This window comes from Arabidopsis lyrata (genome assembly GCF_000004255.2).
Source record: "Arabidopsis lyrata subsp. lyrata unplaced genomic scaffold ARALYscaffold_6, whole genome shotgun sequence".
Lineage (NCBI taxonomy): Eukaryota > Viridiplantae > Streptophyta > Magnoliopsida > Brassicales > Brassicaceae > Arabidopsis > Arabidopsis lyrata.
This window is the reverse complement of record NW_003302550.1, coordinates 18,592,148-18,648,706: the sequence shown is the minus strand read 5'-3', so window position 1 is coordinate 18,648,706 and position 56,559 is coordinate 18,592,148. Positions and strand designations below refer to the sequence as shown.

The following is a 56,559-nucleotide window of genomic DNA, read 5'->3' as shown; positions in this document are numbered from 1 at the left end:
GAGCTCATCAATAGTGATAGGAACGTCACGGCCATTTACCATCTCCACAATGGCACGATAGTCATCTCCAAGACCATCAATTATGATGTCTAAGAGGTCTTCATGATCAAGCGGAGATCCAAGAAGAGCTAGTTGATCAGATTTGTCAATGATTCCACGCATGTAGTCATTGATAGATTTATTGCCTTTGTTGCTACGCTTGAGTTGTTGTTTCAGTTGCTTGATATGACCCCGAGATGGCTTTCCATAGGTTTGAGTGAGAATTTGCCACAGCTCACGAGAAGTGGTGGCACGGGCAATAACCGGCTGAATTGACAAGGAGAGAGAGCCGATGAGAGAGCTATAAAGCATCTTGTCTTGTCGTTTCCAAGCAGCAAATTTGGGATTGGATTGAGTCGTTCCTGTTTCGGTGATTGTTGTTTCTGGTGGTGCTTGATCTTCATCGGCAATGAAGCAATGAAGATCATGTGCTTCGAGAAAAGCGCTGACCTGAAGACGCCATGTGATAAAATTCGTCCTTGTGAGTTTCGTTATGTTTGACATGTTGAGAGAGATTATAGTACTCTTAGGGTCAGAGATATTGAAGACAGGAGCAAATTCAGTTGATGAATTTGTCGAAGAAGAAGAGGTGGTCAAGGCAGAAGAAGTAGCCATGACGAGAGAAGGAAAAAAAAGATGAGAGAAGAGATTTGGGAGAGATTCGATCAGAGAAGCTCTGATACCATGTAGAGATTGTGAAACTTGATTATTTCCATTAAGCACAAAGATGAATTTATAGATACAAGAGATGAGGAAATCGAAGAGACTAGTCAAAGAGAGAAGAAGAACAAGAAAGAGATACAGAGAATGCAGAGAATGTTAAGAACACGAAGAGTTGAGTCAAGAGAGTAATAACTCTCACTAATAGGGGGTAGCATCCCTGAACTCAGCGGTTCCTTTAAAACAATCCCTGAATCAGGGTTTTCATCCTGAGCTTCAACAGATTCAGGAATTGACGGGTTTGAAGGGGCGGCTCTGTCCTTCCTTGTGCTCTTGGGTCGTCCCTGGAGCGGGGGTTTGAGTTCCTCAGCCTTCCTCTTCTTCATGAAAGAATAATCGCCGGTAAGACCTTCCTCTTCAACAGTGGCAGCGACCATGTTGTCTGCTGCTAGGGTGGAGGGAGGAGCATTGTTTATGGTAACCGCCATTGACTTTGAACCTTCAAGTGACCCGTCGTCAACCAAAAGAGTTTTCCGGTAGATTTTGTCGTCCCCAGCGGAGGATGCATTTTTCTTGTTTTTTCCAATCTGGGAGATCTAATCTTTGACCTTCTTTTCTGCTTCTCTGATCCTTCTCCTATCTCGAGCATTCAAACTCGAGAGATCAATCTCAGCAGGAGGAGGGTCGACGGAATGAGTAAGGCCCATTCTGACAGAATGTCCGGCACCGTGAATTCTCTCTAAAGTAAAAGAATTCCAATTAACTGGCCTCTCCAGGACGGCCTTGTAAAAGTTTAAAAAATCGACAGAGGGAATTGGCCGAATTTGGGGACCTGCGGAAAAACGAGAAAGTGTTAACACAGTTCGAAATAGCCTGGGAAACTTATTCAGTTAAGTCCTAGTTTCTACCCAAATTCGATGACCAGTGAATTCGAAGGAGTCCGAAAGAACTCTGAACAGAAAAACTATTTATACGGAAGAAGAACCAGAATTTCCTCCAGGCGTTGTCTTTTAAAGACAGGCCGTCAACAAGGTTCCGATCTGCGATCGGATAAAGGGTATAATACCCAGAAGTTCGGGATTCACGAGCCTGGAAGAATTCCAAGAGCTCGCTAAGTCCCAGCGAGTAGCCCGCCTCTGCCGCAACAGTGAAGGTACACATAAGGTACCGGAGCATGTTGGACGACATCTGAGAGAAGGCAATTCCCAGATGGTTGAGGTAAATAAGAAGTATCTCAGGAAGGGGAAGGAACAAGCCACACCCTTTGAAATAAATTTCATAGGCGCAGCAATAACCCTCTCGCCCCGACTCCGGAGACTCGTAAGGCTCCGGGACCACCATCTCCACTTCGGGGGGAATGTGGCATAAGCGACGGAGATCGTTAAGAGAATCAACAGTCGATTGACTCTGAGGGTGAACATCAAACCCGCCTCCAGTTTGGGTATAAGGTTCGATTCCCTCACCCATGAGAGCTTCGAGATCATCAGCCTCATATTCGCGAAATTCAGAAGGGAGGTTCGACATTTTACGAAAGGGGTTTTTTACCAAAAGGAAACAATGATCTTTGTAATAAGAATGATAGTTTTCCTAGGTAAAGAAAATAAGATGGAAAAGTAATATTACCTCTTGGAATCCTAAAGTATGATGGAAGACCGCCTCGAGAATATTGGGAAGCGGGACAGTTTTCTCCGTAGTATTAATATAAAATTAGGAAATTAATGATGATGGTTGTCAGAGAAATCAAATCATTTGATTATCCGAGATCGGCGTAACAGCGTAAAACATGGAGAAATTCCAGAATGTTAAAGATCTCGATTCATTAATTACTATTTACTTAAGTCTTCCAAGTCGAGCACTCAGCTCGCAAGACTGGGGGGGCTAAATGTTGGGATCGGATCCCACACATTCTCGGTAGGATCCACTTGGATCTATCCACGTCATTATAACATAATAATCCTCTCGGAATTCAAGATATTTTATTATAAGTATCGAAGCTTAACCAGTCGGGAGTTCGATTCAATCGAGTAGAAGAGCTCGATCTTTGCCAGTATGGAGTTTGCTCTTATTCGACAGACAGTTTGCATAGAGAAAGCCCGAAGCGGGGAGAATATTGTTCGAGGCTCGCGGTAGTGTCAAAACGCGGGAGTTCGGAGTCAGCAAGAAAGAGTTCGGAAGATCCATGCGAAGCCCAAGATAGTTCAAATTCAAGCCGTTTCGGTCAAATTGTAACTTACATGGTTAATGCGGATCAATGCGATTATGAGTAGTAAATAACCGCATTAATCATGTTTTCTCTATAAAAACAGCCTCAAACGCATGTGTTTGGGAGAGACAATCTTTTTACTCAATACTACTAGGCAATACAACATACTTTTTTCTCTTACAATTTCGCAAGGCTTTGCATACTTCGTTCTTGTCAAATTTCTTTACTTTATTCTTTTCTTGGTTAATTTCCCTTTCGAATTCTCATATTCATTCATTGATTTTAAGAGTTTTTCTCCACTGAAATACTTAAAGATAATCGAGTGTGAATCCTACATCCACAAACGGGTCAAAAATTCTTATTTGAGTAATATATTCTCTTTTTTTTTTAATATCATCAATACTTAATAGATCAAAAATTTATGAAGTATAATTATTCTAATTTGATTTGTTGAAAACAATATTTATAATAGGCGGCGGGTTGAATATAATATATTATATGATGAAATGAGTTATGATCCTTATAACTATTTGAATATTTATATTTAATTTCATATCATTTTTTTTTTTAAATTCATAATTTTACATACTACAATAAAATTTTTTAAAGATTTTAATTTGGAACATTTTAAAAAAGTTTAATTTAATATATTAAAGTATATTATAAATATTTAATAGATTAAAAAGATATAAAAAAATTATAAATACATTAATTTGATTTTCTAAAAAGATATGTTTAAAATATTTATAGTATGCGGTGGGTTAAAGATAATTTATTATATGATAGAAAGTTATGATCCTTATAACAGACGGTATTTTAAGATTTTATGATGAGATGATTTAATAAGGTTTGACACTTTTAAATATTTGAAAGTTGATTCTGCAAGCAATTTTGAAAATAATAAATAATAGATTGTGCCGCAATATTTTTATAGGGATTGTAAAATGAAAATATAGACTCTACACATGGATTGAATTTTGTATTATTATATACCAAATATATGTTCATAACATATTTGATTATTTGCATAATTGGTAAATTCCGTAATTAGTTCAAACAAATATCTATTTCAACAACCAATGAATCAGAATTTGAAAACCGTTTGATATAAGTATATAACAAATTCAGATTTTGGTTTGATTAAAACCAAAACCCGAATTCAGACCGATTGGTTTGAAGTTGTGCATATAAAGAAGAAAAAACATAGATCTAATTTTTTTCCTCTTCCTTTATCTTACACAAAATCATATATCCGTTTGTTTCTATTTTTTTCTCCTCTCACACAAAATCAATAATCCCTTTGCCGTTTTCTTCACAAATCTGCCAATATTTTCCGTCGAATTCTCCTTGTCACCTGTCACCTGTCACCATGTCGGATAACTCGTTTCTACCATCTTCATATATGTTAAAACGACTTAAATCTAAATGTTAGTTTAAATTTGTTTTTTTTTTTTTGTCATCCGAAGTTTAAATTTGTTGTACTTCTCTTTATGGGCTTATATTTATTGTTGGTTTGGTTAATGCAATTATAAAACGTTAAGATATTTCTTTTAAAATAGATTTTTTGGGTACATTCCACAATTTTGTATTTACCCCAAACCAACCAACGTTGTATGTTCAAACCGAATCAAATGAGACTCCAATTTCAATTCAATTTAGGGAAATTTCTTCAAAACCGAAAAATTCTGAACTGCTACCAAACTTCCAAAACAAACCGGACAATTAAATCGATTACCGGAACTCTTAAGTTTTATATTACTAGGTTATTTAGCCGTGATACTCGCGGCTTGTTGCATACTATGTTATATGTTTACTATTTATTATACTTAGTTTTTTTGTTTGAATTTAAAATTTAAAGAAAAATAAATAAATGAATGACAGTAAATTCAAATTTGATTTTTTCTATAAAATTTGAATTCTATTCATCTATATACAATGGTTTTTACATTTTTTAAAAAATAATTAAAAGTGTATTACTGCTTTTAATCAATACAATATTTGATACCAATTAGTAATTTTAAGAGTGTTGATGATAAAATTAATTATTATAGTAATATAATACGTATACATAAATAATACTTATTTTGTTAAAATATGAAATATTAAACCCTACTATGAAAATTAAGTTACAACTTTTTCAATTTATAATTTATATTTTAATTGTAAATTTGATATCCCAAATTTATCCAATTTTAAAGTTATTGTTGCATTTTAATGAATTTCAATATAATGGTAATACAATAAATTTTCTATTATTTTCTATTTAATGAAAATATCATAACCAAATGTTATACATATTGGGTTTGGGCTGAGTTTTGAATTGAGTCTACCTTTATATTTTGGTACAACTTGATTTGAAGTTGTTTATCTATTTAATGAAAATATTTAAAATCACATAAATGACGTAACAAATGTTAAAACACCATTATATTAGTTTATTCTACGTTAATAAAATAACCATTTTATTCTACTTGTAAAAACATAATTTATTTGAGAAATTTATAACAAATAATTTACTCCGTAATTTTTTTTACAGTTTAAGAAATAGATGTAGGAATGGAGATGAATTATATTGTAAGAGATAAGTGAAAAGAGATAAATTATTCCATTATACAATTCAAACGTCTACTTCCACTACCACTTAACATTTATGTTGTTTCGAATCATACTCAATTGTATTTTTTCCTTCTACTCATCATTAGTATTTTGATTTTCTTTTTAATCTCACTTCAAAAATATCAAATTTATTTTAAGTCAATAAAATTCATGTTTAAATAGATTGATTGTTTTGGACAAAGAAAATCAACCTTATTATATCTTCTCTTGTTGTATTACAAACTTCGGGTTTCTCTACTCGCTCCTTTTAAAACACCTCTGAAATAGCACATACGATTGATTGTGAGTAAGGTTTCTTGGTTAGATGTCATCTCTTATTCACAGCTTCTTAAAAAATTGACAAAAATGTAATATTGAAACACCATTAGTCAGATTATAAAAGAAAGTGTTATAAAATTTATCAATATTATGAAATATGGAATATGACTGTTAGTGATATATGTATATTACAATTTATAGAAGACAGCATATTTACGTTTACAACTATTCAACTTTAACAATTATGTTTAGATGTCATTTATGAGTAAGTTAATTGTATTTATATCATAAAATTTATGTTACATTTCCAAGAATTAATTGTGTAGAATTTATTTTTTATTAATTGTATTTTAAGTATTTTTTTTAATTTAGTGTGAGCATTAACAACATAACGATAATTATTAGTATGGAGGTTACAAAATATGAGAAAATAAATAAAATATCATTATTTTATATTATTATAGAAAAATCTTAAAATATTACATGCTAATGATGTGGATGACATTTGTTTCAATATAAATATGATTGAAATTGTTTTTAAAGGCTCTTAAGATTTGATATCTTGCATTTGCTCATATTTTAGTATTTTCTTTTACTTTACTTTTACAAAATAAATTGTTTATATAAACCCACAAATAATTTGTTTGTTTGTTGATATAAACTCCCACATAATAGTTCAAATTCATATTATTTTGCAAGTGGCAAACTAAATTTATTTTTCTTATAAAAATCATATGAACTTTAATCTAATTAAAATCATCAAAGATCCAAGGATAACTTCTATCTTTTTTAAAAAAAAATTTCACTCATCAATTTAAATTCTAGTGCTAGATTTTATACTAATGGTTTTATCTTTATAGAATTTAATAAAATGATTTTGGTTTTAATATAGTATGAGTGTTAGGTTCATTCTAATGATTTCATTCTAATTTTTTATTCTACCTAAATTTAATTTTGTGAACCTTATAATTTAATCTTAAGCACCAAATGTTTTTAACGAAATTCTTTTTAATTTGAAAAAATTATTTAAACCTCAAATTTTAAATAAAATAAACATTATAACGATTTTTATATAATTATCTATTGGATCACAAAAAGTAAATATAATAATACATATATTAAAAATAAATTACAAAATTTATTCGAGATAAGAAAAGGTAAGAAATATATATATATATATATATAATAAATGTATTACAATAATTTATTTCACTAAATATTGCATAATTAAAAAAAAATACATGAATATATTAGAAAATAATCAAACATCTAAAGTATATAATGAAAATGGATCTTTTCAACTTCATTATCTTATTGTGATATGATTGGAATTGATATATTTAACTCTCTATCACCAATAAACCTGAAAATTTTGTTATAGTCATCAAAACGTTTAGTATACATATGTGAATTTAAAATAAAAATATGAAAACTAATGAATAAATAAGTATATTTTAGTATGGCTTTAGAAATATACAAAAAATAAATACAATGTTAGATATATACATTATAAAATAAATTTAGAATCAAATTCTGGATTTTTAATCCATATAATAACATCAAAATAGACACATAAATATAGTAGAAGAAGATGAGAAAATGATTACCTATAAGATGAATATCTAAAATAGACAATGAAAATGCATCTTTCAAAAAAAAAAAAAAAACTAATGTAAGAACACAAAACAAAAAAATAATTAAGATTTGAGCTATAGTGGAAGAGGGTGAGAGGATGAGAGGATGAGAGAATGAGAAATGAGTATTTATAGTATGAGAAGTGAGATAAGTTACAATTAAAATAAATAAATTAAGGGAGTTATAATTCTAATTTATTTTATGTTGAATAAAATTGAGTGGAAAAATATAGTTAATGTATAATTTTAATGATTTCTGCTTTTATATTAAAGTGTGAGTTAAATATATTTTATTTATAATTTAATTAAAAATAAAATTAAGTTACATTTCCAAATGGACCAATAAGAAGAGAGTGAAACCTTACTTTTATATGTATGATTAATTTCATACAGTTGCTTACGAGATATAAGAAAACGTAAATTCTTCAAATTGTAATTAAGCTTTTTGGATTAACTTTTAACCATTTATAACCATATTGTAAAAATTATTACAATTTATTATGATTTTTTTGTTCGATATTTTTTTAAATAATTTTTGAAATATATTCCCCCGCGACATCGCGGGCGTCCGGAGTCCTACTATTATAAAATAAATATAAAATTATCAATATATAAATGAAATTAAATGTATCCTCTTGTTCATAGAAAAAAACATTTTGGAGCAAGGTGATTTGAGAAATACCATAAGGATCAACAAACAGTTTAAATCTAAAAGATATATAAAAGTAAAAACACTTTGAATCGATTTGAACCAATAAAAAAATAGATGATTTGATCATCTAAAAAAAAAAAAAAAAGAACACCATTGCAAAAACTAATATACGGGTTTTTAAAAAGAGTTTATAAGTGTTAACAAGGATTTTTAAGGGTTTTTATCTACAAGTGTTTTCAGAAGGTGTTTTTATCTACAAGTGTTTGATCATCTACAAGTGTTTTCAGAAGGTTTTAAAAATATTTATAAGGGTTTTTAAAGCATTTTAAATGAAATATAAGGGTTTTAAAAAGAGTTTATAAGTGTTAACAAGGATTTTTAAAGAGTTTTATAGGTTTAAAAGGGTTTTGGAAAGATTTACAAAAGTTTTAAAAGATTTACAAGGGTTTTCAAAAGATTTTGTAAGGATTTTAAAAAGTTTTACAAGGATTTTATAAAAGAATTTGGCGGAAATATTTTTGTCGGAAATTTTTTTGGCGGGAAGAATAGATTTTGACACTATAAATTATTTTGGTGTGAAAATTTGACTTTCTCATTACCTTCTCTCAATAAAGAAGGGTAATTTAGTCATTTAACACATAAGAAGTGGTATTTTAAAAAATAGACAATAAGAAGGAATATTTTGAAAAGTGGCATAGAAAAAAGGTATTTTTACAATATAAAATAAGAAATAAACTCACTCCTTATGGTTCAGCAGATTAAATTGAATAATATTTAAAATGTGAAAAACACTTTCTTAAGTTTTAAAAAGAAAAAATAACAAAAAATAATATATCTTTATAGAATTTTGATTTTAATATACTTGAAAATGTATCCATATTTATCGGATATTTGTTGTTTCATTCGATATTAATATTTGCAAAGTTCTTAGTAAATTACATTAATTTTTTTTATTAATTTTAAAACTATTAATTTTGTAATAATCTTTGTTATCATATAAAAGTTTTTAAATGTTGCTTTTTTATGATTTCATTTGGCCCCACAGAGCACATGTAACTACTCTAGTTAAATATGTATCACGAGTTAAAATTAAAAATTTAACATCATTATATATAATAAAAAAATTCTTTCGGCTGATTATTTTAGAAAAATGTCTCTAGCAAAAACGGTTTATACCTTCGTTAGATGTGCTAAGGTGGCTCTTTTAAATCCATCCTTCTACATTTTGCTTAACCCTTTTTTTAGTCTCACTAATTATTAGGTCTAAAAACGATTTTAGCTTGCAATCCATTAGTTTTTACTTTTTAGAACCGGCTCTAGATATCTGACATGTTCTATTCCCTAAATTTTATTTATAATAATAATAATTTGATATGTTACTTTAAAACGTAATATAGTTATTTTATAATATGTTCCTCTCTTTCATTTTAAGTGATGTTTAAAATTTATTCACATAATTAAAAAATCATAAAATTTTATTTAATTTAGTTTTTTGATAGAAAAACATCATCATCTACTACTTACTCAACCAATAAAAAAACATACTGTAAAATAGAATTAATTAAAAATATAAAATATATTTAATTTTTGCATAGAAAATTAAAAAATATCACTTAAAATAAAATAAAACAAAAAATCTCGAAAACATAACCTAAAGTAGTACGAAGGAGTAAATGTGCTTTATAATCTATTTAATATACTTGATTGTGCCGGAATCCCAATAGCGTTTTCTTAAGTATAGAATTTTGATTGGTAAAGTAAAGTAACAACATATCTCTTAATTTGCCCTAACTTTTTTTTTTTTTTTTTTTGTGCACCAATTTGCCCTAACTAAATTCAAGTTTATCTCGTATCTTCTCAATTAATATAAGTTTGAATAAGGTTGAATTTTATTAGAACTAGGGTTAAATTATTAGGGGTTTTTCTTTTTTTGCTTTATAAATACGCTCTATTAGGTTTCTTTAGCCTCGGCAATTTTGGAGAGCTTATTTCAACCCTTATAACTTGTCTTAGAGCTTTGCTACGCTCCAGATTCATGGCTCTACCGCAAGGTAACGTTCCAGTTAATGAGAACGAGGAGCTAAGAAAGTCTATTACAGATCTACAGGTAAAAGTTCAAAATCTTACCGTAACAATTCAAGAGATGAACGTACATCAAGACAGCGACAAAGATGATTCAGACATAGATGTTTCAAGTATTAACAATGAAGAAAACACACCGTGGGAATTAGGGTTCAAGGTTGAGATCCCTAAGTTCCATGGTGGTCTTGATCAAGCAGAAGAACTTCTCGACTGGTTTGTTACAGTTGAAGAAGTGATGGATTTCAAAAGAGTACCTAATGATCGACGTGTTTCGTTAGTAGCAACATGTTTCCGCGGTCGTGCTGCAGCTTGGTGGAACCAATTGAAAGCTTCACGTGCACGTTCGGGAAACCCTAAAATAGCAACGTGGGAAGAATTAAAGAAACACTTACGTCAAGGGTTTTTACCTTGCAATTACGATAAGATTTTGTCTCGAAAACTTCAAGATCTACGTCAAGGAAACAAAACGGTGGATGAATATGCAACCGAGTTTTTCGCGATACTTAGTCGAATTGAAGTTCAAGATACAGAAACACAATTGGTTGCAAGGTTTATTGGTGGGCTCAATCCACAACTGCAATGTTCTTTGAAATTGTTTCGGCCTTTAACAGTTTATGGAGCACAAGAACTAGCAAGCATATTAGAACAACAAGAGCTTGGTTCCGCGGTTGGAACTGTACCCGAACCTTCAAAAAGCCTTGTACGGAATGCAGCCACTATTTCAAAGGATGGAAACGAAACTCTCAAACTAGGTAAGCCAATAACAGTTGCGAGCATGGTTGAATATTTTTGCTTTGGATTTGCTTCAAGCGTAGGTGTAGTTGGATGTTTCGGCTTGATTGTCATCACGGACAAATTATTGAAAAAAAATTAATATCATTATTTTTGATTCGTTATCGTTTGGAATGATTTTGCAAAGGTGTTGGATCTCTCATATTACGAGTTTTGATTTTATTTTATTATAATAATAAGATGCTTTATTAGTGGATATATGTTAGAAAGCTTCTTGTTCTGAAGCAATTACCAATTCTTTTAGTCAGCAGCTTTGCCCTAAAACAATGGGATTGTAGCTAAAAATATTTTTCTTAAACAAAAACGTATATAAAGAATGTATACTGTTCTCACGTACGTATTGGCTAGAGAATTGCAACTAATAACAATGGATCGTTAAGTGCAAGCGTATCAAAAGTGCAGCTCGTGCAGAACAAACAAGTCATGTATGGGTGCGGGTAAAACAGTGATCAATTAGGCGAAGCTCGCCTGTTCAAGTGACATTTAGAACGAAACTATTATAATATGATATGGTTTCGGGCCTGGATGGATTACGAGTTTTTGCCCAGAACCTCCTGGTAATACAAAAAAAAAAGAAAAAATTATAAAAAATAAAAAATAATTAAAAAAAATAATCAAAGTGTGGCTTATGTTTTAAAAACATTCAAATAATTGGAATATACTTTTTAGTGTAAATTGTGTAATTGTGATAATTGATAAAATATGTCAGTCTTGGTTAGAGTAATGTGGCACATCTAACACAATCTTCTCATAGACCTCTCTTGTGTTCTTGCCACTAAAAGTTTTTATTGTGGCAAACCATAATTTTAATGGTGCCATTGCTTTTTTCATATGAAAAATATGTTCTAATGTATGTGTGCCAACTTAACCAGCTCTAACAATGCATTAAAACTATATGCTTATTTGTTCGGGAATACGATTAGAGTACATTAAGGTTACCAAAAAAAAAATATTGAAGTACATTCGCCATAACTAATATTCTTTGTTCATTGTGACTTCATCTTTGCCTCAAAGCTTAATACTGCAAAAAGATTATTCCAAATTAGAAAATTTAAGTCCTAATTTATTATTGTCTTTAGGAAAATTATATATATAATAACAGCGCAATATCGTTTTTTTTTTTTTGATATACCCAATCGGCTGATCCGGTCAGCTTCGGGGGGAACGCACCGAAGTGCTACCATATGGACTCGTCGCCAACACCTTGGTGTTGGACTACCACACTGCCTAACCCCAAGATTGGAATGTTTTCCGACTAATGCCCGGGGGTATCCAGTTAGTCTGATCCCTGATACCATGTGAATTGTTTGGGCCAAGGTCCAAGTCCAAACTTCCCACACAAATGTGATTTTTGTTTACAGGGTGGATCGGACCTGAGTTAGTATTTTTTTTTCTTAAACAGCATGCGAGATACAAGCACTAGCTAGTTTACGAATACCAGTTTTGGCCTTGCATTTATTTTCTACCAAAAAGCCAAAAAGTGTATCTATATCCTATTTTTCATTATCAAAAATGAGTTGTAAATAAAAATATGACATCTAGATCCTTAAATGTGTAACACAAGCCGAGAGACATTGAAAATAGTTTACAAGCTATTTCAGAGAAAAACACTTATAGAAGATTTTACTTTAAATTACTAATCCTATATTTTTTAAAATACATAAAATTTCACATAACCATCAATTTTATAGTTCACAAAAAAAAAAATAATAAATAAAAAAAAACCATCAATTTTATAACCTTCTCATCAGAAATTTATTTACAAAGAAAATCTAAAAGTTCTATCGAGATAGTGCAAACAATTCAAAAAAAAAAAAAAAAGTATGAAAGTCCTATGTACCTGTCACAATCAATTTTGGGGTCAAAAGGCACAGCATTAGGAATGACACATTTTTCCGGCATACCAATAAGTTTTGTAAATCGAGAATCTTTTAAAATTTCCTGGAAACATTTGCAAAGCGCTATACGACCGTAGGTTGTCTCTGCTTGTCTGTTTACATCGTTTATAGCATAGCAACAATCTGCATGTAGTAGTCCATTAACGGTGGCTTGTTGCAAGCATGCACTTATCACTTGGCCTTGCGCCATTACACAGTGTCTATCGCCATTCGGGTAACTCACCATTTTAGCATTTAGAGTTGGGGATAGAACAACCAATAAAGTGATACAAAAAACAAAGATTGATTTGCTCATGTTTGCTTGATTTTGATTTGGATTTTTAGGGTGTAATTTGGTTCATTTATAAGAAGACATGTTGAAGTTATTATGCCTAGATTTTCTAGAAAGTGAAAGCAAAAATTTTTGAAAGTTGCTTTTTGTTTGTTAAAATATCACCAAAATTGCTAATAATCCATTTAGTAATTAAAAAAAAAATCTATTGGATCACCATGCAATTAATTATTAAGAGATATATATAGGAAAATCTAACTCAATATTCTTTACCAATAATGATTTTATTTAAATTGTACTCTAGCATTGATAATTTACTTAAATTAGTAAAGAAATTCATAGTCAAAAGATAGCTAAGAGATTTTGTAGAAAAAAATAAAAAGATAGCTAAAGACAAAGAGATATGGAAACAAAATCTAGCACAAATGCACAATAACATTATTGTTGGGGTAATTTTCGGGTTCCAATATAAACGTGATAGACTGGAGATTACTATACCGGAACCCAGCCCCGGCTCAGATGGGTAGGTCGGAAGTGCGATGGCCCGGGGCTTTTTTTTTTATAAAAAAATTTTACATATAAAAAGGCCCAAATATTTTTTTTAAATATTATTAATATGAGAATTATATTTTAAGAGGCCTAATTATTTATAAGAAAATATATAAAAAGGCCCAAAATTTTTAAAATAACAATTTTTACTATAAAAACTCCGCAAAATTTTTAAAAATTAAGTAAATTTTCTCTTTGTATATAATAATAAGCCAAAAAAATTTTTTTTGCCCTAAGGCTCTCAAATATATTGAGCCGGGGCTGCCGGAACCTATTACAAAAGGTCGATGAATTATTCATAGGGTTGGACACAGATATCCTTTACCCATATTCGACCCGTTATCCGTCTCGTACCCATTTAAAAAGACAAGATACCTGTAACTTTAGGGTCGAGTAAAAGGTATTGTAATTCGTTTTTTTGGTTATTGTAATTCTATTATCTGTAGGTAAAGGTCCAGTATCGAGTATTTTTTTTTTAATACCCGACCCGTTATTCGTTTTACTACCCGACCCGTAAATATACTATTTATTAGTGTTTTATAGTATTATTAAGAATTTATAAATATATCCTAAAGTGAAAATTAAAGCCTAAGTTTGTAAATTTTTATTTTCTAGAACTATATGTTGCATATGATTATGAATTTTTTCCTTTTCTTTTTCCTGTAAAATTTTTTTTACACATGGAAATATCAATAATTATGTGGGCAAGAGTAAAAGCTAGGATATCAAGCAAGTCATATATGTTTACCGGATACATGGTCTGAGTAAAAATAATTTTTTTTACTACTAGTAAAAGTCTGGTCGAGTAAAAGGTAATTCAAAATTGAAGGATACCCGTCCCATGCTTATATAAGAACTTTGCATTCGCAATTTACGGGATATTTTCTATAATTTGCATCGCATTCTAAGTAGATGGACCAGATTTTATACATTCTTTATTCGATACTCAAATGTGGTTTTGACAAAATTACTTTATACTGCCTTAGCTTATGAGATATTTTCCCTCTTGAATCGCAACACTTTAGATCGACCGTCATAGATATGTAAAGCATTCAATCACTAGTGCATATGTTGATCCTCAAATTTAAAAGATTGTTCCGCAAGAACGGGAATAATATATCTAAATTCCACCCAAAATAAAATCATAAGAAAACGAAGTCATGAGATAGTTAAAAGTCAAAAAGGATTTGATTTCTAATGATCGGCAACCATTTCAGATATGGTTAAAATGGCTCATGAATGTACCATTTCTCTCCCACGATGAAAATTATGTAAGAAGACTTCTTGCAAGGTGCTCCCGAGCTGTTGCCAATGCTTGAGTTAACGTCTACAATTCAAAATGCACAAAATGGTCAAATGCATAATTGATATGAAGACTACCGGATTTACTCGAAAGTAGTTGTAGTACTGGCATATAGCATCTCACCTGTTCAGAGAGTGAACCACTTGCTTCTGCGCTTTGCATTGCTACTTTTCCCGCAATAACATTGGCGTCTGTTTCGAGTACCATCCTGAACATGTTTCATAAGACAACGCCAAACATGAATATCACAGAGATAGATGTCCAAATAAGTAAACTCATTATTTCAATTCACCAAAGAATTACACTTAAGTAGAGAGTAGAGACTTCATTAAGGAGAGAAATCTATAAACTCTCAACCCATGCCAAACCAAAAGCCTCAACAAATCCAGAATGCCCCTAATGAATTCTCTAAGTTGTCTTTTAAAACTTTAGCTCTCAAGTCTCAACTAACCGACATAAGGTCTGTTCCTGAGCTGGTAAAGCTACATATCCCAGCACCCCTTAGGCTAGCTACAATAGTTCTGCACTAGACTTAACAAGAACGCCTTACCACACGGTCTGAAGTTGTTCACCAATGATCAAACAATAAGTTCTCATAGTCTCTACATACCAGATGTCACTATGTTCGTAATTTAACTCAACTCCATCAGCATATTAGAAAGCTAATTGCTAAGATATGAAGGGCAAGCTGAAGTAAGCAATGTTTTATCTCTACCCACCCATGTTTAAGAGTTACATATAAATATAACTATTGTGCAAGGCTAAAATGATAGATTTTCGCAATCAATAGAGTCAAAAAATTGTAGAATAGTATTTGAAAGCATATGTAGCATACCCTTGATCAACCATCTCATCAAGGCACAAAAAGATGAGATCCAAGTTTTCAAGGGCTTCCATCTTTTCAACATTGTTCCTGAAAGGAGAAAGGATTCTGAACGTTAATTGCGTATATAGCAGATCAAGAAAAGGCACATAGTCATTTGTTAAGGTGGGCTAAATACCTCAGAAGTAATGCAACAGCATCAAAAAAGCCTTGAAGAACAGATGATAAGACGAGCTCGTTTTCATTTTCACCTCCGGTAACAAAGAAATGCAGATCCTGGGCAAACTTATAGACAACAATATTATTCTCCAACAGTGTGATCTCCGCTGCAAAAAGTAGACATTGTAAATATATATTATACACACCTACAAGTTGTCTGAAACAGAAAATATGCACATATGTAATCATTAATCAGGAAACCCAATAGACAGCCAACAAGCAAATATAAGCTGAGCTTACCCATATTTGATATAACATACAGAGAACTACATATTTAGATAATGTGCATGTGTGGAAGTTTCAATTTGGTCTTACCTTCTGTGCGAGCATTGGTTTTAGAGGTCTTCGAGAAGACATATTTTTCAAAAGCTAACTTGGCAGCATTAGTTGTCCAATCATCTGAGTAATACTTGACAGCCACACGCTTTCCTTCAGAGTCTAGAAGAAGAATGTTCTTTACCAAAGGACAAGAATCCTGTTCATTGTAAATCAGACAGTCAGCATGTAAGAATTAAGAGAGAAGCAGATGCGAGAATCCATAAAAAGATCATGTAAGGTTGAACTTCTACAACAGCAATGCAGAGAAAGATCTCCAGTCCAACTACCACCAATCGTATGGACAGTTACACGGGGTCCAAAGCCTAAGTGCCTTTAGTATTTGTAGCGGCCAACCAAATAAAAAAGCTATTTCAGTTACTCATCATCTATGGCTTGACCAACTGGACCAATCAAACCTATGGTGGTAAGAAAACTTGGGACAAAAGATGATACAAGCTTTAGTAAATTCAACGGACATACAAAAACATGACACAGCAGACAAATGCCTGCTCCAACAGATAGAATCCAAATTATTTTGTATCAACAAACAAATGAAGAAATTGCACAAAAGCAGATCCATAAGCAACTGGAATTTTCTCAGCAGCGAAAGAACGTTTACAGCAATCTACTAGAACTTAGGTTTTAAGACTGTAACAAACCCCAATTATGCTTCCAGAATGAAAGATGCGAACAATCTTTGACAATGAGGCATGAGGGTATGAATCTAAGATTGGTCACACTGTCCGAAAACATTCTTACCCACTCAACAAAAGCAAAAAGAAAAAGCAATCTTAACATGACTATTTTTATACACAAACAAACGAGTCTATCACCACATGACAGCTTCTCAACTCAAGAAAACTATCAAAAGTTTCATTACATCACAACGCAACGAATTGCATAAGAGTAGCAAACCATAAAATATCACAAGACTATTAATTTCATTCGGTGAACACGATCGCAGGAGAAACTAGCAAGGCAAACACATACAGAAAAACAATATACTATTCTCACATTAAACATTATTCAACGAGGTAAGAAATGTACTTACATTAGTCCCTGCCATTGTTGTTGAACCAAGATAAACCTGCAAATAGCGATAAGTTAAGTAATATAAACCACTAAAAACACATACACACAAAAAAAAAAAAAAAAAAAAAACCATTAGCACTGAATACACCAAGATCTAAGAAGATAGTTATAGATCATCAGGTCAGGTCTTGAAATTATGGTTTCTACATAATTCCGAGCAAATCTAAGAAGATAGTTATAGATAAAACTCAAATTCGTTGAAAAAATCGGATCAAATTCAAAGAATCGACGAGAAAATAAACAGATCTACGAAAAAAACGAACCATATCGAGAATTAAGATGAGATCTAACGATCAAACACAGATATTTTTCTCCGATCAAAGATTTAACAGAATCAAATTCAAAGAACAGCAACTTAATCACGATCGGACGAAAAAACTGAAAAGGAACTCAGAAATCTACCTTGATCACGGTTGAGAGATTAGAGAGAATGATTTTAGATTGTCTGAGAAATTTGGAATCTGAATAGTGAAGAAGATGAGGTCTTTGGGTATTAATTTATAGAAAAGAGAAGAAGAAGACGACTCGGTCACGAGAAAGCTGAAGAAATAGCTAATTAAAATTTGATACGTGTGTAAAATAATTCCAACTATTTAATATTTGCTAGAAAAAAAATTTAAGTTGTCAGAAAAAAAAGTCACTAATTTACTGTTGACAAAACAACACGGACTATTTTTTTTAAAAGTATCCGTTACGGACGTTAACACCGTCGTTGACGCTGTTACTATTTTTTGAGAATATTCTTGAAAAAAACCCAAATTATTTAATTTTACCAGAAAATTATCCGAATTATTTGTTAATTACCAAAAAAATAACAGATCAACATTTGAAAATGCCTTATTTTTTAACCATTTTGAAAATGACTTATTTTTTTAACCAATTGAAAATACTCAATTCCTCCATAATTGAGAGCCAATTTTCTTTTGGTCATCTAAAAGAATATTTGGAGGAATAAATTTTAAACCGGCGAAAAACAAAATATTCTCGGAATCTGAAGCCCTATGTAAGGGAAGCAAAACGACTGATATTACAAAGCTACAAACAGAAACAGACCAAAATGAACTTTACGATCTCCAAAACTCAACAACACCAATCTCTAAGCCAATTTTGAATCTCAATCCAAACTTTACGATCAGATCTCTACTAAGCTATGAAAATCATAGATCATAATGGCAAAGTGCAAACAATTAAAACTCAAAATCTATCTCATCAAAACTGTGAAGGGCTACAAAATTTTCATCCAGATCTCTAGAGAATTGCAATGGATCTTTCATCGATCTGACGAAATTAAAACGTAAATCATACGAATCTCGAGAGGAATCAAACGGAGAAGACAATCTCGAGAAATTTACCTTTGAGATGGGTTTAGAGCTGATGAAGAAGATGAGTGCTTGCGACGATGGAACTCTGTTGAAGAAGATGCGAAGGTCTGATTATAATTCAGAATTTTGAGTAGAGAGGAGTCGGGTTTCGAGAATATTGCAAATTAAACCCAACATTTAAAATAAGTTAAATAAAACCCAAACATTTGAAAATCATAAAACTCCAACTTTTAATTGTATAGTCTCTCGTCTACACAAAATTAATATGATATTAAAATTTATTGGATAAAATCTCAGATAAATTCATGAACTTAACTTACTTTGAATTTCGTATATAACTTTTTTTCTCCTGATTGGGAGTAATTTTTTAAGTAATATATAGTTGAAAAAAAAATATAACACTAAAATAAAATAAAAACTTAGAAAATTCAAAATGAAAAACTATACTTTAAATCTCTATACTTAGAAAATTATTCTTATAGTTTTATTATTGATTAGATTATATATTTTATTTTTATTTGTGATGTCTAGAATAGTTTTTTGTTTTATTTTAAATCACTTTAGTTTTTTCAATCTATGTTAATTTCCTAAACATTGATTAATATTTAGTTTTTTCTTTTTAGCTATTCATTTGTTTAAAAACTACCATTGTTTCAATTTAGAAAATGTTAATTTTTTATATTATATTATAATTATAAATAATAATAGCACATACACAATTCTTCTTATATTTTAGTCGGTATTATGAATTGATACTTTAACATTACCAAATATATTCTTAAATTTTAATTGTATATTATTTCGGAAATGAATTACTTTTTATTTTCAGGAAGAACCTTTAAATTTGGTAATTTTTAACTCTTATTTTTTTATTATACTAAATAATTGTAACTCTCAAAAATAATTATTGTAACATTAAGATATATGATAAGCTTTTTTAGTTATATTTTGTTATTGTGGATGTGACATTATGTTAAGATATAATAGCTAATTTTATACTTATTTAATATATATTCAAAATTTTCATATTTGTTTAAAATATTTTATGTTTTGTTTTCTATTAATATTTAATTTTATTTTTTGTAAATTATGTTTTATTTAATGAAAGATAATAATATGAAGTGTGTGAATGAAATTCAGTTTTAATTTTTTTTTTTGTTTTAACAAATAAAATATGTGGAGTCCACAAAAAAATAAAATAGGATGACATGGATAACGATGTCGATAGTTTAGATGGAGAGAAAACTCTCCTATTATATATATAGATTGTTTGTTTGAATGGCAACTAGAGCAATAGGTGTAGTATATGGTACAGAGGTTGAAAACGTAAGGAGATCAGTTCGGAGGCTAAGAGGTGAGGTGGTTTTTTTTTTCTTTTTTTTTCTTTGGTAGTCAAATCTCTAACTGTAATATTTATTATCACAAGTCAATACATTTATCTGTGTCAAAACCACAAAGAAAACATTTAGGACTCTCAGATCTACGAATAGGGTCCAACAAAGTTACTAAGTAAGTAATATCTCATACTTAATTTGTTTGTTTAGTTTATAAAATACTCTCTCTCTTTCATTATATATGATATATTTGTATAATATATTTTTTCATATATTTTTGGTACTAATTCCATAACAATAAACGTTTTTGTCATTAATTTTGCTTATTTTAGCCAATTATCATTAATTGAAAGATATCTTACTTGCTTCTAAAGATTTCTAGAAAATTTATCAGAACTAACCCATCTGTTTTATAAATTATATAGATATTTTTATTTTGGTCGTGTAAATTAAATAGATATGAAATCCATATAACTAATTTTAATTTAGTTAGATTAAATCGAAATTATGGTATTTTCATACTTATAGCCTACCAAAGAAGTTTAATTTTCAATTTATAAAGATTTCTTGAATATAATTTTTAGAATTATTCAACAAGATGATAAATATTTATTAAATTTTGTGAATCATGAAAAATATTAATTAATTTTTAATCATTATATTTCATCTTTCAGTCTCTCATCTAACAAATAAAATACAGATTCAATTATTCCTATGTCCAAACTCCATTTTGTTGTATGACTAAATAATATTCCCATTAGAGCTGTCAATGCGAGTTAAAGAAGACGCGAATGTCTGGTTTTATTCAGAATTTTGCATAGAGAGTAGTCGGGATTTGAGAATATTGTAAATTAAACCCAACATTTAAAATTAGCTAATTAAACCCAACATTTGAAAATCAAGAAACTCCAACTTTTGATTCTATAGTCTCCCGTTTATGCAAAATTAAAATGATTCTGGCTCCGAATGAAGAAAGCGTATCAGGTGGAGCGGATCAAGCGGATCAAGCAGAACAAGAGGATCCCTGGATTCCAGCTCAATTCCCGTGACCAGCAAAAAGTAATGGTTCAATTGTTGACCCATCTTTAAAAGTTCACAATCTTATAGATAGTCGGTCAAACTTTTGGAATATTGATCTCTTACAGACGATCTTTGATCAAGAAAATGTCGCGCTAATAAGTGCCCTACCTGTGGATTCGCCAACTAAGGAAGATACTCTGAGTTGGCATTTTACAAAATCCGGAAAACATACAGTCAAATCGGGATATCATACCACACGGAAAGAAAAGTCGGAGACCAATTTATCTTTTATTGGCCTAGACATCAAACCGCTAATAGCATACTCTTGCAAGTGCAGTGTCCACCTAAGGTGATACTTAAATGATGTTGATGATATTAACAAAAATGTAAATAAATATTTAAACAAAGAAATATATAATGTGTGTACTATTTTCTCCTTAATAATTGTTTCAAAATATTTAATTTTATAGTTAATGTTTCTTGCTATTATAATTTTAATAGTATTGTTTAGTTTTAACTGATTTGGTAATTTTTAACTCTTATTTTTTTATTATACTAAATAATTGTAACTCTCAAAAATATTATTGTACCATTATGATATATGATAAGCTTTTTTAGTTATATTTTGTTATTGTGGATGTGACATTATGTTAAGATATAGTAGCTAATTTTATACTTATTTAATATATATTCAAAATTTTATATTTGTTTAAAATATTTTTTTTGTTTTCTATTAATATTTAATTTTATTTTTGTAAATTATTTTTTTATTTAATGAAAGATAATAATATGAAGCGTGTGAATGAAATTCAGTTTTATTTTTTTTTTGTTTTAACAAATAAAATATGTGGAGTCCACAAAAAATTAAAATAGGATGACATGGATGATGATGTGGATAGTTTAGATGGAGAGAAAACTCTCCTATTATATATATAGATATATATTTTATTTTTATTTGTGATGTCTAGAATAGTTTTTTCTTTTATTTTAAATCACTTTAGTTTTTTCAATCTATGTTAATTTCCTAAACACTGATTAATATTTAGTTTTTTCTTTTTAGCTATTCATTTGTTTAAAAACTACCATTGTTTCAATTTAGAAAATGTTAATTTTTTATATTATATTATAATTATAAATAATAATAGCATATACACAATTCTTCTTATATTTTAGTCGGTATTATGAATTGATAATTTAGCATTACCAAATATATTCTTAAATTTTAATTGTATATTATTTCGGAAATGAATTACTTTTTATTTTCAGTAAGAACCTTTAAATTTGGTAATTTTTAACTCTTATTTTTTTTATTATACTAAGTAATTGTAACTCTCAAAAATAATTATTGTACCATTAAGATATATGATAAGCTTTTTTAGTTATATTTTGTTATTGTGGATGTGACATTATGTTAAGATATAATAGCTAATTTTATACTTATTTAATATATATTCAAAATTTTCATATTTGTTTAAAATATATTTTTTTGTTTTCTATTAATATTTAATTTTATTTTTTGTAAATTATTTTTTTATTTAATGAAAGATAATAATATGAAGTGTGTGAATGAAATTCAGTTTTAGTTTTTTTTTTGTTTTAACAAATAAAATATGTGGAGTCCACAAAAAATTAAATAGGATGTCATGGATGATGATGTGGATAGTTTAGATGGAGAGAAAACTCTCCTATTCTATATATATATATTGTTTGTTTGAATGGCAACTAGAGCAATAGGTGTAGTATATGATACAGAGGTTGAAAACGTAAGGAGATCAGTTCGGAGGTTAAGAGGTGAGGTGTTTTTTTTTTTCTTTTTTTTTCTTTGGTACTCAAATCTCTAACTGTAATATTTATTATCACAAGTCAAAACAATTATATGTGTCAAAACCACAAAGAAAACATTTAGGACTCTCAGATCTACGAATAGGGTCCAACAAGGTTACTAAGTAAGTAATATCTCATACTTAATTTGTTTGTTTAGTTTATAAAATACTCTCTCTGTTTCATTATATATGATATATTTGTATAATATATTTTTTCATATATTTTTGGTACTAATTCCATAACAATCAACGTTTTTGTCACTAATTTTGCTTATTTTAGCCAATTATCATTAATTGAAAGATATCTTACTTGCTTCTAAAGATTTCTAGAAATTTTATCAGAACTAACCCATCTGTTTTATAAATTATATAGATATTTTTATTTTGGTTGTGTAAATTAAATAGATATGAAATCCATGTAACTAATTTTAATTTAGTTAGATTAAATCGAAATTATGGTATTTTCATACTTATAGCCTACCAAAGAAGTTTAATTTTCAATTTATAAAAATTTCTTGAATATGATTTTTAGAATTATTCAACAAGATGATAAATATTTATTAAATTTTGTGAATCATGAAAAATATTAATTAATTTTTAATCATTATATTTCATCTTTCAGTCTCTCATCTAACAAATAAAATACAGATTCAATTATTCCTATGTCCAAACTCCATTTTGTTGTATGAATAATAATATTCCCACTAGAGCTGTCAATGCGAGTTGAAGAAGACGCGAATGTCTGGTTTTATTCAGAATTTTGCATAGAGAGTAGTCGGGATTTGAGAATATTGTAAATTAAACCCAACATTTAAAATTAGCTAATTAAACCCAACATTTGAAAATCAAGAAACTCCAACTTTTAATTCTATAGTCTCCCGTTTACGCAAAATTAAAATGATTCTGGCTCCGATGTGGGACATCCATCTCAGTTTGGGAGGATCTGGGACATCCATCTCAGTTTGGGAGGATCCCTGGATTCCAGCTCAATTTCCGTGACCAACAAAAAGTAATGGTTCAATTGTTGACCCATCTTTAAAAGTTCACAATCTTATAGATAGTCGGTCAAACTTTTGGAATATTGATCTCTTACAGACGATCTTTGATCAAGAAAATGTCGCGCTAATAAGTGCCCTACCTGTGGATTCGCCAACTAAGGAAGATACTCTGAGTTGGCATTTTACAAAATCCGGAAAACATACAGTCAAATCGGGATATCATACCACACGGAAAGAAAAGTCGAAGACCAATTTATCTTTTATTGGCCCAGACATCAAACCGCTAATAGCATACTCTTGCAAGTGCAGTGTCCACCTAAGGTACGCCATTTCTTGTGGCAAATCTTAACGGGTTGTGTACCGGTTACGGAGAATTTGTAGAAAAGAGGAATTGATTGTGACATAGGATGTGCCAGATGTGGCGCATCAATGGAAACGATCAATCGTACACTCTTTCAGTGCCACCCGGCAAGACAGATTTGGGCGCCTTCACAGATTCCAACGGCTATGGGGAATTTTCCCACAAAATCTATTTTTGCGAATTTGGATCACTTATTTTGAGGATACCTTCGGAGTTCAATTCATGCTTTTCCATGGATCATCTGGTATATTTGAAAAGCAAGAAATAAAAAAATCTTTGAAAATATAGACATAGACCCGTTAGAGGTATTACGGTTAGCGGAAAAAGAGGCACAATTGTGGCAGTCAGCTCCAATCGAGCTTCATAATGAAAATCATGGTTTTGTGGATTTGGTAACTCGATCTCGAGTGAGGGATGTTTCACTTGTTTTGAATTATTCTGGATACCGTTGTATTATGGTTGGATCGTGGAAAGAAAGTGATTAGTTCTCCGGTACTGGGTGGTTCTGTACATCATCAAATGGAGAGCCGCCAACCATGAGAGCTGCCAACCTCCGTAGAAGTCTATCTCCACTAAATACAGAAGTCGAGGCCCTTTTATGGGCGATGAAGTGTATGATTGGTGCAGATAATCAAGAGGTGGCGTTCTTTAAAGAGTGTTCTGATCTGGTGAAGATGGTTTCTTATCCAACCGAAAGGCCGGCGCTTTCAGTGTATTTGGAAGAATTTTAGAGCGACAAGAAAGTGTTCTCAACTTTCTCTTTCTCTTTAATTTCTCGTAGTGCTAATATTAAAGCAGCTAATGTGGCACAAAAAGTTCGTATAGAACCGCTTCATATCACATATGTAAACAACATTCCCCAGGAATGACTCTTTTGAGCTCTAAGTAGTTTCGAATGACAAAATTAAAATGATATCGTAGACTTAAACTAATTTAATAATTTTTTCTATTATAATAAGAATATTTGTTTATTTTCAGTATCATATAATTTGATTCTGAAAATAATTGCATAAGGAATATGTATACAATCTTTATATTAATATTTTTACTTACAAAGAAAAGTATAATTAAATTATTTTTTATTTTTTCAAATTATAAAAAACAAATAACATAACAGATCCGCACATTAAACACTTGAACCACTGCGTATATATATATGCTAGATAAGGCAGATCACATGCAGACCAACAATTTCCTTTGCAATTTTGGACCGCAAGCGGTTTTGGATTATTTTATTATTATTAATTTATGAAACACACATAGAATTTTGATTATTGTGAATTGATGAATTAGATACGTATTTTCCAAATCACTGGTGAACTACCTTTATCCCGCTCTCCATTCAAGCACTAAAAAAAAAGGGTAAATCTCAGATAAATTCATGAACTTTACTTACTTTGAATTTCATATATAACGTTTTTCTCTTGATAGGGAGTTATTTTTTAAGTAATATAATATATAGTTGGAAAAACAATATAACACTAAAATAAAATAAAAAAATTAGAAAATTCAAAAAGAAAAACTATACTTTAAATAAAAATTGAGTAAAACTATTGTTGTTGAAAGTTGAGATGATATCTCTTAATCACCCTTAATGAATACTCTTTGATTCTAATTAGGTTTTTTCTAAAGTGTAATCCTTAGAGATAATAAAGTCAAAATGTATCGAATTTATGGGTTATGGAATGTTAGCTTTTATGAATTTGTAAATTTTTATGATAAATTCTAAATCATGTAGTCAATATTTGTGTTTGTAAATTTCCTAATTTAGTTTCTAATTAAAAAGTTAAATTTTTTAAGATAATTACTGATGTTTGCCCTAATTTTGAAGCTATAAATATTGTTGATCGGACAGACAATTAGGTATTACTTTTTTGTGTGCTCATTAGATAGTTTTTATATTATAGTTTTTATATATAGCTACGATGAATCTGATGAAAAGATTTGTGTGTCATGCAAAAAGTGTTTTTATGTACCTTTAAAGGTCGTTTGTATGTTGTTTGTTTTATTTTCTGCATGAGCTCATTGATATATTTTTTTGCTGATTTGTTTCGCTTGGTATATGTTTCAGCTTTACCGAACGTGGGAGGTTCCATCAAAAAAGGTTTCGGACAAAGGTGATGTTAATGAGAACGGAACGAGGTTTGGAGAGGTATTCTATAGATTTGGGTTTGTATATTTTAGATCTATTTACCTATTTAGTGGTTTGTGTTCTTTCTACTAGAGGAAATAGTTTAATATGCGATTTTATTGCGTTTAATGACTTTGTATTGATTTTGTGATTAAATTGTTCAGTAGCTTTGAGATTATGTATAAGATTTTAGTATTATTATTTAACCGTGTCGTTGAGGGTACTTGGTGAATTCATTTCTCGCTTTGAGGTGATTTATTGTAAACACGTATTTTCATTGTTTATAGCTAATGTAGCTTTGATTATTGTGAATCGGTTTGAGTTGGATATTTTTTGTTTGGTACCTTTTAAAGGATGTTTTTACTGTGTTTAATCTAACGATATGATTTCGACATTACTAGATATAGTGATGGTTAAGTTTTTTTTTTTTTTGTTTTTTTTTTTTTGTCAAATAGTGATGGTTTTGAATCTACTAGATATACTCATATTCCTTACCTTCTTTAATGTTTATATTAGTGTGATAAATATTTATTGTTTTGTTTGTAGTTATGTTTCTGATCGTTATTTTAGTTTGGGTATTTAGTCGTATATGTATTTTAATCGTATTTTGAATATCATAGTTTCTCCTGGTTTCTTAATTTCGTTTAAATATTTGCTGGTGTTTCCTCCTCTCGAAGATGTATAAAGGATACGTTTTATTTAACAAGCTATTTTATCGAATTTTGTCTATCTATTCCGTAAATGTATGATTATTTTATGTTTTGCTTTAACCTTAGCTTCTCCGGTGTTTTAGTCTACTCGGAATTAGTGTAGAAGGTTTGTCCCCTCGGTGTGTTATACGGACCGTGTGGGTTTTTATAAATATGTATATTAATTTTTTCTTGTTATCTCATATGTTATGTCTTGTATATATATGTGTACCTTAACAATATCTTTCAATGCTATATGGTATGATTTTAATTGTTGTGTTTGTTTGTAAAGGTTTTGTGTGGTTTGAAGCGTTCATCAAGTCCGAATATTTTGAATGAGGTTGGTGGTGTGTAATTTATATATCTGTCAAAGCCTATACATTAGTTATCTACTGTTCGCTGTTTGGTATTTATCAAACCGTCTGATGTTGGATCAGAACCTGACTTTGAAGATTCTAATAATGAATAGTTAGTTTATTTGAATTTATTTCTATTTTTATTTATTGTTTTTTCTTGGTATTTTATTTTAAATTTAATTGTGATTAGTCTTGCTTCTAAAATCTGTCTCGGCCATATCTATCGTATAATTTAAATGATGATTAAAATTATTTTTATTATTGTAATATATTCATGTTATGATTTTCGTTTATGTATAACATGATATTTGTAACGTTATGAATTCTTTTGTGGATGATATTTATATGTATTATATAATTACTAGGAAATGACTTTGTTTATTATATATATATATATTTGACTGCTTAGCCCAATATTCACCGTATATGCGCTTGGTATACAGTTCTTTTGTTTAGTTTGAGACTCTTTATCTTCCTCTGATTTCTAAAAGAAAACTGTGGGTTTGGGAGGCAATATCATTCAAGGATATCTGAGCAAATTTATCTTTCTAATCCTGCTCGAGGTAGGACGATTCTGAGTCTTTCGAGGGTTCGTAGTCGCGGATTCAGCTATAATACAGAGTGCTTCTTATCGACGAACAGGTTTGTGTGTCTTTATCGTTTTTTTTCCTTCCTCGGTTAGATAATAGGCGTTTGATTGGTTAGCAGCATGGATGGTTATTTGTATATCTAATAATTTATTTGATAATTTTTGCTTATTTTAGTACATATCCTTATGGTAGATTTGTGTCCTAAATTGCCGTGTTATTGTTACAGGGTGAATTGTATACACATAGATCTCTGTCTTTATCTTTTGTCTGTGTTTGACTGTTTGATTGTTTGACAGAATATTTGTCTTTTGTTCTTTTGCATGTATCTAGGGGACAAAGATTGAGGCCACTAACGATTACACTTCAAAAAACATCTAACTAGAATTCAAAGAGTATTCATTAAGGACGATTAAGAGAAATCATAACTTCCATTGTGACCATTATAACGTTAGGGATATTAAGATCGACACACTCTTTCGCTGAAGGAATATTTGTCTTTTGTTCTTTTTCATGTATCTTTTGCATCTATATATTGACTTCTAATGAATACAATATATATATGACACAATATTTGGCCTTAATACCCCTAGCGAATCTGCATTTTTAAAAAAGTCTATTTAGAATTTAAAAAGTATTCATTAACGGTGATTAAGAGAAATCATATCAACTTTCAATCACAAACCTCCTTTGCCCCCAACTTTGAGTTTCGTGTGTTTCTACTTGTGAAATTATGATATAGAGATTAAATTTAGATCTATGAGATGGGAGGAATACTTTTTGTTTCACTTTTGAAAATTATTTTCTTTGTTAAATTTTAAATTTACAATTTGCTACCTTTAGTAGAGATTATAACGTTAACACAAATTATACCATAATCATTTATAGATAAGAAATGGAAATTATGTTTTTGCTATCTTTGCACTTAACATTATAATGGCCTTAAGAATTTATTTTTTTTTCGTCTTACCACATATATTTAATCTAATCATGTACTAAATTCCTCTTATAACTTAAAACAATAAATGAATATAAGGATCAAAAACCCTAATCGAACGCTCTCAAAACTGTAATATATATTTACCTTTCTTGATAATGTTTTGTCGCCGTTTCAGAGTCTGAACAAGCACAGCACAACACAGCAAAGCAATCGTCAAGAGACAAATATCCTTAAAATAAAGAACTCTCGTGGAATTGGTTTTATATTTTTCACTTTGATCTCCTTATTAATACCATAAACATAAGTTCTTATTATGAGGGGGTAGTCAGTAGTAGAATTTAATGGAAAAAAAAGTAAGAGCATTTAAGGTAAAAAAATAAATTCTATCCAAATCATAGCATAAATAGTGGAAATTGTTTTTTCACGTTTTTTGTTTAAATTTATTAAATTTCTTTCAAATGACATTATTATCAAAACCATCATAATATTTAATAACACTAGACTTTAAAAGAATTTATAAAATACATAATTGAATAACACAATAATTTAGCATTCTATTAAATTTTGTGAAATTCACTAATTCAATACTCCCGGATTGAGATGTAAAACAGAGATGCTTTTTGTCGAAAAACAGGTTTGTGTGTCTCTATCGTTTTTCCCCTTCTTCGGTTAGGTAATTGGCGTTTGATTGGTTAACAACATGGATGGTTATTTGTATATCTAATAATCTATTCGATAATTTTTGCTTATTTTAGTAAATATCCTTATGGTCGATTTGTGGCCTAAATTGTTGTGTTGTTGTTACTAAGTGATCACTTGTATACACATAGATCTCTGTCTTTATATTTTGTCTGTGTTTGGCTGTTTATTCATGATGGAATATTATCTTTTGTTTTTCTGCATGTATCTAGGGAACAAAGATTGAGGCCACGAACAATTACACTTCAAAAAAAATCTAATTAGAATTCAAAGAGTATTCATTAAGGGTGATTAAGAGAAATCATAATTTCCATTGTGGCCATTATAACGTTAAGGATATTAAGATCGATACACTCTTTGGCTGACGGAATATTTGTCTTTTGTTCTTTTGCATGTATATATTGACTTCTAATGAATACAATATATAGAAATCGACACACTCTTTGACCTTAATATCCCTAACGATTACACTTCAAAAAAACTCTAATTTGAATTCAAAGAGTATTCACTAAAGGTGATTAAGAGAAATCATATCAACTTTCAATCACAAACCTCATTTGCCCCAACTTTGATTTCCGTGCGTTTCTATTTGTTAAATAATGATATAGAGATTAAATTTAGGTCTATGAGATGGAAGGAATAATTTTATTTTACTTTTGAAAATTATTTTCTTTGTTAAATTTTAAATTAACAATTTTTTACCTTTTAGTAGAGATTATAACGTTAACACAAATTATACCATAATCATTTATAGATAAGAATGGAAATTATGTTTTTGCCATCTTTGCACTAAACATTATAATGGCCATTTATTTTTTATCGTCTTATCACATCATCATTAGAGATATTTAATCTAATCATGTACTAAATTCCTAACTTAAACCATAAACGAATCTAAGCATCAAAAACCCTAATCGAACTCTCTCAAAACTGTAATACATCTTTACCTTTCTTGATAATGATTTGCCGCATTTCAGAGTCTGAACAAGCACATCACAACACAACAAAGCAATCGTCAAGAGACAAAAATCCTTAAAATAAGGAACTCTCGTGGAATGGGTTTTATATCTTTCAGTTTTCACCTAGGTTCCCATATGTTTTTTTTCTTAATTTCATATTTGCCCCTCACGTTTTTTTTTTTTTTTGAATATTATACTTTGATCTCCTTATTAATACCATAACCACAAGTTCTTCTTATGAGGGAGTACTCAGTAAAAGAATTGAATGGAATCTATATATACATTTTTGGATGACTTTTAGCAAATAAATCCTGGAGTTGGAATGTATTTACGGATGAATGCCATTGGCATTAATTATTTAAATTTGAAAAATATTAATTAAAGATATTACCAACACGATTTCGAGAATCATAAATTCATATCTTCCTTAATTTTCTGAGTCATTAATGTGATAATCTTTAGGAAATATTTCTCTGTAAAAAAAAAAAATCCACATTAATGAAGGCATTAAAATCGACACTAACAATTAAATTATTTAGATATTCAATTATTTTAAGATTCTTATATCTTATTTGATATTTTTTTTAATATCTCATTCTTTAATTACTGCGTTTAGAATTTATTGGTTGTTACCTATTTTTTGGTGAAATTTATTGGTTGTTACTTAATAAGTAATTATGGTGCGTTTATTTTAGTTAATATCTAATTTAAAGGATTTGTTTTCTTTTATTATTAATAAACGAATAACATGTATAGAAATAAAAGATTTTTCTTGCGACTCCATAATAAAAATATTAAACTCTTATTTTCTACATTTCTTACACATAATATCCTCTTATTCAATAACAAAAATATATATTGCATATTTTTAAAAATATTTATAATATTTAAATTATATAAAAAGTTTGTAATATTAATATTATTTCAACTCTATACAAATTTAATATATATGTATATATATCTTATGGGAACCATTTAAAAGAAATTTTTAAATTGACTTGAATTATATAGCTTTTAAATAAAAGTATTATTAAAAAGAAAAATAACTAAATGATGTTTAATTTCACGGGACGGGTAATATGATGGGACGGATTTGGGTTGATATTTATAAAAGATAGTATACCACGGGTGAAATCCTAAAATTAACAATCAAAATAATCTATCAAACAAATTACATTTTGATTTTTTTAAGAAAATATAGCTCCGCGGTGTACCGCGGATTAAAATCTAGTAAAAAAGTAAGAGCATTTAAGGTATAAAATAAATTTGATCCAAATCATAGCATAAATAGTCGGAATTGTTTCTTCACGTTTTCTATATAAATTTGTATTAAATTCCTTTCAAATGATATTATTATCAAAACCATCATAATATTGAATAACACTAGAATTTAAAAGAATTTATAAAATACGTAATCGAATAACACTAGAATTTAGCATTCTATTAAATTCTTTCAAATTCACTAATTCAATAACCTTACCCCCTTCCCCGTTTATTAGGGAGAGATCTCCTTTTATAATATTCCTTAGATATTTATAAATCGTAATAGAATTTAAATAATTTTTTTTTTCAAGTATAAAATTTATAGTTTTTTAAATGAAACCAAAAGTAGGTAGAAAATTAACTAGGGTCGTTAAAATTTTTGTCCATAAACTACTACTAAAGGGTTTGTAAATTTTACTGGATGCAGTTGATTACTCCATTTTACTTTGTATGTGGATCCACATGCCTAAGAATGTGTTTGAAGACGAAAAACCAAACATCAAAAGTATGTGAAATACTAGAATTAACCAAATTTTTCAGTTAAAACATTTCTGCAAAGAACGATTTCGACTTGTCCATTGCCTCTAGAGGAACTTGCTACAGATTTGGTTGATTAACCAGGCATTTAATCAACGTTAGTGGCTAAAAAAATCCGGGCATATCACCAAAAACTGCAAATTGCAGCATAGAAGCTTTCAAAATTAATCCCAAGATATGGCCAGGACAATAGAGTTATTGAACTTCCACTATTTATAGTCTTAAGACCTTTAGTATCGAAACGATTTGGTAGGAAATATTTAACTATAATAAATATAATAAATAAATTATATAAAATATAAAAGCCTAAATGATAAATTTCATAAAAAGGTAAGAAAACGAATTCTTTAAATTTTCTGCTAAACCCCCACCGGCACTTTTCTCTTTCCCTGACCATGAATGAAATGATCATCAAACATTAGAAAACCTAAAAGAAGATGCCAAAGACAAAGCCCTCTTATCTTCAGACCAAAGATGTACAAAATAGTCAGCTTTTTTTTTCATTTTGTAGCAACTCTGAAGAAGAAGCAGAACAACACTCTTACTGCACCTAAAGCCTTCCCACGTTCTTGCCAGAGCTGAAGTAACCAAAATTAAAAGAAAAAAGCCAAAGAAAATAAAGAAAAGAAAAGAGAACGAAAACTATCTTCCATCTGGAACCCCGAACAAAATCTGATCGAGTCGGGAGCTATGTCCTTGGTTGCTTCTTATATGATAGGCAGCTTCTGTAGCAGTGATGGCTTGAACTTCTTGCACTGTTATATAAAAGATGCAAAGTAAAAACGAGTTAAACAATAATGAGAGAAATTAAAAGAAACAAGGAAGAGTGTTGTTGTGTCCTTTACCCATTCGATCATCTCCTCCATTGGGAGGGTGTATTCTTCGCTGTCATTTTCATCCCACCCAAGGGATTTAAGGAACGCAGCCTCTTTTGGATCTGGACGGACTGCCGATTCAAATCTACTAATCCTTTCTGCAACATCAGAAACTTTCTCGACACTTTCCATGATTTCATCTCTTTCTGCAGCCTGTGGACTTGAAAGGTCACTAGCTACAAGCTCCTTAGAACTGTTTGCCTTTTCCTCCACTGAAGACAAGATGCAAGAGCTGGTTTTTGATGGATCAGTTGAGATGTTTGTAGATGTTTTCTGCTTCAAAGCACTGAAAAATGCATGCCTACTCTGAGTTTGAGCCAAGGAAAGTTTCTTTTCAGCGGTTTTTCCAGCTATCATGTTTACAGAAGCTCCCCTGGGCTCCCTTGGACCATTTGTACTTCTCACAGAAGCAGTAAATTGTGTAGATGGAGCAGTGGTCAGCTGGCTAGCGGCAGCTCGGCTGCTGGGTGGTGAACCTCCAGCAACTACCCCATTTTCCCTAGCAGGTTTGAGAATCACCAGCTTCTTAGTCGTATCAGGCTTGATCTGACTACCAGGATTAGACTGCAGATTACCGAGCATCACAGAGGAATGCTGTTGGGTATTTCTTGAAGAAGCAAGACCGATTTCACCACTTCGAAACATTGGTTTGGTCTTGGATTTATCAGAAGAGTTATGAACCTGAGAAATCAACCAACATATACTGAATGTAGCCCAAGGTAACAGAAGGAAAATAAGATCAACCATGGAAAAGAACTTACTGAGCCCTTTGGTGCTGAAGGCACAACAGGTATCAACTGCCTAGACTGCCTAATAGCTCGGTCCTCAAGTGTTTGTGCCTTTACAGATCCCAAATACAAAAACTATGTTAGAAACACAGAAAAGGTAGTGTACTATAAGCAACATAAAGATGCAAATCATACCTGGGGTGGTGTAACAGTTCTTCCTGGAGCCTGCACCAATGCTTCAGCCATGTTACGACAAGTTGGTACCGTTAAGGTAGCCGAACTACCAACATTAGAATGGGAACCAGTACCACTCTTCTCAATAACATTTGGAACCTCTGCCAGAGCCGATGTCCAACCTTCCCCAACAATCAAGGCTGGATTACCAACTGACAAGCTCTGAGCAGTTGGACTAAGAACAGGAGATGCTATTCTTACGACGTCTGGGCCTCCATTTCTCTCTTCAGCTCTAAGCAAAGGAAAATCCTTATCGAAACCTGTTCTTTTGGAGCTCTTTGCAGGGCTAGTTCCAGGAAGTATACCATGTCCGTTGTAAGTATTAATGTTTCCACCATTTTTATATCCTACTGTAAACCCTTGAGCCAGATGGTTGCCCTGTTTCCTTGTTGTCATTGAATGTGATCGTCTCAGTTGCTCCTGTCCCGTACCAATCAAGAAGGTTCCAAAAGGCAGAGAAGTGTCATGGTCCCATGGATCCATGTAGCTCAACCTATCTTTCTCCCTGCTCCGATCTTTATCTCTGTTGCTCCTATTGAAGTTGAAACTACTATATGCATGTTTGGTAGAACCATTACTAGATCCCCTCCTTGTATTGGTAGAAGAAGACCGATCGAGAAAAGGAGACCGAACTGAATCAACATCACTTCTGCTCCTAGAATTCCTATTCTTGCTATTAGGTAACAACGAAGAAGAATCTACACCAAAACAAAAATAAAACAGACTTACAACGCTATTCAGATAAATCGAACAACTGGTTTACAATGCTATGAACAAGATATAACAATTACGAAATCAAACAAACTCGAGCATACCTGAATGAGAATTAGAAGATGATAAAAGCTGATTTGAACTCCCAACACCAGAACCATGTCCTGAACTTCTCAACCATTCAGGCACTAAAGAGGGTTCACCGCGTTTTTCCATTATGAAAGCTATACTTCATCAGATAAAAGAAAGATTCAGCAATTCTATTGCCTATTTCACTCTCAACAACTCTTCTTCCTAAACATCTAATCAACCTACCACCACAAAGGGCAGGGAAGAAAATCCACTCTCAAAACCAAATGAATCGAATCGTCTCAAAGCACAATAGAACACAAAATCAATGATGAGAAAAACCCTCTACACATCCATCTCTCCCACAGATGGCTTAGACACACACTCTAAGACCAACCTAGAAGATCATCATAATCATCATCATCCAAACCCACCAATAAAGGAACCAGCCTGAATTCACAGTGATGTCACTAACCAGAAACCCTAATCACCTACGCCAATAAAACCTATCACTAGCCCTAGAATTCAACACAACAACGGCAGAATTCGTTTCAACGCATCACCAGAAAAATTTTCCCGAGAACAAAGAAAATCGAAACAACGGGTTCAACGAAAGAGACGAAGAACAAACACCAAAACCCAAACCCAGAAGAAGAAGTTTTATAGATTCAATCGCTCAAAGAAAACAATGGCTTCTTCCCCAAACAAAAGAGAAACTTAAAGAAACCCAAACGATGGAAGGAAAAAACGAGTGGAGGAAACAATTAGGGTTTGTGAGAAGAGAAAATCGAAGAGAAATTAGGGTTTTTGCGATGGTGCGAGAGAGAAGAGACTGGTAGAGAAGAAGAAGAAGAGAAGGAGGCGAAATGTTTTTTTTTTTTTTTTTTGTTTCTTTGAGAAAACTTGTTCAAGGAACGAAACGCATGAACAAACAGCAGCCTCTTTCTTCTCTCCGAGAAAGCTCTCTCTTTCTCAAGTTTTTATATATTTTTTTATATTTATAAATTTTTTTGTTATACTAGGTTTTCCTTATTTGTGTATAAGTCAAAATTCGGAAGAAAGACAATGATCTAAAAAAATTCAGAATTAGAAAAATTGCAAGCAAATGTATTACTACTATAGTTGTTTTTGTATTTATAAAAGAAAAAAAGTTAGGAAAAAAATACTTAACTATGTTTACAAACACTAAGTTGAACGTATTTATAAACGAGAAGAGATTTACCTGTATATACGAGCGAAAAGAGATTTAACGTACGGAAAAACCAAGATTCAAATTTTCGCGGGAAAAAAGATTTAACGGTTTTAACGCGGCAAATAAGATCTATTTGTATTTAGGAACGGAAAAAGAGTTACTTGTATTTACTTGCAGAAAAATACTTTGCAAATGTTTGAGTGAAACTTCTGGTAAACTATGAGAAAACGATTTCGCGCCCTTTCGATATATATAGCAATTTTATTAATGTGTCTTTGGCCAATTTAAGTTAATTATTGTGTTACTATAAATTTTCTTACTTTTTTACACATGTCATAAGTCATATTTAAAAGTACACACTATTTTTGTACATAATTTATCATTGATATGGTCAATTTTACAAGGAAAACTATTACTTTAACAAGTAGGATATCCAAACATTAAATTTTTAAAATTTTGATTAATAATTTACTATACTTAGTTAATAGACATTAATATAATACCAGATTGTGTAATACAATTATTTTTACCCAATTTAAATTTTAAATATTTTTAATAAGTTAATAAACATTAATATTTCATTAACATGTTACCAAATTGCCTAATTATAATGTCAATGTGTCCAAATATTAAATATATTACCAAATTACACATCAAAATATTAAAATTTCTTTATATTATTTATTTGAATAAAGTACTTTAGGATTTGTTTCCTAATTATGGATAACTAGGAGACAAAGTTTTAGTTTTTTTTATAGAAAAGGCTAACTCTTCCAAAACTATATAGATAGATAACTTATTAATTAAAGGGTTAATAAATTTAAGTATAAGGGATTTGGGTTAAGATTTTTTGTTTAGGGTTAATAAAATAGAGTTTACAATGTACTGTTCAATTTTAGACAATTTTGTTTATTTGATATTGACTTTTTTTGGTCAACCAAAAGTTTTTTAAAAATTAAAAGCTTTATTTTTGCTACCAAATAAGGATGAAAATAGTTTAGAGGTGTTAATCAGGTTGGGTCGCGCCCATCTGGGCCGGAGGGCCGCCCTAGTAAACCCAGCGGGTTAGCGGATCGGACCACATGCTTAATTTTTATATTTAAAAAATAAATTAAAATAAATTAATTTTTAAAATTTAAATTAACAATTATAAGTATTGTAAATAAATTTTAATACTACTCTTTTGTAAATATTATAATTTTATACATAAAATTTCCTTACATTATCACATATTTTACATATTATATTGTCACAACTATGTAAATATATTTATTATTTATACTATATATTTATTTCAACTATGTAAATATATTTATCATTTATACTATATATTTATTTTTATTAAACATCTCTTCAAGAGTTTACATAAACAAAATCATTACCTTTACGAACTAATCTAACTAAAAATTTTACTTAATAATTTCAGCCGTGAGGAGCGAAAAAAAACTAAACCAATTCTTAAGTAGTTTGAATCCATCCAAAAAGATCCTGAATGTGGGTCATCTAAGAAACTGTTTGTTTCATCTTGATCAACTCCACCCATTTCGTCTCAAAATCTAAGCAACTTATCCCTCGAAAAATCATAATTAATGTAAACTACATCAGCGCTTCCAATTTTAAGCAAAGGGAACAAACTTCTTCTCTGATACTTAACTCTTCAAAGCCCCATAGTATTTTCAGCCTTTATATAAATATATTTCAAGCCCTTGGTTGGATCATAATTCTTCTAAGAGTCTCTTTTTCTACTATCGATTGAGCTGGATTCTCCACGAATCGAAGGGCTGGTAGTTGAGCTTCTTTCCAAGTTTTAAACTCACATATAACATATTGTGAATATCCGGAGGCTCACCAAAAATTTTCAAAAGATCATTCCATTCCCTGACTTCCAACTGAACCATAGCATCCATGATACATTCATACGAAACGGAAATAGGATCCATATTTGCAAGGACCATGGTCATTCAAATAATAAACGATTAATTGTTTCCTCATACGCACAACTCCTAAAGCAATTTTCCCGTTAAATCATTATATCTATACATTCTTTTTTGAGTTTGACTGATATTCATACCATTAATGTTGAGAACAATAAAAGCAAAATTGACAAACTCTCTTTGAATAATGATATTCCATTCTTTGACATTGGATCGATAAGATCATTCGTTTGTAAAAATAATGGAAATTATTTGTATCATATGTACTAGGTATGGAACAATGGGTATTCCCATACAAAATTTGGTGATTTTTATCAATTTTACTCTTAGGTTCTAATATAACAGCATCATGCGATTAAGTCCGGCCCAATAGTTGTAATGTCCCTAAGGCCAATTTTTTTTTGGTCCCTTCTATCAATACGTTTAAATTTTTTGAGTTTTTGGACCCTATTTTAAACTTTTTTTCTTTCTACAATACGGGTCTTTTATGTTAGAAATTCATCTTATACAATCAAACTACGGCAATTGTTTATGAGAATTTAGAAAGAAAATTTCCTTGGGCCCTTTTATATTGTATGTTACATTTTTTTTTAAGAAAAACAAAATATCAGCCCTTATTTAGAAGACAAAATTCACGGGCCCTCAGATTGTTGCCCTTTTGCCCATCCTATTCAAGCCGGACCTTATACGGTCTAAAACCATTCCTAATTGGAACATATCGCTGTGAAGATTGGTAATTCCAACGTAATTGTTGTCGATCACCGCTTTGTCCTAAGCATTCCCGCTGCTCTGTGCTGGAATCGCTGTGTACAGTCCAATGAAGTATTATGGTATGACTGAAGAATCAGGGAAACATTTAGGTGTGAATGGACTTGGTGGACTTGGTCATATCGCTGTGAAGATTGGTAAAGCCTTTGGTTTAAGAGTTACTGTGATGAGTAGGTCATCGGAGAAAGAAAGTGAGCGGTAGAAACTTTTGGTCGATTTAGATTTATCAAAGCAATCCTTTTATTTGTTTGCTTGTAGTCTTTTAAAATTTTGAACTTCAACATGACATTGTTTTAGAACTAGGTTTCGTCGCCGATGTTTTTGTCACAACTCAACACCGTTATTGACTAATCCACGACATTCATTTTCTACTACCATGAACACACAATCAAACTCGCAATAACCTACAACCGTGATTGATTAATCCGCGACACCCATTTTCTTATGAACTTAAAAATATATAATGTCAACCCCTCTTATAGCAAAGCGGTTTATACCCAGTCCGCGGATTTCACACTCATATTCACATCCCTAAATCTACAAATGTTTAACACCTAAAAAAACCAAAACCATCTAAACTCTACTTCTTAAAACAACCAACTCCAATCTATTTATCCAACTCAGAACACCATGGCATGTGTATATAATAAAACCGAAAGCCCAATAAGCCCAAACAATAAAAAAAAAAAGCCCAGTAAGTGAACGCGTTAAAAAAAAAAAAGTAAGACTCTGAATCAAAAACGCAGAAACAATGCTTCGTCTCCGATTATTCCACGAAACACCGCGTTTTTGTTTACATTTCTTCTCTCTCTCTCTCTCTCTCTCTCTCTCTCATCTCTCATCGCCGTCAGGTTTTGCCCAAATTTCTCGGTCTTCTTCACTCCCGCGAGTTTTCTATCTTTCCTAGATTTTCTCGGGAAAATTTTCCAATTCCAAGCTCCATTGAAGCCAAGTAAGAGGTGCGATTCTCTTCTTTTTGACTTTGGAACTTGTAAATAGCGTATGGATTTTAGCTGGTTATGGATAGAATTCTAGCTCGTATGAAGAAATCATCGGGACGAAGAGGAGGAGATAAGATTACTCCGGTACGGCGGTTAGAGCGTCGTGATGCGGCGAGGAATATCAATTATGATGCAGCGTCTAGTTCTAGTTCGTCAGCTGAAGATCTTTCCGTTTCAACTTCTTCGTTGATGACTCGCTCTTTGGAGTTTCCTGAGCCTACTAGTTTTCGAATCGGTGGAGGTGGTGAAGGAGAAATGGATCGGATTTATCGGTCTCTTGGTGTTTCTGGTCCTGATGATTTGGCGATTTCTTTTGATGCTTGGGAAGCTTGTAAGAAGCGTTCTTCTTCTGATGTTGTTAATAGGTTTAAGTCTTTTGACATTGATAATCATAAGGTTCAGGAGAGGGATTTGAATGAAGCTGGTCCTAGTGGTGTTGTTGTTACTTCTAATTCATTGAATCATCTGGATTTGAGTGAAGCAGGTCCTAGTGGTGTTGTTGTTGCTTCTAGTTCAACGAATCGGGACATTAATGAGTTGATGCCTTCCGAGTTGAGTGAGATTGGGAATTTAAGTACTCCTGTGGATAGAGTAGTAGTTGATGGTGGTACGCCAGGAATTGTAGAGAATAGGCGTGCTTTTGAACGAACACCGACTATTTTGGTGAAGTCGAAAGGGTATCTTGTTCCCAATGATGTAGTCACTGTTGGTGGTGGTATTAAGGGGGTAAGACCACCAGTACTTAAGCCTCCTCCGGCGATGAAACGACCTCCTATTGATCTCCGGGGATCTTCTTGGGATTTCCTTACACATTTCGCTCCAAGTGAAACAGTTAAGCGGCCTAGTTCCTCTTCTTCTTCTTCCGAGAATGGCTGTGATGACGAGGAAGCTAAGGTAGAGGAAGTGGAAACGGAAGAGATGGGAGCTAGGTTTGTTCAGTTGGGGGATACAGCTGACGAAGCATGCTCATTCACTACAAACGAGGGTGACTCCTCAAGCACAGTATCCAATACTTCGCCGATCTATCCTGATGGAGGATCTATCATTACGTCTTGGCAGAAGGGTCAACTTCTGGGACGAGGATCATTTGGTTCTGTGTATGAAGGCATTTCAGGGTAAGGCTTATTGGTTGCTTATGTTTGTTAAACTAAAACTCAGATACTTAGTAGCACATCGTTTTAAAAAAAGTAGACACTCAGTGAGGAATATTAAGGTAGTCAGTTGACAAATGCGGTGCCAAGCGAGTTTTCCATTATGCGTTTGGCTAATAGATGTTTATGTTAAATGTAGAGATGGGGACTTCTTTGCTGTCAAGGAAGTTTCACTTCTTGATCAGGGAAGTCAGGCACAAGAATGCATACAACAACTTGAGGGGGTATGGAAGTTTCTTAGACATGGGTCTATGATCCGCAGCATTTATCACTCTTTTTTAATTGTAGCATTATCTCATTGATCAGTCAAAAGTCGGTTATTAATCCAACTTTCCTTTGCCACATTTTTCATTTTCTACAGGAGATTGCACTACTTAGTCAGCTTCAGCATCAGAATATTGTGCGATATCGTGGTACAGCCAAGGTGTGGTCCTGTTCTCTCTTTCTTTTTCTCAGTTGCAGTTGCCTAACTATTTCGTTGTGCAATTAATAACTCATTTTGCTGTTTTCAGGACGGGTCAAATTTGTACATTTTTCTTGAGCTTGTAACCCAGGGCTCCCTTCTAAAACTCTACCAAAGATATCAGCTTCGGGACTCTGTAGTTTCCTTGTACACAAGACAGATTCTTGACGGTTTGAAATATCTCCACGATAAAGGTTTTATTCACAGGTTAGACTAGTAAACTCTCTTGGCACAGCTGTAATTCCCAAGCCTCTAATTTCCTGCATATCATGGGTCACTTATTATTATCATCTTATGCAACAAAGGGACATCAAATGTGCCAATATATTGGTGGACGCTAATGGCGCCGTCAAACTTGCAGATTTTGGATTGGCAAAGGTTCTTATCCACTAATAGATGTTTATTGCTTTTGCTCTTAAGTAATTACTTGGTCCATCGTTTATCCCCTTGATACATTTGTCATTTTGCTATGTAGGTGTCAAAGTTCAACGACATTAAGTCCTGCAAGGGAACTCCATTTTGGATGGCTCCAGAGGTAATTTTTTGGGAAACTTTTCCCTCTGATATGCAGTTAGAAAAACATATCATTACATCAATAGAAATGTTAGATCTTGAACTGTTACTTAAATATGTGGATTCATTTCACTTTCATTGTACTTCAGGCTATACTTGTACGTTGGTTTCTAAATAGAACATAATAATTTGGTCAGGTTATTAACCGGAAGGATAGTGATGGGTATGGAAGTCCAGCTGATATTTGGAGCCTTGGGTGCACTGTACTGGAAATGTGTACTGGGAAGATCCCCTACTCCGATCTAGAACCCGTAAGTTTTCAAGATTTTCAAACTTTCTTCAAATAAAATAGTGAAATTCCCACAAAAATCAGCAACTATTTAGCTAGTAAAAGACTTCAGAATCTTAAATGGCATTTGAACCGTTTTTCTTATGGATTTTGTGTGTTAAAGTCAGAATTTTTGCAAACGCGCAGGTTCAAGCCCTGTTTAGGATCGGAAGGGGTACGCTTCCGGAAGTACCTGATACTTTATCACTGGACGCTCGGCATTTCATACTTAAATGTCTCAAAGTGAACCCGGAAGAGCGGCCAACTGCAGCTGAACTACTGAACCATCCCTTTGTGAGAAGGCCCTTACCATCTATGGGCTCAGGAGGCTCGGGATCAGCATCTCCGCTACTCCGTAGATGAGGCTAATTTTAGTAAACTGCCTCTAAAGGTGAAGCATTTAGTTTCATTTTTTCATGAGAATATTATCAAAATCAAAATCTGTATATTCTAACATTGATGTCCTAATGTACAAAAGCAGGCATAACCAGAAGATTTATGAGAGGTTAGACCCCAGAGAAACTATTGGGGAGACACGAGATATGATTCTTCTTCAGCACACACAGACATGCGTGGTTGGGTTGCGCAGCAAGAGCCAAACTTCCTGGAGACATATCTTGAGGTAGTTTCGGTCTCATTCGTTGTTTGTTGTAAGTTATTATGTGTTGGGCTTGAAAACTGAAGAGCCTTATTTTTCTAGGAATTAGAATGTCGACCTTGGGGTTTTGGGTGTATAGGTTTTGTTTAGCTTTTGTTAAATTATAGTGTATCTCTGTATGTATCCTATATCATGTAATGTAATGTATAATTATAGTTGGTTCTTATCTAGTTCCTGATTGTTGTAACTGTGTACACATCGATGGGTTTAATCTTCTATTTGTCTCATACTTGTATAGTTATATACTTATATCTTTTAAGAGATCTGCTGCTCTAATCATCTACTAGGATCGGACCCGCGGTCCACCGCGGGAGAATATTGGTTTACATACGTTGCGTTTAATATTGTATGTGTTTTTTATTAGACCGAATCGTGTAGTATACTTATAAATATTCATAATAACGAATTGTAGAGAAAATGTAAAATTGTTTATAAATATATCCATCGTATTAATTATGATTTACAAAATAGAATTTTGTGTTTTAAAATTCTAAAATTAGACGATTCATGAGAATTAGAGCAGTCAAAATAGGTCAAAAACCGCGGGTCGAGCCCACATTATCTCACTATGGGGCAGATTTGGGAAAATATATTAAACCCGCAAATAAGCGGGCCACATGGATTAATTCGCAGTGGGTCATAGGTTTAATCGGTTTTCATCCGCGGGTTGGCGGATCAGCCCGCATATTAGTATTTATTGATAAAATTATAACTTATTCAACATGTGGTAATTTAAACAAACTTTTAATAGTATTTTGATTTATTTATTTATTTTAGTAGTATTTTAAATTTTGGTTACTTTAAAATTATTTAAACAAAATCCATAGACAATCCCGCAAATCCGCATACATTCGCAGTACGAGTTTGTATTTCATATATGCTACCCGCGGGTCGTGCGGACCGACTAACCACAAGTCAAAATATTTTTTGTCTATCGCAAAACGGACTTAACGGGACGAATCAACTCGCTTTGACAGTTCTAATGGGAATATTATTTAGTCATACAATAAAATGAAGTTTGGACATAATAATAATAGAATATGTATCTTATTTGTTAGATGAGAGATTGAAAGATGAAGTATAATGATTAAAAATTAATTATTATTTTTCATGATTTACAAAATTTAATAAATACTTATCATCTTGTTGAATAATTCTAAAATCATATTCAAGAAATCTTTATAAATTGAAAATTAAACTTCTTTGGTAAGCTATAGGTATGAAAATATCATAATTTTGATTTAATCTAATTAAATTAAAATTAGTTACATGGATTTCATATCTATTTAATTTACACGACCAAAATAAAAATATCTATTTAATTTACACGACCAAAATAAAAATATCAATTTAATTTATAAAACAAATGAGTTATTTGTGAAAAATTTTCTAGAAATCTTTAAAAGCAAGTAAAATATCTTTCAATTAATGATAATTGACTAAAATGAGCGAAATTAATAACAAAAACGTTGATTGTTATGGAATTAGTCCCAAAAATATATGAACAAATTTATTATATGTAATTAATGTATAATATTGTTTGGAATATGCTTTTATTATTAGTTACCATAAGTACAATCAGATTTTATTTGATTTACATAAATATTTGATTTTATTTTGACTTTTCATTATTAATTCGAATTTAGATTCCAAAAAAATTTCAAAGATCCGATTTGAGAATTTCGGGTCAATTTTCTGATTTTAACCCGACCCATTTTCATTTGTACTTCTCTTTTAATAGTATAGAGATTAAAAAGTATGGTCAAAACATTTTCTTTGATTTTGGTCAAAGCCACTTTAATTGAAGTCTATATAATTCAGCTTGTTTCTTACAATATTGCCCGTTGAAAAGTTATTGCAATTGATGGATGTTATGAAAAATATTCAAAAGAATTTTGACTCCTTATATGATAATGGGACCATAATACGAACCACTCAGAATATCCAATGATTCTTCATTTCGGAATAAAACATCAAAAAATGGGAAATTGTTTTTTTGTTTTTTTTTTTTCCTAATAGTTAATCATTATTTAACTACATTTTAATCCAAAATTGAACCAAATCCAACTGAATCTGAATTAGCTATAATTTTTTTTTTGAATACGAAGAGGTTATGGACCAAAACCCGTAATCTCTCCAGCATACCACATCATGTAATATTAGTTTCTTAAATCAAAACTTGAGCTTTTATATCGTGAAAAAAATATTTTTTTTTAAAGAGTCGCAAACTCTAATTTGAAAAATATTAACCATAAATCATAAATCATAAATTAAATTATTTTTATTTATACGATTTGTTTAAATTTAAGTTGAGTTTAAAAAACCACAAACAAATAATTAAAAGGTGATTGAAAGCAGCATAAGAATACCTCTCTCATCTCTCCCTTCTCTCCCTTCTCTCCCTTCTCTCTAAAAACTAGATCTAGGGTTGGCCGCCGCTTTTCGGCTCCGGTGGCTTACATAGCACCGGAGTCGACTTTCTCTCTTTAGATTAAGTATGTTTTCGTTTCTTCTTTCTTGGCTTTACCTTCTCCGTGTGTGAGGCTCTTGATGTTGTAGGCTGGTGGTTCGTGGCAGTGGGTTTTGAAGGTTCGTGGCGGCGCGTAGAGAGCAGTTCTTAATCCCATGGATCCGATTTCGATGGATCTGTTGGCTTTGTGGTCTAAAGTTACGGTTCATCCGGCTTCACAGGTTAACGGTTTGTCTCAGATCCCTTTGTTTTCTCTCTTCTGGGTCTCTTCTCTTGCCATCAGAAGCTTTTAGTTTGGTTCTTCTGACGGGTGCAGCTGCTGGTTTCGTTCTCTGCCTCCGTCATCCTCCTGTGGAGTTAGTGTTTTGCTCTGGTTATGTGTTTAAGTAGTCTGGTCTTAGCTTTGGGTTTCGATTGTGTTGCGGTGTCTCTGTTTGGTAGATCAGATTTTCATCAGATTGTGTGGGAGGCTTTATGGGTCCTTAGTTCTCCTTCACCTCTTGGTCTTCTCGTGAGCTTGGTTGTGTGAGCTAGGTTTAGGTTTCCTCTGGTGCAGTTCGTCTCTCGGAAAGCTTCTCGTTTCAATGGCATCTACTAGCTCATCTCCTGGGCCTTTTGGTTTGGGTGTTGAGTTCAAGGCGTTGGAATTGGTTCCTTCTTTGACTCTTCTCTTGCGAGGTCGTGGTCGGTCTTAAGGCTGTAGATGGCTGAGGCTGTTCTTCACGAATGTCCACGTGTAAGAGCTGGAGATCCTCTCTGACGTTTTCTCCCTTTGGAGTTCAAGGTCCCCTCCTTGAGCCTAGCTTATCTCGTCTGCAGCGTCTTCTCATCGAGGTTGGTTTGGTGTTGGTGCCCGTTGTGGTTTTTGTTCAGTCTTGCGTTTGCTTTCGTCGGTTTGTTGCTGTTTGTGCTGGAGTTTCTATTTGGTTCGTGCTTCCGGTTATCTGGTAGTGTCCTTTGGTTTCTCTTCGTTGCACTTGGTTTTTGCTCAAACTCGGCTTCTACAGGTTCTTTGAGGTAGTCGTCGGTTTGCTCTGTTCCTTATTCTCTTCAGTTCTTATGATTCATTGCCTCCTCCTCTGTTGTTTGTTTGATCTACCTTTGTTTTTAGAGTTCCGTAATTCTTAGTTGTTATGGTCTTTTGTGCCATGTAGTCTAATCAAGTGCTTCCCGTGTATCGGGCTTTAGCTTCCGGGGATTTTTTTGTTTTCCGCCGGCTTAGTATTTCAAAAATGCATTCCACCCTTGTATTTCACCTTTGGTTTATAATGAAAAATTAAGTGAAAAAAAAAAAAAACACCTTTTAGAACACTATACTGGATTACTTTATGAAAAAAAAAAACATGAAAAGAGAAAATAATAAAATAATTATAAAGAAGACTGACAATTCTAATAAACAAGTTTACCAATCGTCGTTGCTCACATGAAGAAGTCGTCGGATAAGTCTCCGGTGCGGCGACATGACACGGCGAAGCAATTCAACTCTGACGCAGAGTCTTCTTCTAGTTCCTTCACTGATTCCGAGTCGACTTGTTCCTTTTTGACTCCCTCTATGGAGTTCCCGCATCGCATCAGTTTCCGGCAAATGGATTTGAGTGAAGCAGCTCCTAGTTCAACGAATCTGGACATTACTGAGTTGACTCGTTCCGATTCGAGTGAGACTGAGTTAATACCTTCCGAGTCGAATAAGATTGAAAATTTAGCTCCCAATGAAGATATTTCTGTTTCAACTTCTTCGTCGATGACTCGCTCTTTGTTTATTGATAGAATTCTAGCTCGTATGAAGAAATCTCCTCTTCTTTCACCGGGAAGAAGAGGAGATAAGACAAGTCCGGTGCGGCGGTTAGACCGTCGTGATGCGTTGAGGAATATCAGTTATGATGCAGGTGAAGATTGTTTTGGTTCAACTTCTTCGTTGTTGATGACTCGTTCTTTGGATTTCCCGAATCGTACTAGTTTTCGAGTCGGTGGAGTTGATGAAGGAGAAATTGATAGGATTTATCGGTATTTTGATGTTTCCGGTCCTGAAGATTTTGCCATTTCTTCTGATGCTTGGGAAGCTGGTAAGGAGCGTTCCTCTTCAGATGTTGTTAATAGGTTGAAGTCTCTTGACATTGATTGTCAAGAGGTTTATAGTCAGGGTTTGAGTGAAGCAGGTCCTAGTGGTGTTGTTGTTGCTTCTAATTTGACGCTTTCCGAGTCGAACAAGATTGAGAAGTTAAGTACTTTGACGGATAAGGAAGTTGTTGATGGTGATACAGTAGAGAACAAGCGTGGTATTGAGCGAAAACCGACCATTTTGGTGAAGTCGAGAGGGTATCTTGTTCCCAATGATGTGGTGGCTGTTGGTGGTGGAATTAAGGGGGTAAGACCACCGGTACTAAACCTTACTCTGGCTGATAAGGAAGTTGTTGATGTTGGTATGGTGGAGAACAAGAGTGATATTGAACGAAAACCAACTATTTTGGTGAAGTCAAAAGGGTATCTTGTTCCCAATGATGCGGTGGTTGTCGGTGGTGGAATGAAGGTAATACCACCGGTACTAAACCTTCCTCAAGAAGATAAGGAAGTCGTTGATGGTGGTACGGCAGAGAATAGGAGTGGTATAAAGGGGGTAAGACCATCGGTACTTAAGCCTCCTCCGGTGATGAAGCTACCTCCAGTTGATCTTCCGGGATCATCTTGGGATTTTCTTACTCATTTTGCTCCGGATAGTGAAACAGTTAGGCGGCCGAGTTCCTCTTCTTCTTCCGAAAATGGTTGTGATGAAGAGGAAGCCTGGGATGAAAAAGTGGAAACGGAAGAGACGGGAGATATGTTTATCCAAGTGGATGATACGACTGATGAGGCATGCTCATTCACTACAAATGAGTGTGACTCCTCAAGTTCAGTATCCAATACCTCGCCGATTTATGTCTCTGGAGGATCTATCAATACTTCTTGGCAAAAGGGTCAACTTCTGCGACGAGGATCATTTGGCTCTGTGTATGAAGCCATTTCAGAGTAAGTCTTACTGGTTTCTTATGTTTGTATAATTGCATGTCGTTTTAAAAAAAATGTAGACGGTAGTCAGTTGACAATTGCGGTGCAAAGCGACTTTTCCATTATGCGTTTGGCTAATGCATGTTTATGTTAAATGTAGAGATGGGCTCTTCTTTGCTGTCGAGGAAGTTTCACTTCTAGATCAAGGAAGTCAGGCACAAGAATGCATACAACAACTTGAGGGGGTATGGAAATTTCATATATGATCCACAACATATATCTCATTGATCAGTCAAAATTAGGTTGCTAATCCACCTTACCTTTGCCACATTTTTCATTTTCTACAGGAAGTTGCACTACTTAGTCAGCTTGAGCATCGGAATATTCTGCGATACCGTGGCACAGACAAGGTATGGCCCTGTTCTGCATTTCCAGTTCTCAGTTGCAGTTGTCTAAGCATTTTGTTACCTAAGCATTTCGTTGTGCAACTAATAACTTATTTTGATGTTTGCAGGACGGGTCAAATTTGTACATTTTTCTTGAGCTTGTAACCCAAGGGTCCCTTCTAAAACTCTACCAAAGATACCAGCTTCGGGACTCTGTAGTGTCTTTGTACACAAAACAGATTCTTGACGGCTTAAAATATCTTCACGATAAAGGTTTTATTCACAGGTTAGACTAGTAAACTCTCTTGGCATAGCTGTAATTCCCAACCCTCTAATTTCCAGCATATCATGGGTTGCTTATGTTTCTCTCTTATGAAACAAAGGGACATCAAATGTGCAAATATATTGGTGGACGCTTATGGCGCCGTCAAACTTGCAGATTTTGGATTGGCAAAGGTTGTTTTCCATTAATAGATATTTATACTTTTAGCTCTAGAGTAATAACATGGTACATTGCTTATCCCCCTGACTTGCTACATGTGTCATTTTGTTATTTAGGTGTCAAAGTTAAATGACAGTAAATCCTGCAAGGGAACTCCATTTTGGATGGCTCCGGAGGTAATTTTGTTCTGATCCTTCTCACTGTTTTGGATTGTGGGAATACAAGGATAGACACACATATCACATATCGATAGCAATGTTGGCTGATAAACTGTTGCTTAAATATATTGTTGCATACGTTGTGATCTGGGCTTGATAACCTCAAAACCCCCCCCCCCCCCCCCCCCCATTGTGTTCTCTTCAAAGTATTTGATTAAATTTCCTTTATTTCTGTTTATAACAGTAAGTATGTTTGTGTAATCAATCATACGTAACAGATATATTTGGCTTCCTTCCACTTTCATTGTATTAACGGTTGTTTCTAAATGGAACATAATCATTTGATCAGGTTGTTAACCCCAAGGGTAATGATGATGGCTATGGAAATCCAGCTGATATATGGAGCCTTGGTTGCACTGTGCTAGAAATGTGTACTGGTCATATCCCGTACTCTGGTCTAACACCCGTAAGTCTTCAAGATTTTCAAACTTTCATCGTATAAAATAGGGAAATTCCCATAAAAATCACCAATCCTTTAGCTAATTTCGAAATATAGACTAATTTTTTGGGGTTCTATAAAAATACACAAACAAAACATTTAGCTCAGGTTAATATGCAGTCTCATTACAACGCTTTGTTTTTGCACCTTTAGTTAAGTACATGCTAAAATACTTGGAACTGCTGTTATTTTTATTAACAACAAAATATAAAAAAAAAAAAACTGAAAAATCGACATTTGAATTGTCTTTTTTGTTAGAATGGGATTTTATGAGTTAAAGTCAGAATTTGTGCAAACGCGCAGGTTCAAGCCCAGATTAGGATCGAAAGGGGTACGCTTCCAGACATACCTGATACTCTATTGCTAGATGCTCGAGATTTCATAGTTACATGTCTCAAAGTGAACCCCGAAGAGCGGCCAACTGCAGCTGAGCTGCTGAACCATCCATTTGTGAGAAGGCCTTTACCATCGTCGGGCTCAGGATCAGCATCTCCGCTTATCCGTAGATGAGTCTAATTTTAGTAGATTGCCTCTACAGGTGAAGCTTCTGGTTTCGTGATAATGAAAATATATTAGAATCAAAAGCTATATTCTAACATTGATATCTTAATGTATGAGAGCAGGGGTAATCAGAAGATTTATGAGATATTAGACCCATTGAAACTGTTGGGGACACTCGAGATATGATTCATCGACACACTCGGCCGCTTAACCGTTTCAGACGGTAGTCACATATCTTGAGGTAGTTTCTGTCTCATTCATTGGTTGTTTGTTGGAAGTTGTGTGTTGGGTTTATTTTAAAATTGAAGAGCCTTAGTTGAATTAGAGTTCTGGGTGTATACTGTATAGGTTTGTTTAGTGTTTGTTAAATTATAGTGTATGCATGTATCTCATATCATGTAATGTATAAGAAGAGCCATAGTTGAATTAGAGTTTTGGGTGTATAGGTTTGTTTGCTTTTGTTAAATGATATAGTGTATGCATGCATGTAACCCATATCATGTAATGTGTAATTATAATTGGTTCTTATATAGTTTCCGCTTGTTGCAACTGTGTACACATCCCATGTCTCGATGGATTTTATCTTCAATCTTTCTCATATATTTATCTCTTAATTATACATGCATACATACAATATAATTTAACAAAACAAAACTTTTTTGGGTGCAAAAACATAACCTATATTATCTCTTAATTATTGTACGCTGAAGAAATCTGTTGTTTCAATATGGTCATTATTTTCTTTGATATTTTGGTCAAAGCCACTTTCATTGAAGTGCATCTAATGTATGATTCAACTTGTTTCTTACAATATTTGACCCGTTGAAAAGGTTTTTTTTTTTGCTAGCGATGAGTTTTTTAAGTGCCGACCATAGCAAAATTCATGTAATAAATACTTTTAAACATGATTCTTTTCCAAAATTCAGATTTCTTTGTATTTCAACCTATGAGTTTTATTATATTTCAACTCTTTAATCAAGTCATGAAGACACTCTGGAAAATCCTCTAAATATTTTATTAATTCTTTTTTATCAAATAATTAAAGTACAAATTAAATTGAAATTTATATTTACTTTGGCCTAAACCGCTTAAAGAATTAGTTACAACTAGATATGGACCCGTGCATTGCACGGGTTGTCGGTCGAGATTATCATTCTTAATATTTTTATTTTATTTTTGTAAGCGTAACTAAAATTCTATAAACATATATATTTTATAAAATGTAGCATAACTATTTTTAAATATAGATTTATTAGCATAATGCGCAATATAAAACACTATTTGTAGTTATGTTATACTAATTATTAAATCATATAATATAAATGTTGGCATATTTATAAAATTATTTAATTCTTTGCTTATCTTAAGTTATGATGTCATATTATTGAATTTTAATAAGTTATTTAAAGAGTGTGTTACATCTTATAATTTCAATATGGGCAAGATGGAAACAAAATTGACAATAATAAAAGATAAAATTATATAGTTACGTAAACATATGAACGATATATGTATAATATGTAAACATATAATATGGGATACATAAATATATGATTTTGTTTAGAAAAGTTTGACATCATAATAAAATTGTTACAATAAAAGAAGAGAAAATATGAAACCGTCTATATTCATGTCATGTAACTTTACTTGATAATATGAAATATCCTCAACAAAAAGAGAAAACTTTATAACAAATTAGAGAATATACACTAAATAACTTAAGACTAAATAAAAAATTTTAAAAAATAACATCAGACTAAACATTATTTATTTGCTACATGGCTTTTGTCATTTTTTGGTCCATATTATTAATTTCTTTGTTTTCTCTTCTTTCTAATTCTCAAATCTCTATGTTTCTCTCATTAGATTTCTCTTATTTTTGTTCGAACTCTTTTTTCTTTTTTGATAGTAGGATTTTTCTCTATTTCTCAATCCCTTAAAACACTATCATGTCATTGTAGTATTTAAGGTTATCAATCCAATCAGGTGTGATGCAAACAAATGAGATATGATCAAAAATTACTCAGTTAAGCCAAGCAGAATTTGGTTGTTTTTCTAACAGTCCTAGTGATTGTTGCAGGAAGTAGTAAAAAGTCACAAAAATGACTAGTATACTAGATCACAAGGCTCACTGCTAGAAGGAGGATGTGATCGAGTGTAAAGGTCCAAATCAGACAATTATCAAAACTCAATAGCAAGTAACAAAGAAAGTGAATGAAGCAAGTAAGTAAACAGATGAATCAATTGGATAAGAAACTCCTAAGGATGGGGTAATCGAATAGTGTGGCCTCGCTAATCAATTCCGATGGTTAACAATTCTCAATGAAACTATCCCTAGACAACAGGTTCAACAACAGATTAATTAACTCCCGTGACAGAAACCCTCAAACAAAGCTAGCCCAGACAAATTCTCATTAACGGAATCTAACTATGCAGGCAATAAGAACAGACTGTTAAAGTCAATAACCGCTCTAAACGGCCAATCCCTTGGGATAGAGACGATTATCACTGGAATTAGTGGATAAAGCATTCCATCGAACACCTTTTGGGTGCGGGAATGCTTTGGATCGAATTCCAGTTAATCAGATAGGAATAGCAGTAAACACAACTAATCCAGAAGGGATTCAATAAATCTACACTTAACCATCAGAATCGACTAAGGGTCTCACAACTACTCTATCCCATCCTCAGAAATCCTAGTCACTACTCAGACAACATGCTCAAAGACATAGAAACGATTGTTGATTGCATAACTTCAAAGATTAAAGGAAAATGAAACATAAATGAACAAGGAAATGAAAGCAAAATCTCAATAACTTAGAAGAATCGAAAATACAAAGTTTCAAAAGCAAAAGCGGTTACTCTAAACAATACTAAATTCAGAAATCGGTACTAGGTTGCTAGGTCTCGGTCTCTCTGCAGGGGAAACCCTTAGTGACTTCTTTATACCATTAGCGAGTTGCTATTTTTGCAACCGTAGGTACTTAAGAGGAGTTCTCCACTTGAGTGGTGCTTAAGGAGTTCTCCACTTGAGTCAATGGAGGCATTTCATCATGTCCCCTGCATCCCATCATGTCTCCCACCAAGCTGAATGCCACCAACTTACCCACCTCCTTTCCCCACGTTTCTAATGAGAGCTCCACTCTCCTCCACATGATTTCAAGCCTAAGGTCTCACTCATTCTCCTCCACATTTTCAAGGGCACACCACTCACACCATTCCCCTATATATACAACACTTCCAAGGAGAACTAAACACACCAACTCATCTCTCTCTCACTTCAAAGCTCTAGCATCCTCAACTCAGTTCTCTCTCTAAAATCGTCCAAGGAACACCAATACTGCTACCCACTCCTTTACTCGACCGCACCCTTCATCACATCCGCTTTTCACCCTTTTTACTCGATCACCAAAGCTATACCGCGGGCCGATTCTCAGACCAGTTTACTCGATCACGCCATCCCAGAACCACATCCATCAGCAACATTTATGGTTTACTCAATCCACAATCCTTTGTCTTACCCAAACTATCACTCTTTCTTCCATCTTGGTTTTAAATTGTTTGAACTCACTAACCTACTAATTTGTAGTTTTGAGTTTGATTTGTTTCAGTTCGAAAGATGAGTTCATACAATGATCAGGTAAGCTACGCCTCTAGCCAGGATCACGACTACAATGTTAATGAGGGGGAATCATTGTCTACATCTCTTCCTGAAAGAGACGACCAAGAGTACTCTCGGCTCAGAGACGACATCATCAGAGGCAAGAAAAGCATGAGGGAGCTATCCAGCTCGTTGAGGAACATTGCAACGAAGTCTTGGAAGAAGGAGGCGAATGACGTCTCAATGAAAGAGTACTGTGAGCTCTTTAGGTGGCATAATTTCGTCGGGACTAGGTACCCGCACCCATAAACGATGGTGGAGATCGGTATCTTTGATTATATCGAGTATCTCTGCGAGCAGACGAGTCTGTTCACTCTCATGAACCGTACCTACAGCGCCTTTAAGGACGAAACAATCCAGTTTCTCTCCTCCTTCCAAGTTGAGATCTTCTATGAGAGATCGAAGAAGAGAGAAAGAGATTACGGTCTTGGCTACTTAATCTTTACTATCCATGGCCAAGAGTACGTCTTCACCATTAAGCAGCTGGACTCTCTCCTCGGGTTTCAAAGCGGAGTTGGCACTGGCCACCGTGTTGACAGGAGAGAGTTAACTGGACTCTGGGAGACAATTGGGGATGATGTCAAGTTCTTCTATGCCTGCTCCAAGAGCAACACCATTAGGAGCCCAGTCCTTCGCTACTTCCACCGCATCCTAGCCAGTGTTCTCTTTGCAAGGGAGATAACCGGTACGATTATCAACGGGGAGATGGAAGTGATGGTGATAGCACTGCAGGAAACCCTTGGCGTAACCAAAAACAATACTGTGTTGGTGGGTGACAAGTCAAACTCTTTTGTTGTCTTCTTCTTGCTGGGCCACCTGTGGAGTTACAAGGCGTGGGCGATGACAAACGGCAAGAAGAGTGCTAAGGGAACGTTATGCATGGTTGGGCTGATAACACGTATACTGTTGGCATGTGGAGTGCCTTTGGAGTCAGAAGAGATCTTTCCCAAGTGGATCGACATCAAACACTTGAGGAATACTCTCTCATTGGTATTGGGAGATGCTTGATGGAAAGTATGCCTGGAAATTTGATCATCCAGAAGTAGAAGGGGCGATATTTCTCCTTCCTTACCAGACATTCACCACGATCACGGACAGAGACAACATCGACTTTAAACCGCCTGGCGAGATACTCTATGGCGTGAACGAAGACGTTTAAACTGCTGAAGAAGAAGCCAATGAAAAAGAAGACGAAGCCGAGGAAGAAGAAGAGGACCTGGACATAGAAGAACCCAACACCCGGAGGTTCCACTTCGCAGAGCACAAGCCGCCGTCAAGACAAAGTAAGAGTCTCACTGAGTGTCATGAGAAGCTCAGCAAGGTTCAAGCTTAGTGCAAGTTCCAAGACAAGGTCATTGGTAAGTGTTTCAAGATGGTCACGTCCATACAGAAGAAGTTGAGCCGCTCCTCTTCTAGCACTAATGCACCAAGAGTAGACCTTCCTGAAGAAATACCCTCAAGACATTATGATTCAGATGCACCAAGAGACTCAACCTATGAACCGGTTCAACCCGCCTACGAAGTGCCCAGGCAATCAGCCTATGAACTAAGGGAAGCAGACACTTCCCAAGCACCAGCAAGACATTCTTCTCACGAACCTAGAGAGCACAAGAGAAGAAGGAAACAAGTATTGGTTCACTCCAGCAGCAAGGCGAGGATCTTCAACGCTAGGCGACCACTCAACCGCCGCACTAACCGCCAAGCCGAACCTGCGATCGAGTATCTTGCACCAGAGAAGGAAGAGCAACAACAAGGTCCCAACATTCCGTGGGAATACACCAGAGAGGAGATGGACGACTACATCTCCAGGACCTTCAACTGAGGTACCACACCCAACCATCACTATAAATACCATTTTCTGTTTTCATTTTTGTAGTGTCTCTCTTGAAATATCCTTTACATTTTTTCTGCACAAGAGACTGTGTAGTTTAAGTTTGGGGGAGGATTCAAGACGTATTTAACACGTTTTCTTTGAGTCTTGTTTTCAATTTTTGCATTTCATACTTGAGTCTGCATTCATCTAAGGCATAGAAAAAAACCATAAAAATTTGAAAATTTCTGAAAATGTATTCCCCAAAAACAGAGTGTTCATCACATTTAGGATCGAATCTAGGATGTTTCATATAGGATTGTTGCATATGCATAGGGGATTATGATGAGATAGCCTTGTAAGCATGTTGGTTTAGTAGATAGACTCAATGCCCTCGTTGCTAGTTGTCTGATGCGTAGTCAATGAAATTGAAGTAAAACTGCACCATGTCTTGAATGCTCTACTCGATCACACTGTCATGATTTGATACCACCTGAATCTGATTTACAATTATCATGTCTTAGTATCGAATTTGACCTCATGGATACAATACACATACTTGGGTTTTATTTCAACTTGTCACCACCCTTGCTAACC

The 56,559-nt window shown here is 32.9% G+C and overlaps 5 protein-coding genes and 1 long non-coding RNA gene across 10 annotated transcripts; 3 read left to right on the top strand and 3 right to left on the bottom strand.

Moving 5' to 3' along the window:
- Positions 1-11,817: 11,817 nt before the first annotated feature.
- On the bottom strand, positions 11,818-13,190 carry LOC9308470 (non-specific lipid-transfer protein 15). The gene is made up of 2 exons (XM_002872355.2): positions 12,777-13,190; positions 11,818-11,957 (listed from the first exon to the last, which is right to left on the bottom strand). The coding sequence occupies exons 1-2, from the start codon at positions 13,127-13,129 to the stop codon at positions 11,945-11,947; spliced, it is 366 nt and encodes a 121-aa protein (XP_002872401.2). The 5' UTR covers positions 13,130-13,190; the 3' UTR covers positions 11,818-11,944.
- Positions 13,191-14,690: 1,500 nt separating this feature from the next.
- LOC9308469 (coatomer subunit zeta-3) lies at positions 14,691-18,797 on the bottom strand. 2 transcript variants are annotated; one of them, XM_021021859.1, is made up of 7 exons: positions 18,762-18,797; positions 17,369-17,404; positions 16,315-16,474; positions 15,959-16,106; positions 15,793-15,870; positions 15,081-15,165; positions 14,691-14,981 (listed from the first exon to the last, which is right to left on the bottom strand). In XM_021021859.1, the coding sequence occupies exons 2-7, from the start codon at positions 17,381-17,383 to the stop codon at positions 14,922-14,924; spliced, it is 546 nt and encodes a 181-aa protein (XP_020877518.1). In that variant the 5' UTR covers positions 17,384-17,404; positions 18,762-18,797; the 3' UTR covers positions 14,691-14,921. The 2 variants fall into 2 exon arrangements, with proteins under 2 accessions (XP_020877518.1, XP_002872400.1); XM_002872354.2 differs by lacking the exon at positions 18,762-18,797 and adding an exon at positions 17,812-17,908.
- Positions 18,798-32,720: 13,923 nt separating this feature from the next.
- On the bottom strand, positions 32,721-36,000 carry LOC9310606. Its single transcript, XM_021021803.1, has 5 exons — positions 35,081-36,000; positions 34,227-34,963; positions 34,065-34,142; positions 33,274-33,984; positions 32,721-33,183 (listed from the first exon to the last, which is right to left on the bottom strand). The coding sequence occupies exons 1-5, from the start codon at positions 35,190-35,192 to the stop codon at positions 33,136-33,138; spliced, it is 1,686 nt and encodes a 561-aa protein (XP_020877462.1). The 5' UTR covers positions 35,193-36,000; the 3' UTR covers positions 32,721-33,135.
- A 3,686-nt stretch (positions 36,001-39,686) lies between these two features.
- On the top strand, positions 39,687-43,302 carry LOC9310605 (mitogen-activated protein kinase kinase kinase 1). 3 transcript variants are annotated; one of them, XM_021021802.1, is made up of 9 exons: positions 39,687-41,055; positions 41,231-41,315; positions 41,453-41,515; positions 41,604-41,761; positions 41,860-41,932; positions 42,030-42,089; positions 42,265-42,378; positions 42,543-42,786; positions 42,890-43,302. In XM_021021802.1, exons 1-8 carry the CDS (start codon positions 39,959-39,961, stop codon positions 42,756-42,758), a joined length of 1,866 nt encoding a protein of 621 aa, XP_020877461.1. In that variant the 5' UTR covers positions 39,687-39,958; the 3' UTR covers positions 42,759-42,786; positions 42,890-43,302. The 3 variants fall into 3 exon arrangements, with proteins under 3 accessions (XP_020877461.1, XP_020877460.1, XP_020877459.1); XM_021021801.1 differs by having other exon boundaries at positions 42,887-43,302; XM_021021800.1 differs by having other exon boundaries at positions 42,877-43,302.
- A 2,143-nt stretch (positions 43,303-45,445) lies between these two features.
- LOC110227516 lies at positions 45,446-46,815 on the top strand. Its single transcript, XR_002331210.1, has 2 exons — positions 45,446-45,751; positions 46,080-46,815. It is a non-coding gene; the product is annotated as an uncharacterized LOC110227516 (long non-coding RNA).
- Positions 46,816-46,887: 72 nt separating this feature from the next.
- On the top strand, positions 46,888-52,853 carry LOC9308468 (mitogen-activated protein kinase kinase kinase 9). 2 transcript variants are annotated; one of them, XR_002331179.1, is made up of 10 exons: positions 46,888-48,526; positions 48,666-48,750; positions 48,853-48,915; positions 49,020-49,177; positions 49,275-49,347; positions 49,450-49,509; positions 49,841-49,957; positions 50,294-50,528; positions 50,614-50,732; positions 52,572-52,853. XR_002331179.1 is itself a non-coding variant. In XM_002874491.2 (9 exons), the coding sequence occupies exons 1-8, from the start codon at positions 46,947-46,949 to the stop codon at positions 50,498-50,500; spliced, it is 2,343 nt and encodes a 780-aa protein (XP_002874537.1). In that variant the 5' UTR covers positions 46,888-46,946; the 3' UTR covers positions 50,501-50,528; positions 50,614-51,082. The 2 variants fall into 2 exon arrangements, 1 of the variants encoding a protein (XP_002874537.1); XM_002874491.2 differs by lacking the exon at positions 52,572-52,853 and having other exon boundaries at positions 50,614-51,082.
- The last annotated feature ends 3,706 nt before the right edge of the window (positions 52,854-56,559 follow it).

What these genes read in the sequence shown, in the direction of transcription:
- LOC9308470 (XM_002872355.2), bottom strand. Translation starts at nt 13,129, where the DNA reads ATGAGCAAATCAATCTTTGTTTTTTGTATCACTTTATTGGTTGTTCTA.
- LOC9310605 (XM_021021802.1), top strand. Translation starts at nt 39,959, where the DNA reads ATGGATAGAATTCTAGCTCGTATGAAGAAATCATCGGGACGAAGAGGA. An exon ending in GTGTATGAAGGCATTTCAGG is followed by an intron (nt 41,056 to 41,230) that starts GTAAGGCTTATT and finishes TGTTAAATGTAG; the next exon opens with AGATGGGGACTTCTTTGCTG. An exon ending in GATAAAGGTTTTATTCACAG is followed by an intron (nt 41,762 to 41,859) that starts GTTAGACTAGTA and finishes TATGCAACAAAG; the next exon opens with GGACATCAAATGTGCCAATA.
- LOC9310606 (XM_021021803.1), bottom strand. Translation starts at nt 35,192, where the DNA reads ATGGAAAAACGCGGTGAACCCTCTTTAGTGCCTGAATGGTTGAGAAGT. An exon ending in ATCTTCTAATTCTCATTCAG is followed by an intron (nt 34,964 to 35,080) that starts GTATGCTCGAGT and finishes GTTTTGGTGTAG; the next exon opens with ATTCTTCTTCGTTGTTACCT. An exon ending in GAACTGTTACACCACCCCAG is followed by an intron (nt 34,143 to 34,226) that starts GTATGATTTGCA and finishes GGATCTGTAAAG; the next exon opens with GCACAAACACTTGAGGACCG.
- LOC9308469 (XM_021021859.1), bottom strand. An exon ending in GCTGTTGCATTACTTCTGAG is followed by an intron (nt 15,871 to 15,958) that starts GTATTTAGCCCA and finishes TTCTCCTTTCAG; the next exon opens with GAACAATGTTGAAAAGATGG. An exon ending in GATGAGATGGTTGATCAAGG is followed by an intron (nt 15,166 to 15,792) that starts GTATGCTACATA and finishes AAACATGTTCAG; the next exon opens with GATGGTACTCGAAACAGACG.
- LOC9308468 (XM_002874491.2), top strand. Translation starts at nt 46,947, where the DNA reads ATGAAGAAGTCGTCGGATAAGTCTCCGGTGCGGCGACATGACACGGCG. An exon ending in GATAAAGGTTTTATTCACAG is followed by an intron (nt 49,178 to 49,274) that starts GTTAGACTAGTA and finishes TATGAAACAAAG; the next exon opens with GGACATCAAATGTGCAAATA. An exon ending in CATTTTGGATGGCTCCGGAG is followed by an intron (nt 49,510 to 49,840) that starts GTAATTTTGTTC and finishes TCATTTGATCAG; the next exon opens with GTTGTTAACCCCAAGGGTAA.